This window comes from Capricornis sumatraensis, chromosome 8, assembly GCF_032405125.1.
Source record: "Capricornis sumatraensis isolate serow.1 chromosome 8, serow.2, whole genome shotgun sequence".
Lineage (NCBI taxonomy): Eukaryota > Metazoa > Chordata > Mammalia > Artiodactyla > Bovidae > Capricornis > Capricornis sumatraensis.
In genome coordinates, this window is record NC_091076.1 from 79,815,909 (window position 1) to 79,882,549 (window position 66,641).

Below are 66,641 nucleotides of genomic sequence, written 5' to 3' on the forward strand. Positions count from 1 at the left end.
GTAGAGTGTTGCCCTTGGGCGGCTCATGATCAACTCGATGAAACTCGACGACTTGTGTTGAAAGACACGCCACCTTCATCTGGAACTCGTAAATTTGAGCTGGGGACACATTTGTCACATAGCGACCTTGAAATAAACAGGGTGGCTGCTCACCCAGAAAAAAGTTTTCATATGCTGAGGGGCTGGATTAGACGATCTTTCTGGTCTTGATACAGTTCTAGTCCTCTGTAGCCCATTCTTCTGCCTTTTAAATATGCCTATGGTGCGGGGTCCTCAACTTGTGTTGCTGGTGGTATACACTGAGGCAGTGTCTCTAAGAGGGCAACTTGGGAGTATCTACCAACACTTGAAATGCACAAATCCTTTGGCCAAGCAGTTCTGCTTCTAGAAATTCAAATTTTACCGTTAGTCATACTGGTGCATCAGTATATACGCTGAAGACTCGTGGCAGCAGTGTTTGTAACAGGAAAGAAAAAAACAAGACGGAAAAGGCCTGTATACCCATCACTGGGAGACTGAATGACCATGTCATGAATATGCATTCAGTGAAATACTACTAATCCATCTAATCAGTATTAGAAAAAGTATGAGATAAATTTACATGTGTTCTTACCTCTGTTAAGGTGTATATTTTTGTCTTTTCCCTTCCCAACACTTACAACAGTACCCAGAACATAAATAGGTACTTGTAATTATTTTAAGTGACCAAAAGAATGATGAATGGGTTTTTAAAATGAGTTTATTTAGTTACTTTTCTTTTTTTTTAAATATAGTCTTTTTTTTTTTAATTTTAAAATCTTTAATTCTTACATGTGTTCCCAAACATGAACCCCCCTCCCACCTCCCTTCCCATAACATCTCTGTGGGTCATCCCCATGCACCAGCCCCAAGCATGCTGTATCCTGCGTCAGACATAGACTGGCGATTCAATTCTTACATGATAGTATACATGATAGAATGCCATTCTCCAAAATCATTTTAAATGAGTTTAAAAATACCCATTATAAATGCCCAAAGAGCACTCTGTAGTTCCCAGGGCATTTCATAATTGGATCCTTGGTCTTTTCCAGTAGTAACTGTAGGAGGTATAAATATTTTACACTACTCTGTCCTTGAAGAGTAGTTTGTTTTGTTTAGTAGTGATTAGGCTTCATCCCAAATTCCAGCGACATCCCCTGGTGCTGTAGACTGTGAAGGAACCGCTGAAGAGCCACACAAACACTGTTCACCATTCAGAGCACTCCACAGACAAGATGCTGATGGCCACCGGTGGCTTTAACTATGCTTGAAAACTGAATAGAAAAGAGATTGCCAGCTGTTTCATTTAAAAACATTTTCCTTGATTCCATGTTAGTTTTAACACAAACTCAGCAAAGTTCACTCCTTAAATGAGACAAAATATTTCAAAAGAATGTGTGTTTGCAATGAGCATGATGAAGTTTCCTGTCAAAGAGCTTTAAGTGTTAAAAAGAACCATCAGGCCCCAACTGGAGTCACTCAAGCAAAGTCCCACCAAGACTGAATACCTAACCTCACTGCAGTTTCAGCCAGGAGTAGAATTTTAAGCCAGGCAGACCGGAATTTCCTAGTCAACACTAGTGAGCTAGTCTGCTGGAGAAGACCCCCTGCCCTCCCCTAAGGGCACATGGCCTTGCCTGAGATAATCCACTCCTTTAATCTCTCTGTCTGTCCTTCCTTCTGCCTATAAAAGCTTTCCATTTTGTACAACCCCTAGAGCACTTTTCTCTTTGTTAGGCAGGATGCTTCCTTATCAGGACTCTTGAATAAAGCCAATGGGATCTTTAAATTTACTTGGTCGAATTTTGTTTTTTACTAAAGATACATACTTAGTGAAAAGAAAATAAAAATTGTTCTTTTCCTGAATAATGATGTAAGAAACTTTTAAGTCCTACCATGAACCTATTTGTTACTGTACTTTGAAAGGTTGGAAAGCATGATTTCCTTCCTTTTTGCTAGTTCATTTCTTTACCTCATGTTTATTTTTATTTTTCCACGCTGTGCATTTCAACAAAACACCTGGGGATATACTCTCACAGGAATTTGAAATGTATAGGGCCACACTCCCAAGTCCTTTGTAGAAGAAACCATAAAGCCAAATAAATATAGCCACACCTGTTGGTTAAAGATACATGTTATAGGAAATGGAGCTGCGACTCATTTTCCTTTGCGTGTTTGTGAGAATATTTCAGGACTTGTTTCAAAAGAACTGCTGAAAATGTAGAAACCTAGCATCATCATAAAACTTGCTGAGATGGTGGGTGCTGGATTTACAAATACACTCCCTCAGTACCCTCGTTGCACTGGATAAGCCAAGTCTTGGCAGCCTGTCATGGCCACTGAAGTTGGTATGACGCTTGTATAGTCTGACTTAGAAACTTCGAAGAGTATAGCTTTGGATTGGCAGCTCTAGGACCTCAAGGACCATGATATTGCCCTCCACACCTTCTTATTCAGGGAGACAGAATTGAAGGAGATGAACGATGTCACTGCTTACCGTGAGCTAGATCCGGCTTGCATCTCTACCCCTTTCTAATGGATTAACTGAGGAATGTGAAGAAATGTGTTGGAAATTTGGACTCCTCCTATAAGTGGAGCCTAAGGCTCCTTTGTCAGTTTATTCTATGGCAGCAGTTCTCCCCACTTCCCCACCCCCACTTTTTAATGCCTTTGCAATATCCAACAGATTTTAGCTTTTCCCCTCATATTCCTTTCCTGCCCCAGGATCCTGTGCAGCACGCCGCATTTCATTGAGTTCTTCATGACCCTTTAGGCTCTTCTTGGCTGTGACAGTTTCTCAGACGCCTCTTGCTTTTGATGACCTTAACAATTTTGAGGAGCACTGCTCTGGTGTTTTATAGGATGGTCCTCTAGGGTCTGATGTTTTCTCATGATCAGGTGGGTTTGGGGTTGGGGATTAATAGGTAGAATGCCATTTTCTGATAACACTGACTTTGACTACATATTGGTGGTATTGGCCAGGTTCTCTGCTCTGAACTCTTCTTTCCCTTGCCTGTACTGTGTTCTTTGAAAGGAAGTCACTGCGAGCAGCCCAAACCCAAGGAATGGGGACTTATGTTCCTCCTTGTTGAGGGCGGAGTATCTACATAAATTACTCGGAATTTTTCTGCTTGGGAAATTTGCCTCTTCTCCCTCTTTATTAATTTGATCAATCATTTGCTTATATCAGTATAGATTCATAGATATTTTATACTTTGAGTTATAATCCAATTCTTTTTTCTTTTTTTTTTTTTTGCTCACATTATTCCATTTAGCCATTGGGAGCTCTTTTGGTTGGCTCTGGTGTCCCTTTGACATAATTCCCATTATTGTGTGTTGAAGGGGACGGAGGGGGGTATTGGTTTTATCACTTCCTTACTTTCTAGCACCACGGGATGCTCCAGGCTCATTCTATATTTCCCTCCCAATTCTTCATTAAGCTATTTCTCCAATAAATCCTCTTTCCTTTTATTGGAGAATGCTATTGGAAACAAGTATCTAGGTTTAAGGTGTGTTTGTTGCTCCTGGGGTCTTTTAGGCCTTAACAGCTGACAGCAAAGAAATACATGTGTCTCTACTAATCTGTGTACATACACATTTCTGTATGTAACTATCTATTAAGCTAAACATGAGTTCATCCTGATGGGCTTTAATCTATTACCACAGGGTTCATTCCAGCCTCCTTCCTTTGCTTATATGAAAACTCTCAGTCCAACAGGAGACGCTTGGCTCCCAATATTGGCCATTTACTTCATTGTTCAGCTTCTGTATACATGTATAGAAGCATCGGAATTATCACCCTGTACCCCCATGAAACAATTGTATCAACTAGAGCACCACGCTCATGCTGAGTTCCTTTTGCTTTTGGTCTTGTAGACTCTATTTCCAAATTACTTAGGTCAGCACTTTTAAGCCTGACTCCCTTCAGTGAAGTGGTTTCATGCATTTGTAATATAGTTACAGTCTCTTAGAGTCTGCCTTCCTTACTGGGATCCCCTGACTGCCTAATTCACCCCCCCCCCCCGCCCCCGCAAATTGCTTACATCAAAGCTCACTCTTCATGCTATGAATTCTATGGGTTCTGACAAATGCGTAGTGTCCAACAAGTAGAGTATCATGAGGAATAGTTTCAGTGCATGTCGGACAGAGAAGGAAAATACTGCATGATATCACCTATATGTGGAATCTAAAAACCACAGCAAACTAGTGAATATGAGAAAAGAGAAGCAGACTCGTGGATATGGAGAACAAACTAGTGGTTACCAGTGAGGAGGCAGCCTGGCACAGGGTGGCAGAGTGGGGGGCACAAACTGTTGGGTATAAAACAGGCTTCTAAGGATGTATTATGAGGCACAGGAAATGGAGCCAATGTTTTGTAGTAACCGTAAATAAAAACAGAAACTTTCGAAGTAAAACCTTAAAAGTATATAACAGACACTGTAAAATGAAACAGTTGTTTCACTGGCCTAAATATCCCCTGTGATTCACCTGTTCGTGACACTCCCTTTCCCTGAGCTCCTTGCAGCTGCTGATCTTTTTACTGTTTCTACAGTTTTGCCTTTGATAGAATTCCATATACGTAATTGGAATCACACAGGGTGTATAGTCTTTTTAAAGTTTTGGGGTTTTTTTTCGCCCACATATTCATATGCATAAAAGTTTCCTTCATGTCTTTGTGGTTTGGTAGCTCTTTTTGTTTTTATCATTCAGTATTCACACCGCACAGTTTGTTGAAAGACAATTTGACTGCTTCCAGTTTTTGACAATTTCATACCATTGTTAATACACATTTACATGTAGGCTTTTGTGTGGAGATAAGTTTTCACATCAATTAGGTAAATCAATTTCATTTTGACATGAAACTCACAGAGAAATGTGAATGATTTTAATTTAACAATGATAGGAAAAGAGAAGCCACTTTCCAATGGTTTATGACTCTTTTTCTTTCTAAGTTCTTAAAATGGCCATGTGATCAACATTTATCCTGTTCTTCTAACCACCATCACCTTGAGTTTTAACTAAACACAGTTGTACTAAGACATTCCACAAGTGGTTAAGACTGAGTAGTTTTGATAGTATCTATTTCAGTATGAGTACCTCAGTTATAATTGATGTAATGATGGACAAATTTAGTTCTTTCCTAGCTACCCCACCCCCTAAGCAAAATCTGCCTGATGCAAGAAGCCTCAAATGAGAAAATTCTCCAATGGAAATGCAATAACCTATTCTGGGTTCCAGTTAAAGGGGTGAGAGGGTCTGAGTTCTGCCGATATTTCAAGCTCAACTTTGTCCGTGTTCCCTTTCCCTGTAGTTGCCTGGGTAGTGTTTTCATCATACTAACTCCCAGGGTTTTCTCTCATAATAGGCTCCCTGTTGTGACTGAGGAGAGAGGGTTACAGTTCTTAAACCCTCACTGAACTGTGATGTTTGCTTGATGCTGCATTCTGGAGAGGTGAGACCTCTCCATGCTCAAAGCCAGGAGCCATGGGCAACAGGATGCCAAGAGTTCAAGAAGAGAGTCATCATAAGGGAACCCAAAGATGAGTACTTCCAAACTGGGGATGAGGGGCCACATCGTTATCTTCTGGGACTCCTGCTCACTGTTACAGCTGGTGGTCCACTGTGGTAATGGGAGAAGCTGTTGTGGAGAGTGGCCTTTGCAGTGGTGAGCTGGGTTGTAGCCTATATACGCCTCCTCCTTCAGTGTGCTTGAGACATCCCTCGCCTGTTCTCAGGATAGTCAGGTGTCATGTTGCAAGAAAAGTTTCCCAAAATTCTGGGTGTCAGACTGATGTATATACTACCTTGGGACCCTACAGAGGTGTAAGGAAAAGCTGGAGTTTCTTTCAGTTCTACTATGAAATCTCTCATTCCATATCTCTATCAGTTTATGATTTGTATTCCACATTTATAAGCACACAGTTTGCTAAATTGCCTTCTTTTTAATATATACTGGTGTTTCAAAGCCTCTTTAGCAATTCATTTCATGCACATATCTGGCAACGTCAACATCCTTGTTCTGTAAGAAATTGTGGCTGGTCCTATCTACAGATTAAATAAAATATTGTTTAAATATCTAAAAACAAAAGATCAACTTCTAACTTACCAACAGTGACACCACTGAAATCTTCAAATAATTGTTAGTAATATGAAGCATATCATACATATAAAGGCATGTACAAAACTTAAAAATAAGTTTTCTTCACTTTGAAGTTGTGGCCTTTCATGATATAGAAAGACCCCATGCATGTCACCTTGGGGTCTGCAGAGGTTTTCTGACTTCCAGCAGCCGGATTGGAACCTGGTTCTACTGATTCTTGATCCAGTGGGCTTTCACTGTTCAGCTATACAATGCTATTATATTCTCTTTTTCTCTTTCAGTTTTACTGAGATAGAGTTGACATGCACAGCAGAGTGAATTGACTTACATAGGCCCTGAAATGGTTACCACAGTAAGTTTAGTGAACGTCCATCATCTCATATAGATACAAAAAAAAGAAAGAGAACAAACTTTTTCTTTGTGATGAGAACTCTTACATTTACTCTGCTGACAACTGTCATATATAACACACTGCAGGGTTGATCATTTTTATCACATTGGGTATCTCATCCCTCCTACTTACCCATTTTATAACTGCAACGTATGTCTTTTGACCGCCTTCATCCAACTCCTTCTCCCCCTGCCTCGGTAACCACAAGACTGATCTCTTTTTCTATGGATAGTCTGTCTTAAAAAGCATATATCTTACATTAATTCTGAACAAGAACCATCTTTCACGTCAAAGTAGGTACCTAATGATTATTATCTACAACCATTCTCTATTACTTTTCACTTGATATAAAAGTTCACTTGTTCTAGACTCTCAGAGGAGCAAAGACCCCAAAATTTTGATCTTTGCATAATGAAGGAAGTGAGTGAATAGAAATAGTTTCTAAATTCTAGAAATGATGACCACATGGCAGATAGTGACAGATTCTAACAAAGTGCTACTTAGAATCCTCTGTACTCTGGTGCTACTCAAAAGTGGTCCACAAACCAGTAGCATCCACATCACCTGGAAGCTTGTTGGACATGCTGTGGCCCTGCTGAATCAGAACCTGCATTTAGCATGACCCCCAGGTGATCCTCATGTACCATAAAACATGCTTCCTAGTCCAGTGTCCAGGATGCATAGTCAGACATTCACCTAATTCACATTTAGGGCACAGAAGATGATTCCCCAAATTCTAGAGTCTCATGAGGAAGTAAGAATGGGGTTTTTTAAGAATGACTTTATCTCCTAACATGTTGTTTCTTATATATACACATTAATGTACACCTTAGAGTGAGTAGTCAGTCTCTATGTCTTTGTCACCCTTCTACTTGGCCACCTGAAGCCATCCTGAGATACATACCTAGGAGTAGGAGCCAGTCTTGTCTCTGCAGGGCTCAGGACTAGAGAGAAAGCCTATGAAATTGCAGCTTACATCAAATAAGCTGGAGTCAGCTTCATTCAGTGTCATTGTTAAGTGACAGTTTTGAGGATGTGGAGATAAAATGAGGAAATCTGTTGAGTCAGCAGGGCAAGTCTCAAAAATGAAATGCTCTACAGTGTGACTGAGAGTATGCATCTCTAAAATTAATTCTCATGTCTGAATTTCTGGTTGTCACTCATACATCAAACTCTGAGCTGTACGTCATGAGTTTCATGGGTTGTTAGCAGATTGACTTGAAGTAACACTTGAAATACATTTCAACATCTTAAACTTTGATCTCCCTATTCCAGGGTTTCTCAAGCTCTGCCCTGTTGATGTGTTCATTCTTTTCTGTGGGGGCAGACCTGTCTGTGCATAGTATGGCTAGTAGCATCTCTGGCCTTTCTTCTATGAGACACCAATAGCATCTCCCCTCCTGAGATGTGGCACAACCCAAAATGTCCCCAAGGGGGAGCAAAATTGCCCCCAGCTGAGAACCACCATCATGCGAGAAAGTGAATATTCACGAGAAAGGTAATGTCTGCTCCTTGGGAATTCTGCCGAGGTCCTGACCACAATATATACCAGTGAAGCTTCTGCCTGGTGCCTCTGCAGCCATTAGAACCTGGAGATCCTGGGAGACAGCTGTAAACCAGGTAGGGCACTGTTTGGATAAGCACAACCGTCAATTCTCAAGAGCAGAATGGTGACTCTTTCAGAAAGAGCTTCACAGCCGTGGTGACCCTCGGTCTTGGCTTCCTTGACCATAACCCTGGACTCCTGGTGACCCTATAGTTTCTTAGTGCAGGCTGCTCTAGCAAAATAACAAGTGTTGCATTAGAATTGAATCCAATCATTATTCTAAAATTGTCCCCAATTCATAGATTCTACATCCAGTGCAAATATCCTCTTTGAAAAACCTTTTGGGATGGCTGGTAATCGCAACAGCCCCTAAATGACCTCTGAGACTTTGCTCTTCTTAAGACAGATCTGCCTTGGTCACTGCGATTCACATAAGTGCTGACTCAGGGGGAGTTTCTTCTCTTGTCTTCTCCCCAGCCCTGACTGTCTTCTTAGATGTTAGCTGGGTTGCAAAGGTCACCCCTCTAAGTCCTTTTGCTCCTCTTGAGACCCCTCCGGTTCTTCCACATCCAGAGTTACTCCCTACTTCATTTACCTGCCTGCTGCTTTTGCTCCCTGCCTGCTATTTGCCCAAGACTCATCTCGGTTTTCATTTGTCCAACTTCTCTCCTTTGAGATCCCACTCCCACCCCTTCCCGAGATGCTTGTGTGAAAGGACACTCTGAGACCATCACTGACCTGTCCTCCCATCATGGGGAGAGCCTTCTGTGCCCCCGCTGTGAATATTAACGTTGTCGTCCTCTTTCCAGAGCTCTGTGCCTCGAAGGTGGGGACCGCTCCCGACTGCGTCTTTTCAGCCTCACCGCTCTTATCCATCTGACTCAGTTGTGGCTTTTATCATTTGTGTGAAAGTAGGGGGAAATTATATCACTCTAATGGATAGTTTGTACAATTGACTCTCAATTTTTGATGATTCTACATTTGCTAGTTTGCCTGGTTGCTAAAATTAATTGGTACCCCAATCCCAAAATAAGTACTCAGGAACTTTTGTGGTCATTTGTGGATAATGCTTAGGGGTGGTGAAAACTTTAAGTCACCAAACTTGGACATTCTCAGCTGAGGAAGAGCAGGGTGACACTCTGCCTTCTCACGAAAGTATCTTCTCAGGGTCTATTTGGTGTCACCTTTTTTCGGTAACTTTTTTTTTTTTTTTTGCATTTTTATGACTGTGTTGGTGATCTTGCTGTTTAAAATGGCCCCCAAGCATAAGGATAGCATCCTGTTTCATGTTCCAAAGCACAAAAATGCTATGATGTGCCTTATGGAGAAAATAATGTGTTAGATAAGCTTCTTTCAGTCATCAGTGATAGTGTTATTAACTGTGGTTTCAAGGTTAATGGATCAACAATATGTATTAGACAAGGTGTCTTTAAGCAGAAACACAAAAAATGTTACTTATTGATTGATTGATGAAAATATGGTGACCAAAAGTTAGCAGGAACAGAACCTTGTATTCCCCCTGGGAGAAATCAGTTAGTATTCACTAATTTAGTGTTCACAGCAGCAGTTTCGTAGCACATGACGACCATGCATAGCAAGACTCACGTGTATATCGGTGTGTGTACGTGTGTGTGAGTGCTCACTTGAAGGATATGCAGACACTAGTAGCGCTGATTGCTTCAGGGACAAAACCAGGCAGCTGGAGAACAGCAGGGAGGAGACTTTTTACTATGATACCTTTGTGTTTTGTGCCATATGATTAATACCCATCAACAAACTAAATTAAAACAGTTTAAAAGCAAATAACAAAATGAAGACAATACAGTTTAATCATTTTCTCTTCTGTTTTAGGGAAGCAAAGCAGCTCCCACCAAAACTCCAGTCACTCAGACTCCCTTCCTGGTCTTCTAGGCCCTGCAGAAGCCACCCCCATGCCTGCCTCCCCAGCTGTGCTTCTCACCACCCCCTCCATGAGCATCTCAGGCCATCCACCTGGTCTGCTCATTGCTCAGTACTTTGGCGACTTTGCCATCGCTCACTCCATACTTGCCATCAGAAACACTTTTGCCCTCTCTCACTAGCAACACCTTGCTTTTCCTTCAAAGCCTATGGCAATTTTCCTGATCATCCAACCCAAGGAAGTCTTTCTCTTTTCCTTGTTGGAACCCCTTAGAGAAGTCCATGGCCCAGGAGTTTTCCCTAGTTTGGTGATTTTAAAGTCTGGTCCCCAGACCAGCAGCATTAGCATCACCTGGAACATCTTAGACTTGCAACTTCTAGGGCCCCACCCCAGACTCACTGAGGCAGAAACTCTGGGGTGGGGCTCAGCAATCGTGTTTTAAACCCTCCAAATGATTCTGATGTATATAGTAAGGTGTGAGAACCACTATTCTTGAAAATTCACAGAAAAGAAACACAAATAAACAAAGGAAAGTCAGTAAACAAATGAAAAAGCATTCAACCTCACAATTAGGGAAGTAGAAATGAAAACAACAAGGAGATATACTTTTTATCTTTCAGATTAATAAAAATTTTAAAGATTGATTAAAATCTCATGTAGCAGTAGGAGCCAGGAAACAGATACTTGCATATCCCACTAGAAGCATAAACCAATATAGCATATTTGGGAGAGGGGGTTGGTAGTTGAATTTAAAATTTAAATATACACATCTCATGACCAAGCAATCCCTCTTCTCAGCCTCTCTGCTAGAGAAACACTTGAATCAGTGCATAGATAGACACACAAAGACATTCATAGTATTGCTGTTGGCAGTGGGAGGAAGCTGGAAAAAGCCTAAACGTTTCCGTAGAGAAGTGCCTAAGCACCCCAGCACAAATGCTGAGAAGTATTATGCAGCGGATGAAAAGGATGGGGTAGCTGTATATGTACACGTGTGGGACTTACCCTAAGACATTGCAGAATGCAAAAGCAAGTTGCAGAAATATATGTCAAATATGGCACCATTCAAGTTAGAAAAGACATACCCAAATGCTCTAAATTTTCTCTGAGTGTGTAATTACGAAAGTGCACAGAAAAGTAGAACAATTATTACCTCTGTAGGGGGCAAAAGTAAGGAGGACAGATCTGGAACGGAATTTTAAAAATACTTCCAATTTAGCTATTATTTTAAAATGTCTTAGAAGATTTGTGTATGCAAGTATTTCTTGACCAATAAACAATTTTCAATAGCAAAAAAATACCTTTGGAAATAATATACTAATTGGATTGTTCCTAATCATTTTTTGGTCATGACTTCTGAGATTTTAATGAAGATTTTCCCCCTACATTCCACAAAGTTATAGAAGTTTTAGTTTCATTTCAGGGAATTTCTAGATACCCCAAAGCTCACCCCTAGAGCTCTCAGGCTTTCTGGACCCTGGGCTGCGAGTTTCTGGCATGCGTGAGGATCCTTCTTTGCTTCTTGCTCTGGGCTCCATGACCCTCTTTGGCATCCGTGTCCCAGAGGAGTCATAACGTCTGACAGCTATTTTTATGAGTGTCAGCAACTCTTCTTCGACAGATTAAATTTCCCCAGAAGGTAGATTTTCGCTGACATCTTAATACTTGGAAAGGAGCGGGTGATCCTTGAGGAGTGAGTGGATATAGCATATGGGCTGCCGAGCCGCAAACAGAAGCTGATCTGTGTCAGGGAAGCTTCAAGCACCCTGCATTTGATCTTGGAATTCATCGGGTTCTTTTTTTAAGTCCTGCCGCGTCATTCTCCCATCACATGCACACAGACCCTTTTACAGTGTTTTCCACTCGGCTGTAAAAATAGATTTTTGTTTTTGCTTTTATGTTTTTAAAGAAGAAAAGGTGAAGAAAAGGGCTGACCGTTAGCCCTTTGGCTGACCACCATTTTCAGCCCTAAAATTTTAATCAATTTTCTCTCCACTGTTTCAAAATGGTTGCCAAAGGAAGGCTTTTATTTGCCCCTTTTTAGTGTCCTTTAAACTGTGTTAAGTGACGGAGTCAGTTCTCAGAAAAATAAGCTCCCTGGTAACCTACTTCTTGTTCTGTCCAACAGTTGCCAGTAAATTTCTGGTCCTTATGTGCTGAGTCTGATCCTAAATGTGCTATGCATACCTTTGCCATGCATGCCTTGCACACAGGCTCCCTGGGGAAGCACTTGGAACCTTCTCTCTGTGCCCTGCCCCAGGCCCCACACCGTGACAGGTTTAGGGGAGCCCTGGAGAAGCTGGCTGTGGCTGGCTTTATTCACCCTTTCCCTAGCTTCTTTTTGATTTACTTGTATCCTGAGTAGGAAACGAGAGGTCTACACACTGTATAGTATTTTCCAGGAAATGTGGATGGGCATTCCTTTAAAACAATAGCAACAACTGTGCACTCTGTTCATTAGGAATGCAGCTGAATATCCTCGAGTGCTTTTTCCTCTTGGGGAATATTTTCTGCAGGTGGTATGGAAGCCTCTCCATGGGCTGTGCTGACCTATCTTCTCTCAGGCTGACTGCTTGCTTCCATGAACTCTTGGGTCCACCCACACTTTATAAACCCCTTCCTGCTTCTGAGTTTCTGCTTGTGCCCTTCTGACCCTCCCTCATATGGCCTCTGAAACGGTTTTATTCATCATGACTCAGATTCCCATCTGAGTTTTTCAGAGAGTATTTGCAGATGAACCCAGATGACCATCCTCATTCTCCCATGAGTGTTTACAGAACTTCCGTCTTCCACTCACAGAGGACTTCTCTGTGGAACATTTGTTGTAGCTGCTACTCAACAAATGTGCATTGTTTGGTAAGATGCTCAGGAGGGTTTCCGTGAGGAAAAAGCATTTGAGTTGAAATCTGTGTCATCAAAGGTACCAGCCATGCAAGAATCAGAGAAAGAGCGTTAAGTCCAAGAACAGTAGGTGCAGAGGCCTTGAGGCAAGAAGGAGCTTAGTATGTGGGTGATCGAAGGTTTCCTTTTTAAAAAGACTTTTTATACAAGGACTGTATCCCCTTACAGCCTCTAGCATGTAGTAAGGCTGCTAGACTGTCATCTCCATGAGGGTAGATTCCATCTCTGTCTCACTTTTCAGACCAGGACAGCGATTGGTTCATACCAGACACTCTGATGGAGGGATGGATAGCTGCTCATTGAGTAACTGAATGACTTCTCTCTGGCCTGATGACAGTTTTGCATCAAAGCCAGAATGGACCAAAGGACTCCTTCCCTTCCTAAATGTGGGTCCGTGCTGAGCCAGCCCCTTTAGCTCTCTGTCTAAGTGGTTCAGCTCACCATGCATTCAGTAAATAAGAGCAGGGCACTTACTTCCTTTTTGGAGGGACATTGTCCACATGAGTGAGATCTCGTCTACCAAATGTTTGGGACTTTTGGAAGCTGCTCAATAAATTCAGACAATTCCTACAGCATGGCTCAGCCAGCAGGCAGCCAGAAGTCGTCATATGTGAGGTTTCACCCCAACAGTGTGGGAATCCACTGTGACAGTCCCTGCACTCACCGCTGTAGGCTTCCAAAGCCTGGCACCTCTTTTAAGCTTTTGGAATGTGGACAAAGCATTCCATCATGTTAGTGGGGCACACTCTTCCCTGCTGCTCGGCTTATTGTTGTGGTCATTCCAGGGCTTCTGTCTGGCCTTTGTCTTGCATTCTCTCATGGAGAAGCCTCTGCTACAATCACTCAGAGTAATCCCTAGTGGAGTGGTGCTTTTAGTGAATTGAGGAGGCCATCCATTCACAGAAGCAGCTCTGTAGTAAAGTCAGTTTTCAGGAGCATCAGGTCTAATAAAGAATTATAATCAAGAGCTTTGTTAAAGAATGAGCCTCCCTACTAATACCTTCCCTCTCAGACAACAGTAACAAGCACAACAGTTAAAACTCCCAGCCTGCGTCAGCATTTGGGATAAGCATCAGGCATATAAACTACTCTAGGCATCTTTGAAATGGCTAAGTGCAATCCATCCTTTCGGTGCTCTACTTTTCAGTATTGTTTCAGGGTTATAAAATAGTAGAAGTAGTGGAAGTAGTGGTCACTTGTTCAGAGAGGGGAGTGGGTGAAGCACTTAGATGCACTTTCTCCAGTGATATCAAGACATGCCAGCTCACCCCACCAAGGGGTCAAATGTTCTCTAAGCAGCAAAAGGAAGTGCTGGTGGAGTGATAGTTTTTAGAAAGAATTCTCAGCCCATTCCTATTTGCAAACCCGTCCTGTTGCTACTACCACCTCCAGTGGCAGTCCAGACTTGAGTGCAAGTGCAGAGACCATACAGGCACCTAGCCTGTCCTGTGGTTCACGAGCCAAGCTAAGCTCGTGGCTCAGCTTTGTTTTTGCGCAGCAACAAATGACCTGGGCTGTTTTTCAGCACTCAGCCTCGTTGTTTTCACTATTCAGCTTGAAATGTCAGGTCCAGCACTGACCTGGTGCAGTGGAGTCACACACTGCATGTGTGCTGCTGGTGTGGTTTATTCACTAAGTCATGTCCAACCCTGGCAACCCTGTGGATTGCAGCCTGCCAGGCTCCTCTGTCCGTGGGATTTCCTGTACTAATGTATAACTGGTAAGGGTGGGAAGAAGAGACAGGATGCAACGGCAGGGTCCACGCCTCCTGGCTTAGCCTGTTTTACCATCTCCCGATTACTGTCTCAGAGGGCATTGCCTGAGATGCAGTTTGGGCTTAGACACATGGTAACACTGGATCTAATCATATGACCCTTTTTGCAAATTGAATTGGGCGGTCAGTTTGGCAGCTGAATTCCCCCCTGTGTTCCCTGGTGCACAAGTCACAGCTCCAAAGCATTGTCCAACCTCTAACATTAGAGGCCTCTACCTCCCAGGACTCACAGTCCAGATGCTGCAAGGCGAGACCACCAGTGTGCCCAGGGTAACCATGCTCTGGGGTCTCTCTAAGTAGAGCCCAGTTTGGAATGAACTGGAAAGACCCTCTTAACAGCAGCAGGGCACATCATGAGAGACTATTATTTGTCCCATAGTTATAAGAAAACTTGTTTCTAGCTGGTTTCTATTTATTTCCAGAAGAAGCAATTTTCCTTCTTTCTCAAGAGGTCTCAGGAAGGAATGTTTGACTCTTAATAGTTGAGATAAGGAAAGTCTCCTTGAATCCTTCTGGATGAAAATATTCCTATTAGACCCTTATGCGTCATCAAACAAACTCAGTTTTAAGGACATACCTTCCACCTGTTGGGACTAGTTTTCATAAAAATAAAATTCATGACTAGGAGACTGAGGGTTTACTCAATGAACTATTTTAGCTTTTGCCTTTAGTTCTTTTGGGATTTGCATCATGTTAATATGACTCTAAACCAAAAACTGTGAGCCTTAGAGCCTGCAACTGCAAACCAAACCCTAGGCTAACAATTCTCTCCAAAGTCCTAATTATATTTCCAATTAAATCCACTTTACGCCTTCACTCATACAAAGTACTCTGAGCATCCAATGTAATTAGGTACTGTAATACTCGTATTTATTCACCAAAAAGATGAGTAAGATAAAGCAAGAGAGGACAACCATCGCCTGTGCTGCGTCTGATGGGAAAGACAGACATGAACACAAATGATAAAGAGCAATATGCCAGGGGCTGGATTTATGGGTCTGACGCAGTGTGGTAGGGAGAGGAAGAGTCATTCTTGCAGGACTAGGGGAGGTTTTGCTGAGACAAGGACAGAATTGGAATTTGTTCTTGGCCGGGGGCTTTGCCAGACAGAGACTAGAGAAAGCGCATTCCCAGTGGGGAAACCACATGGGTGGGATCTGCAGTGTTGGAGCTTCAGGAGACCTTGATGTATCTGTGCGGCAGGAAGAAAACGCAGAAGTATCTGGAGACATATTAGAGACAAGAGACAAAGGGCCTTCACTTAGAACAGTTCTGGACACTGACACATAAGCAACTGAAGTCCAAAGGGCTCTACCGTGCAGTCTTTTATTATTGTTATTTATTTACTTTTTTGCTGCGCTGGGTCTTCATTGCTTCACGTGGGCGTTCTCTAGTCGCGATAAGCGGGGGCTACTCTCTAGGTGTGGCACATGGGCCTCCCATTGCAGTGACGTCTCTTGTTGCAGAGCATGGGCTGTAGAACGTGGGGTCAGTAGTTTCAGCACATGGGCTTAGTTGCCCCACAGCATGTGGAATCATCCTGGACCAGGGACCGGACCCATGTCCCCCTGCATTGGCAAGCAGATTCTCAACCTCTGGACCACTAGGGAAGTCCCTCCCACACAGTCTTACCCATAATATTATTACATATCTGTAAAACAGGGGTAAGAGTAGCACCTTCTTAACTGGAAACATAAGGAACAAGTAAGAGAATATGTGTGATGTGGTCAGTCAATGCTGACTGCTAACTATTCACAAATGTTGAATTCGTGTTAAACCAAGACTAACGCTAACATTTTGTGGGAAACCTATGATTGATGATATAGGCCAGGTATCCTTGATCAGAAATCCGGGGTTGGGTAGATCAGTTGAGGTCAGGTAACCCCACCACTTGATTTCTGAGAACAGCCCCGATGGGATTTACAGCTTCAGCCCCATCTCTTGGCCAAGTTTGCAGTGTGGGTAGGACACTGAGCAGCTCATTCTGTCCTCAGATTTCTTTCCATGTGGGGATCAAGGAGGGGAGACCAAGCCTTAGATCATGAAGATGTCCTTGCCTCTCCTCGTGTAAGATGATAATGTCAAGGGTGCCTGGCACCAGCAAGGGAACGTTTCCTCCCTCCAAGGCTCCTCATCCCCACACGATGACTAGGTGCCTGCTGATATTAGACCTTGCGGACTGCCTTGAAAGCCCTTGTTTCTGTTCCCTTTTTTCTTTGTTTAATAGCTGTATTGTAGAGTGGGTTGTGTTTATGCCTCCTGGCAGTGATTATTACCTTAAGCAAATTTTTAGTAGACTTTTTTTTTTCTTTTGATCTATCTTATGTTCACAGCAAATTGGGCAGAAAGCACAGAGAACGCCCATTTACTTCTTCTCCACTGAAACACACAAGAGCCCTCCCCCACTATCAACATCCCCCACTGGAAGGTACAGTTGTGACTGTCAGTGGACCAACAATGACAAGTCATTATCATCCAGATTCCATAGTTTAATTTAGTCTTCACTCTTGGCGTTATACCTTCTGTAGGAATTGCTGACTTTGCACGAGAAATTGTCCCCAGGAAAGCCTGTTCAGATAATTTAGTGTGAGGCTTGTGATGCAAACTTATTTTCAAATAACCTGATTTGGAGGAAAGCATTGAAGGTGGAGTAGAAGGAGAGAAGAGAGAAAGATAGACATGATGGAAGGAAGGAAAGAAAGAAGAGCAAGGACCATCCACTCACCCAGGCAGGTCCCACCCCCAATCTCGGAAGCTCAGCACCAACAGGTTAATGATTGCTCTTGCCTAAAATCCCCATATTTTTCTCCTGTTTACTAAGTCTCTTTCTGCCATCTCACAGTGTCTCTGGGCCTTCCTCTTCCTAGAGGGAGAGTTCTGCCTTTGAATCTTTCCTTGAAGCTTTTCACACACATCCTCCAGGCCTCGGTGATGAGGCCCCCAAAATGTGAAAGAGGAAAGTTTTATTTTGAAATGGAAGGCTCAGAAACAGATTGAGACAGTTCTGGAGAGATTTTTTTCAGCACCTAAGATAGCTTATTTTAATTGCTCTTGTAAAGTTCTTGTGAGGAAAGCTAAGTCAGCCTCCTGGGCTGACAGATGAAACCTTCTGAGAAGTTGGCTGCCCCCAGAACCCGGGGCAGTGCTGAGACGTCCTTCCAAACAGGGGCCCAAACAGCTGAAGGGCTCCAGTTACCCAAGACGTGAGTGACATGGACACTTGGGCAGCTGGAGAAAAGGAAAGAGTGGGCAAGGGAGCTGCAGGAGGAAAGGTCAGAGGAGAAAGAAGGGCAGTGACAACAGGGAGGGGGCAGTGAGGAGCAGGAAGGCAGGGCTGGCTGAGCCATGGCCATCCATCAGTCTGGGGAGATCAAACTGCCCCTGACCACACCCCCGCTGGACTCTGGGGACAGGGTGGTGCCCTGCTTTGAGCCTCAGAATGTGATTGGTTATTTACCAACCCTGCTCACGCCAGAAGGAGAAACCCCTCTGGCCTTCATCATTAAAGTCCCCTCATGGCAAACAACCACTGTAAACAAAGCTGGCCATCCTGGAGCCATCAAGCAGAGTTTGTGCTGAACCTTTGATTCAGGATTTAAAGATGTTATTAAGTTTTTTCCAAACAGTGCATTAAAGTGCACACCCATTTAAATGTGTTTATTTTACCCCATTTCTGCTCTTTTGCACTTTCTGTATTTTTCTACAATGATTGTGGATGGCACTGACAGTGATAAAGATAAATGATTGCCATTATAAACATTGAATTGGCTTGAAAAAATTCACAAAATAATTTGTAAAATTTTCCAGAGAGATCAAAATTTAACCTTGGTTGATGTGTGAGATGGAATTGAAACAAGGGCTGGGAGTTGCCAACTTTTTAAACTGTGTCTATATTGTTTGACCTGTTAAAACCAATGTGTATTAGTTTTATCATTTATTTTAAGGTAAACTCAAACATTTTTTTATTTTTGTCATTTGAAAAAAAAATTTGTTGAATGATATTTTCTTGGCTCTTTAGCAAATCCTTTCTGCCAATTTTGCATGTGTTGGACCACCTGACAAAAATTGAATTTGGCGTTTGTCCCCTATATGAGTCATAGAGGCCTTTCTGACAAGCAGATGTTCACTGTATGAATTCATATGTGTACATTAATTCAGAGCCTCAATAGTTTCAATAACTTCATTTCAACTATGAAGTTTCAAGCTGACAGAATAGTCTGGAAAATAACAAATATTCCTCACCCACCATTTAGATTAACAAATGTTATTTTTCCATACTTGCTTCACATCCTTAAAAAATAATGATGAAATACTACAGTTATTTATCCTCTGCTTTCATCTCAGCAGCATCTGCTTCCCTGAAGTTGGTGTGTGTCTTCCTCTCCAGTGTTTCACACTTCTATGCTATGTGTGTATCCTCAAACAATATGCACTATTATTTCATATTTTAAAAGCGAAAGTTGCTCAGTCATGTTTGACTCTTTGTGACCCCATGGACTGTAAGTGCATAGAATTCTCCAGGCCAGAATAATGGAGTGGGTAGCCGTTCCCTTCTCCAAGGGATTTTCCCAACCCAGGGATCAAACCCAAGTCTCTTCTCCAGGGGATCTTCTCAACCCAGGAATCGAACCCAGGTCTCCCATATTGCAGGCAGATTCTTTATCAGCTGAGCCACCAGGGAAGCCCAGGAATACTGGAGTGGGTAACCTATCCCTTCTCCAGCGGATCTTCCCAACCCAGGAATCTAACTGGGGTCTCCTGCATTGCAGGCAGATTCTTTACCAGCTGAACTACCAGGGAAACCCTATTTTAAAACTAAACTCAAATATTTTGGTGAAAGTGAAAGTGAAGTCACTCAGTCTTGTCCAGCTCTTCGCGACCCCATGGACTGTAGCCTACCAGGCTCCTCCATCCATGGAATTTTCCAGGCAAGAATACTGGAGTGGGCTGCCATTTCCTTCTCCAGAGCATCTTCCCAACCCAGGAGCTGAACCCAGGTCTCCTGCATTGCAGGCAGACACTCTGCCATCTGAGCCACCAGGGCAGCCCTAATATTTTGGTGCTGCATACATAATTACTTTTTGCTGTTTTTCATCAACCTTTTTTTTTTTTGAGATTTGTCCAAGTATATATATGTGTGTGTGTATATATATATATATGTGTGTATATATATATATATATATGTGTATATATATATATATGTGTGTATATATATATATATATATATATATATATATGTAGCTCTGGTTCATTCATTTTCATTGCTGAATAGCTATTCTATTGTATGACTCTATTGTAACTTATTTATCCATTCCCTTATTGGTTCAAGACATCTCTGATTTTTTCCCATTGTAAAAAATGCTGCACTGGACATCTTGTCTGTGTCTTCTTGTACACTTGAGTCAGAGTACCTTCCTGGGTTGTCCGAGCAGTGGAACTGATAGGTCACTGAAACACCTTTCAAAATTTAAGAGGAAGAGAGTAATGTGCATGGTCTTAGGTTTTCTTCTGGAAGGTTGGTTTTAATAATAATTCTGGGTCATTTCATTTCATTTAAGGATAAATTCTTCACTTCCATTCTCTACTTCTGTTCCAAAGTTGAAAACTGAGAAACCTCTTAATCATAATTGAAACCTCATAATTGATAGATTATGAACAATCTATCAACCAGAACTCAAAGAACTGGAAGTTCCCTGGTGGTCCAGTGGCTTTAGGACTCTGTGTTTTCACTGCCTAGGGCCCAGGTACAATCCCTGGTCAGGGAACTAAGATCCCACAAAGCCACATGGTCAAAAAAAAAGGACTAACTCACCCTGAAGCTGAAGTGGAGACTGGCCAATAAGTTACTTTTTCTTTTTTTTCTTTCCAAATATTGCACAGCAATTTGAATCATTAAGACACCAAGATCAATGAGCTTATTCAAAGAGGAAAATAGGTTTTGGTAACTAGGATGATGGATTTAGAATCCCAAATGGTTCTGAACCAGGCTGAAGGACAGCCCTGTGCTGTTCCCTGATGGAGGTCCCATAATGGTATTTTCCCCTCCTTCTAGATCAATTTCAGCATGTTGGCATCAGCAGATTCTGGGTGATGGATAGGCAGCTTCATTTTAATAGCCTGTTGGTTCCAAGTGACCTATGGCCTTTTCAGAGGAGGGAAGATAAACCCTGCTGTCGCTGCCCTGTTCCTGCCTCACGCCAACCCTGGGATCCATCACGCCTCTCAGTCTGAGTGCCCCCAAAGCTGATAGGCCTCTGACAGACCAGCAGCTGCTTGGTACCTGCGCTCACCTGAGCTTTCCGCCCCTCCCCGTGGAAGCAGCAGCCCTGAAGGTGTGCAGCACCTGTTCCCAACCTTCCCAAGATTTCTCAGTGCTGCAGGCACCTCAGCCCAGGCGTCCCAAAGAGTGCTCCAGGCACTAGCTGTGACACAGCGTGGCCTCTGGTGGCCTAGGGCTAAATCTGTTGCATTTTAGTAGTTACTAATTTCCAGGCATACTTCACAAATTTTATTGCTGAGGACAAGGCTAAAAGGCTAAAAGAAGCATTTAAGTTAAAAAAAAAAAAAACACAACAGTTTTAAAGAAAAATATTAAGTACATAAAAGTGTGTGTGTCTGTGACAAACGCTTTGAAGAGCACGTGCAGGTAACTAGATTTAGGAAACATTGCCTGAGCCAAAGCAGTCTGGGGTAGGGACTCCAAGTCGCTGGATTTCCGTGCACATCACCCTCATGTGTGGGTTGGTTTGGGCCCGTCACTTTGATTCTCTGTTTGCTGCTGCTGCTGCTAAGTCGCTTCAGTCGTGTCCGACTCTGTGTGACCCCTTAGACGGCAGCCCACCAGACTCCCCCGTCCCTGGGATTCTCCAGGCAAGAACACTGGAGTGGGTTGCCATTTCCTTCTCCAATGCATGAAAGTGAAAAGTGAAAGTGACTCAGTCATGAGTCGTTCAGTCATCCCCAACTCTTAGCGACCCCATGGACTGCAGCCATTTTCCGGGCAAGAGTACTGGAAGGGGGGTTGCCATTACCTTCTCCAGATTCTCTGTTTACCAGTGTGGAGAATATGGTGGTTGGACTAATCAGTGATTCTTAGCCCCATCTTTACTTTTGAATCTCCTGGGCAGTGTTTGAGTACTGATCTGCCCATCTTCTCCAGACCCATTCAGTTAACATCTCTAGCTCAGTGTTGTTTAGAAGCTTCTCGAGGTAGTTATAGGCAGGCGAGGTTGAGACTCACTAGACACAACGTCTGAGGTTCCTCCCAGGTCTAAGGTTAATTGATTTTCTGATCCCACCGTCAGAAAATGAATGCGAAGTAAGTGCCAATGCAGCGACAGCAGAGGCGGCTCATTGTCCCCTCGGGCTCAGCGTCCCCTCGGGCTCAGCCGCTCAGGTGTAATCTTTAGCCGCTGCCCAGGCCTGGGGCGACACTGAAGGCAGGGACCATGTCCTTTCTCTTGGTTTCACCAGTTCCTGTGACAGCAGTTGATGTGGAGTGGTTAATAGATATTGGATGAAAGAATGATAAATTGAAGTTCAAGAACGTGAGTTTATCGGGGCATCTAGGATTAATGATGTGATCAGAGACGAGTGGACAAAGACACAGGAGAGGGTCTTTTGTGCCATGATTCCAGTTTATCAGTTTTTCAAGGGATCTCTCCTGGGTCCAAGAAGTGGAGCCAGTCTTTGTCCCCGTGTGGTCTCTTCCTGGTGAGTGGGATCAGGATGCTTGGTGACCACACAGCAAAGGCAGACCTTCTGTATGTGCCGTACGGTTCTGGTGACCCCATAACCTGGCTTCCATTTCTTTAAGGCTGTTTTTACGTAAAGGGTCAAAAATCGACCATCCAGAATCAGAGTGCCCGTTGGACTTCCTGGTGACACGATGATAGATTTTCCTCCTCCAGTTTCCCCTTGTGAATATTCACACAGACCCTCACCCCGCCATTTACACTTGCTACCACACCGCCTCCTGAGTGTCAGGTTGTCTTGGGTTGAGTTGGGCTGCTTGCTCACGGCATACTTGTGACAGGCGCTTTAATCTCTGCAGTAAGTCACTCAGATCACCCTGCAAGACGGGTTACTTCTGGAAAGCCATCCTGGAGACAGCTAATCCTGTCCTTCTTGCAGGCTTGACTTATGGGGATGGCATCTGCTGATCTCGCTTTCTGAGAGCAGTCTTATTTTGAGTGCTGCAGTGCTTCGTCCACCTTCTACAATTACTGCGACTAAAAATACTTCAGAGGGTGAAGAATCTTCAAGGGGACTTTGCAAGCTGGCCTGTCCTCCTTGTATCTTGATGCCATATTTCAAGGCAGTATCCTTGTTGCTGTGCTAAGCTGCATATTACCTGCTAGACCAATATTTCAGGTGATGGTTGATTGTAGGCCAGCCTTTATGCTGACCTTTCTGATCTTTTTGCCTTTTTCCTACAAATGTACCCAAGACTCATGTTGCTGTTATTCTCCTGAACGCAGTACAGCTACCGTTTTGACTCAATGTGCAGAATTAGCCACCTTCCCTGTGCCTCATGCCAAGGCTTCATTTTCTCACATAGACGTGAGCATCCATCCATGTGTGTCAGCCATGATAACCCTTCAGGCCCCCTCCCTCTCCCACCACCAAGAGTATAATTTGGAAGATTCCAGAGAAACCTAAGACCAGAAGAACAGAGATGTATTTGTGTTGCGCAAGTGCTATTATTTTCTAGGGAAAATTATGAAACATGCTGATACAAGTCCAAAATGAACTCTGGGTGCTCCACATCCCTGTTTGACATTGATTCTGTTACTGAATGGAACTTGAATCTGCTCTCCCGATGTGTAGCAAAGCCAATCCACTGATACCAGTTTGTGCTGAAGAAAAGTACAGGGAGCCAAGCAAGGAGAATGGGCAGCTCATGCTCAAGAGATCTGAACTCCCTGATGGCTTTCAGGGGAGAGTTTTTAAAGACAGGGTGAGGGAGAGTGTCGTGGGTGTGTGCTCAGCTTCTCCATAATTCCCTGATTGGTTGATGATGAGGTAACAGAAAGGTGATTTGGGAATCTCAGTGTTCTGGTTCCAGCTGGTCTGGGGTCTGTATGCTGGTGGTCAGCATACAGCTAACTTCTACCTGGTGGGGTTTTAGTATCTGCAGAACAACTCAAGGATATGGCTCAAGGTATTATCTACAGCTCTTGAGGAGCAACTGAAGGTCCTTGCCTTTGTTTAATGACTGAACTAGTATTAATTTTGTCCTGTTTGACTGCTCTCCTTTGTTTCTGCATTTTCTCACTTCTCTGATTAAATTTCTTGTTTGGAACTTGGAGATGGTCTGGGAGGCTAAAGCTTTTCTATAGCCAAGAGGTAGAGGACACAGAGGAGTCTCTCCTGGGGAAGGCGTTACAGGTCTTGCTTGGTTTCAATTTGATGAGCTTTGTGAGTGTCACTCAGAGCCCCTCACATGCCAGTCAGTTGCCAGTCCTGGATTTCAGGTGTATATTTGTCAGACTCCACCACCTGCTGCCCCTGATTTTCAGCGTGATAAATAAAAGCAAGTGCTTCCACCATATAAAAATGGAGGAGTGACTTTGAGGACTTGCTCTTGTGTTAAGGAAATTCTTTCTTAAACTTAATTTCTGTGTTTCTTCCTGTACTTGTGGTCTAATTGCACCATAGGGAGTGGGTGTGTCTGTAGGTCCTTGCATGTGATTAAAACATTTAAAGGACATACAAAAAAGTGGAGACAGTGATTACTATAGGGAAGAGTACTGATGAACTGAGTAGGGTGGGACGAGACATATTTTTTACTTTACTTTTAACTTTTGGTACTGCTTTAGACTTCTTCATTCATTAAATAAGACATTATATCTGAGATTATATGATCTTCCGAGTCCCTTCTCTACACGTGCGCTCAGTCGCATCCAACTCTTTGCAACCCCTTAGGCTGTAGCCCACCAGGCTTCTCTGTCCATGGGATTTCCCAGGCAAGCATACTGGAGTGGGTTGCTATTTCCTACTCCAAGGAATTTTCCTAACCCAGAGGTTGAGTTCGTGTCTCCTACATTAGCAGGTGGCTTCTTTACCACTGAGCCGCCTGAGGAGCAGTCCCTTCTCGAAGAGTTTGTAATTCTCTGGCATGAGGGTTTATTTTGTACTTTCTTTCTACAGTCTCTTTACTGAATTCAGTTAGGTTGGTTATATAGAAACACCTCGCTTTTCCAGCATTACCTGAAAATGAAATTTTCCAGGCTGTGAATTCTCCAGGTTAAGGATTCTAATTCCTTTATATTGTTGAAGTTTGGAGTAATTACTAATGGAATACTTATAAGTTGTGTTACATACCTTCCTACCCTCTTTTTATACAGCTTTATTGAGAAACAGTTCACCTACCATAACATTCGCCTATTGAAATTTGAGTGGTATTCAGCATATTCACAAAGATGGGCAACCATCACCACAGTCTAATGTTAGGGCATTTCAACACCCTGCAAAGAAACTCCATACCCAGTAAGCTGTCAGCCCTGCTAATTGTAGTTCTGTCGCTATGGACTGGTCTATTCTAGACATTTCACATAATGGAATCATATAATATGTGGTCCTTTGTTTCTATCCTCTTAAACAGATCAGAGTGAACAGTGTTTTACCTTTTTCTGATAAATTTGGCTTGCTGTTGTTGTCAGTATGCTTATGATGACTTCAAGAAATACCAAGGCAGCGAGGCCGTTTGCCTTTACATTCCCTGGTCCATTAAGATGTACATAACCCTCTCTGTTGCCCAAGTCATCAAATGACTTCAGTGCCTTGTCCCATGACTTTTAACTCTTGTTTTAACCATCATTTCTTTTCTGGCTCCCCCAGTTTTGCAAATTTGAACCAATAGTACCTAAATTAGATCAGACCCAAAGTCTCATGCTGTCTCTTGACCCAGGCTCATAGTATAACTCAAATGTAAACCTCTTTGGTATCTCTCCTTCTCCTGGAGTGATTAAATGAGCCGACATCTTCTTCCTTTTATTGCTATCTTGAGCATCCTGTATCATCCTGCCAGCTAAATTCCACTTTAGCAATAAATCCCCCACAAGTATTTTATGATCTCTCTGGTTTAAGTGGTGTTAAACCCTTTGATTCCTTGTATCCTTCCTCTCCCCTTTCTTAAAATAGTCTGTAGCCCTATGTCGAGGACTTTCTCCACTTGCCTTTCTTTCAGTTCAGTTCAGTCGCTTAGTCGTGTCTGACTCTTTGTGACCCCATGAATCGCAGCACGCCAAAATTGCCTAATTGTAAAGGAACAGTTTCTCTTAAGACCATGCATGAGCGTAACATTCCTGAATGCAAACCTCCAGGCAGGGTGGGGGAGGGCAACCCCTAAGTCAGTGTGGCACACGTCTGCCAAGTCCAAGGGCATCTGAGTGTTTACAGGGAGAGAGGATAATTGACTGTCCTGGGCAGTAGCATCTCTGTAAGTATCTTCTTTATCTTTTGGTGCACATGGCGTGAAGAGGGTGAGTTTACTCTGGGGCACTGTTTCCAGTTTGGGTCAGACTCTTCCAGGGTTGCTGAAGGTCTGAGTCAGAATGGCAGGGAGGGAGTTGTCACCATTCTGAATTTGGTCAGAGGAGCGTGAGAGGGTCAGACCAGGAGTATGTCACAGGAGTTTGGAGTTTCGTGGCTTCATACGCTCGTTGTCAGGATAAGCCCAGAAGTTTGAAAGGGCAGCCTTGCTGGGAACAGTTCTAAGACATGGTGAATCTGGAGACCCAAGAAAATTGAGTCTGTGTCAGGGAAACCAAGCCTTCATTGGGCCTGATGTGGGCAGGGAAAGGAAGACAAGAGAGCCTGGCATAGAGCAGACCCAGGAAGTACCTGCCCAGTGACTGACCCACAGGTGCTGAGTCTGGGCAGCTGGTGGCAACTTTCTGACGTGAGATGCTGAGGAAAATTTTCAGGCTTGGCTCTGTGGGAAAAGCTGTAATTCGGACTGACCTGCAAGGGTGCAGATGAGCAAATAGAAGCAAAGGTGCGTGTGGGAGTCCTGCTGTGGGAAGTGAGGAAAGAAGCTGGACTTGAAATCACTTAAGTGGCCCTGAATTGCAGGTGGGCACCAGAGAACAGTCTGGGTGCATCCAGCTCTGGACAATCTGATAGCAGGGGAGCCTGCTGACCTCAGGCCTGGGGAAGGGACACCCTGGCTCAACCTGAGATTAGCAGAATCCAGGCAGCCCCACAGCACCGTGCTCAGTGGGTTCACATTTGGTGGACCAGGAAGCAGTCCTCCATAAGTGGCCCAGCACTGCGCCCTGGTGGTACACCCCATCAAATGCACACTGACTTAAAAGGATCCCTTCAGGAGCCTCCTTTATTTACAATTTAGTGGATGCTCTCAGCATTTGAGCTTTGAGACTAATTATGCTAACCTACATGGGCCCAATCCTGCTGTGATGTGAGAAGCATAATCAGGAAAAACAATGTACTTCGTGCCTCTGTTTCCACCAGCTGGCTAATCCAATTAGCCCTAAGAAATTCCCACTTAGTAGACGTTTGAGCGTGCATGCTATCGTATCCAACTCTTTGCGACCCCATGGAGTGGCCCACCAGGCTCCTCTGTCCATGGGATGCCATCCGCTTCTCCGGGGGATCTTCCCGATCCAGGGACTGAACTCGTGTCTCCTGCATCTCCTGCACGGGTAGGCAGTTCTTTACCACTGAGCCACCTGGAAGAGTAAATGTTTAATATGTGTTCACAGGCATTGTGCTAGATCCTTTACAGGCATCAAACTAACGTGTAATTGCTAGGAGAGGTGCTCTAGTTATTCACATGTGACAGATGCTGGTACTAAGAGAGAGGTCTCATTCTTGCTGCAAAGGGGTGACCTTCAGTTCTGAGTGCCACCAACCTGTTAGCAACAGAACCCCCCTGCCCCACCCTTAACAGTGGGAGAGTGGAGAATGGAATGGGTGAGGGCACTTCTGTTTTATGTTTGATCAACATATTTTTATGATGAATATGTGTTATTTTTCTATATATTTTAAAATTAGGCTAAATTCTGGGTGTCACATGATGAAGGGATGTGGCCGGTCTAGCATATCCAGATGAGGACAGCCAGGAAGGAGGGGGAGGAAAAGGAACCACGCTCTTTCACCCTGAGAGGCAGGGATCCAGACGAGTTCGGTAGCTGAAGAGTTGGGTGGGGGTAGTTTATTCTGTGTCAATCTCCGGAGTGCAGACCCGGGGCCAGGGGAGCAAGGCATTCTCAAGGCAGGGTCCAGCCGCATGTCAAAGCATGTTGCTAGCCAGAAAGCACTGCCGCATGGGTGAAAATGGTGGCTTGTGGAGATGAGACATCTCTGGAAGATGTTGACTGGAGGCCACTGGGGAGTTTATACAGGAGACCTGTTGGGTGGGGAGGGGGAGACTCATTAGATGGTGGGCCCTCAGTTCCAAAGCCTCTGCTGTCTGTCTGTCCCCTCCACCTGCCCTCTCCCCACTGGGCAGGAGTGTGCGTTCTCACCTGTAGATGGCAGCCTTGGCTCAGTAGGGGCCCAGCCTGCTCCATGCAGGGGTTCTTACCTTTGGCCCTGTATCTTCTCAAGGAGAAGGGGACGACAGAGGATGAGATGGCTGGATGGCGTCACTGACTCGATGGACATGACTTTGAGTAAGCCCCGGGAGTTGGTGATGGGCAGGGAAGCCTGGCATGCTGCAGTCCATGGGATTGCAAAGCGTCGGACACCACTGAGCAACTGAACTGAACTGAACTCACCTGAGAGGGTTTATGAACTCCTGACGCCTGGACAGTGAGAGGTGGGAGGCAGGGAGGACCGCACCCCAGAGTGTGATGAGGCTGGTCTCGGGTGAGGCCTGGGCAGTCGTAGAGCTCCCTGGTGGTTCTAGGGGGAGTGACTGCACTGTGACCCTGCCAGAGGAAACTGGGAGCATCAGGAGAGGAGTCGCAAAAAGCTGGAAAGAATGCAAGCTCGTTAGAAGAGAGAGAAGACTCCCCTGAAACAGGTGGAGAGGAGACAGGAGCCCACAGGGCGCCCAGGAGGGAGCAGCAGGCATTGCATTCCCTCGGGAAGTGAGTCCGGTCAGGCCGCGCAGGGGACAGGGAAGCCTCTCGAAGCCTCCGGGGGACAGGACCGGGGAGGTTAGCCTGGCCTTCTGTAGCAGGGGCTTTGGCTTCTGGCCAAGTGGCGGCATTGCTGGGACTCAGGCCTCTTTGGGGGCCTGGCAGAAGTGGATCCGCAGGGAGGTTGAGGGTTTCCTGAGACGGAGATTAACCTGAGGGGAATTGGGCTCCTGCTGTGACGGTGAACCACCCCAAGCGCCTGCCCTCAGCTCTGCTCCAGCCCAGCGCTGGCATCCACAGAGAAGGGGCCCTCCATCCATCACAGCACACACAATTCTTTCTATAGCGCCCGGGACACTGGGGAAAACCACGCTGCTCTGGCCAGGGTGGGGCGAGGGTGAGGCAAGTCCATGTCAAACTTCAGGAGGCAACAAAACACTCAGTCGTTAGTAAGACTGGTGAGATTTGACCAATATTTTCAGAATCAGAGTTGATGCAAAAGAATGCGTGGTGGACAAAATATCAAGACTTTGAATTAAGATGGGGTGGGATTAGTGGGTTTTCCTTTTGCCCTAATTCCAGTGTGGCACGACTCTGCTCTGGACTCCCCATCAAAGCGCAGGCAAAGGGCAGAGGGGTATCTTCTCCCACTTTCCACCTGCACTTTGCCTGAGTCACCCATCAGCTCTGGCACCTAGAGAAACTTCGGGTCTTTGGTCCTGCTGGGGACTGTGGCGGCGGGCAGAGCAGTGGGGCCACCTAGCGGGAGCCTCAGGCAGAGCACCAGAGGGCTTGTTACGCTTGTGGAAGACGTGGCTTGTGGACTTGTGGCAGTGGAACGGGGGCAGCCAGGGGCTTGGGAACAGATGGACTAGGGGGTGTTGAGCAGTGTTGCTGAGATGCTGTTAGTTCTTAGGGTATGCTTCCCTGGTGGCTCAGCTGGTAAAGAATCCACCTGCAATGCAGGAGACCTGGGTTTGATCCCTGGGTTGGGAAGATCCTCTGGAGAAGGGAAAAGATACCCACTCCAGTATTCAGGCCTGGAGAATTCCATGGACTGTATAGTCCACGGGGTCACGAAGAGTCAGACACTACTGAGCGACTTTCACTTCACTTGGCCTCTAGGGCAGTGTGCTCCCATCACACAGTACCAGGAATCTGGATCATTAGAATCAGCAGGGGAGGCTTAGATGTAGCTCCCCGAGCCCCAGCTCGGTTAGGAAGCTTGTGATTGCTCCAATGCCTCGTTTTCCAGGTGAGGACTCAAAACCTCGAGCGTGAGCAGCCCATGATGGGGAAAGAAACTGGAAGCCACCTTAAGACTGGAATTTGAATTTTCTTACTCCTGGTTCTCATCCTAGTTCTTCTAGTGGCTAAACTCTCTGTGTTTGAAATGAAAAGATACTGAGGCAGGAACTTTGATTCAAAGTTAAGGAAGACAGTAAGTCCCAGCTCCTTAGGGAGAGTAGAAGAAATAAAAACGTGTCCCTGGAAATGTGCGGTAAGTCTTAGGTTGTGACTGCTGGTGGGTGCAGAGGACCAGGGGGCCTGAGATATGTTCGGATTTCAACGCTTGGAGGTGGCCTTGCGGGAGGTGGCCAGGCAGGAGGAGCATGTCTGTGGGCATTTGGGGCACAGAGCTGTTGTGGCAGGGGTATGTGCTCAGCTGGAGGCAGAGGGGACTGTTGATGGCGTCTGAGTAGGGCAGTGACAGATCAGAGTCGTGTTTCAAATAAGGTGACTCGGGAGGATGAAGCCGTCTCGGGTAATTTGCGTGGACTTGGCTGTGATTTTGGTTGCCTTGAACCCAATCCTCTTTTGGCCAGATAGCCTGAGTGGACTTCAGAGCCCACATCCTCACATTACCAGCCTTCAGAGCCCAGGAGGGGTTTCTGTACAACCATGAAAGGCAGGAGGAAACCTGTCAAAATTGCCTCATCCTTTCACTGTGATGATTAATATTCAAACTGTCTGTTTATCTCCGGAGCCCAGGGTGATTTAAAACATGGAACTGCTGTTAATATTTCCTTATGGAGATGGCTCGAGCCGCAGAAAAAAAAAGCCTGTGTTCATTGTCAAGCCCATATTTCAGACAGTGAAACAAAGGCAGTAGCAGACCACTCAGGATTACAAGGCAGAACAGGTTGAGCAGGTGTGAGCCGAGCGTCAGCTCCCAGCCACTCAGGCAGGGGCGACAGTCCTGGGATCAGAGTTGGGAATTGAAATCCTTGCCTGTGGAGCTGTCTGGGGCTCCTCGTGGCTGACAGGACTGATTCTAGGCTTGGGCGCAACCCATTGGTGCTGCCGCTCTGACCCTCCCCAGGAGGAAGGGGGAGAAGTGGCTGGAGACGCTATTTACGGCTCCCTGCGATTGTATCAGGACCAGCTGACCCTCCGGGGGGCCTGGCCCCTGTCCGTCTGGGTCCCCAGGACCATGGGCTGCTCGCTCTTGGCCGTGGGAGGTTGATTCTGGCCACATCACACTCAGTGTGTGTCTATGGGCCACTCATGACGCTACACCCAGGACCTTCTGTGGTCTGGATTCGCTGTGGGACTGAAGGCAGTCCCTGAAACTGAGAAAACTCATGTCCTTCAGTCTACTTCCAAAAGGGCCCATCGCACCTCTGCTGGCTCGTGGGCTGGTGTAGCAATGACCTGCGAGTGCCCTTGAGAAAGAGCCACCGCAGGCATGCTCCCCTCATCACCATGCTGGGCTCCCCAGTGTGAGCAGCGGGGTGGGTGGTGGGAAGGGGCCAACTTGTCTCTGCCTCGCGGACTTTACTCAGTGGGCATCTCAAGCAAGCCCTGGGAGTGGAAGGGAGACAGGCCTGTAGGCCCCTCGGGAGACAGAAGGAAGAGAAGTTAGGTTTCTGGCCTAGGACCCTTATGCGAAAGCCTGACTCCGGTCCCTGGGCCTGAGGCCAGAAAGCCCCCAAAATAAATGCCCCTATAAATGCCTTGCTCCCAGTCTCTACACCTGTTGCCAAGGGGACAGAGACCCCAGGCCCAAAATAGGCACAGCTGCCGTGGCTGCTAATCCTGCCCCGAGCTGAGGCTGCGCCATATTTGGGAATGTTTGTTCCTCCACCGGCCGGCCCTCCCCACTCGGCCCCGGGAGCTCAGAGCAAGGGGTCTCTCTACGTGGTCCTGATCTGGCTTTCTTGGAGACTTCTGTCTGCCCGTTTCCTGTTCCTGGGAATGGAGTAGGCAGAGGGTAAACACAGGTGGATGAGTCGGTGTGAGACTGCAGACCTGAGATGGCAGCAGCGTTGGAACCTGGGGAGGTGCTGCCTCTGCCCTGGACGGTCTTCACACCTCACTCCCCACCCCACCCCCCGCCGCACCCCCTCCCAGGGCCTCCTCGCTGATGCTTGACTCTCTGCCCAGGCTTCTGAGCCAGTGTGACCTGCAAACAGCCGTGCCCACACCCGCTGTTTTGGGAAGCCAAGAAATTCATTTGCATGGTTAGGATTGTTGACAGATTTGTAAATAACATCTTCTGGGTTATTATTATGTCTTTACTAGTGATAGGAGAGGCAGAAAGTCAGAAGAACCAGTCCTCCCCAGGGGTACACTGAGTCCCCCGTCTCCCCCTCTTACCAGGAGTTGAGTTCAGCCCGCACGTGGAGCGCCTGCTGTGTGCAGAGCACTGTGCTTGCCGCTAAAGGGACGGCCTCTCTTTTGGTTTCCGACTATGGAACATGTCACCCTGTCACCTTCCTCGGTTCCCTGTAGCCTCTGTGGTTTGCTTTGTTTCCATCATCTTTGAGTACTCCTATTTCCTTGACTGTTCTTGAGGCTCCGACTCATTTCCTCTGTGTCTCTGGGTAACCCTCTGCTGGTGACAATGGTCCATTTCCTTTACCTGAGCTGCCCCTTCTCCCTGCAGGCTGGCGTCAGGGGTCTTGATGAAGGCAGCCTGAGGGCGTCTAGCACCCACTCCCCTGCTCCTCCTTGGGGCTCTGAGGATCACCTCTTATTTGATAAAACATGGAGGAGGCCCCCAGATGCCCAGGCTTCTTGCTCCTCACTGCCGTGGAAAGCATGACACATCTTAGCTAAAAATAATCGGTACCATCCTGGGTCCCGGCTGCTGCCACCGTGGGCTTGAGGGCCTCCGGAACGTCTAGGCCTTGCTCAGGGTAACCGGACCGTGGCTGGACCCCAGCAAGCAGCCTCGGGACAGCTCAGCCTCAGCTGTTTTTAGCAGTGGGATTATTGGGAGGGGTAGAAATAGACCTCCACCTTCTGGGAGGCTTCCTCTGCCCACATTCCCAGGCACACTTTGCTTTATTAAAGCTCTCAGCTGTCGCGGGGACCAGGCGTGGGGGAGGCGGGGGGAGGCGGCCTTCTCCAGCAGGAGGAGAAGGAGGCTGCAGAGTGCAGCCAATTGTCCCCCTTCCCCTCCCACCCCCGCCACGAGGACATGTGGCTCTTATTAGAAGCCGAGTCCCTTACACGTTGTGAGGAAGGGGGCCCCCTGACCATCATAAATCAGGATCTCCTCACTTCCAAATAAACCAGTCTGCCATCCTAGCCCACAGTCCCTTTAGAGTTGACAGATGTATTTTTTAAATCCTGTGTTGATCATGTATTTCTTGTGTAATTAAAAAATTATAAAAGGTAATAAAAAATAGAAATCTACTGCCAAGAGATTTGGCTCAGTAAAGACTTCAGAACGTTTTCTGGATAGTGTAAGAATTACAGGGGGAGAATTAATAAATTCTATGTTCAAGTACCAGGAAAAAAAATAATAAAAGGTGAGACTATCTATACAAAGGAACAGTAACTTGAAATGGCTCTGAATCTGAAGGTGGTGGGATTCCACCCAGAGAACTAAGGGTGAGGGTCCCCCCTTCAGGCTATTTTGCCACTCTGCTTTGGAGCTCACATGCAAAAGGACCGGGCGATACTGCAGATAAGCTAAAGGTCACCAAGCTCCTAGTGACCTGGCCTGTCTGAGGGGAGACTCTCTTAAGACAGAGTGGGCCGGGCTGATGGGACAAGAAGGGTCAGAGTGGAGGCCTGGAGGAACTTAACAGAAATGGTAACAGTCAAAAGGAAAAAATGTGTGCGCCGTGGGTTTATCTGTCCAATTCTGACGGACTCTCATCAACAGAAAATGAACGTTACCATTTCGTTGTTGTTCGTTGCTCAGTCGTGTCCAGCTCTTTGTGACCCCATGGACTGCAGCACACCAGGCTTCCCTGTCCTTCATCATCTCCCGGAGTTTGCTCAAACCCAAGCCCACCTCCTCAAGGTCCTTGTCGCGTCTGTTTCCCAGCTGCTCAGGGAGGCAGTGTTTTGTAGTGCAGAGAGTTTGGGTGCTAGGGAGAATCCCAGTTCTAGAGGCCAGTGTGACCTTGAGCTCATTACTCTGTGGTTCCGTTTCTTCCTCTGTGAAGCAGGGGCAACAGCTCCGATTTGTCATCACTGGGTAAACAGTGCTGAAAGCCGGGGACAGAGTTCAGGGGACAGGTTCGAGTCCCCCCTCCCCTTCTCTGCTCCCAGACTCGACTCCCCCTGCTCCCATGTGGGGCACGGCTGGGGCTTATTTGGAATGAGGTTCTTGCTTTCCTTTCTCTCTGCAGTAATAGGGCTTATATTTTCTATAGTCATGGGCATCCTTTGCTTCATGGAATAAACGAACACTGGCACAGTTGTTCACAATATTAACAGAAAATGAATGTTACCACTTTGTTGTTGTTCGTTGCTCAGTCGTGTCCGACTCTTTGTGACCCCATGGACTGCTGCCCACCAGGCTTCCCCGTCCTTCATCATCTCCGGGAGTTTGCTCAGACTCATGTCCATTGAGTCAGTGATGCCATCCAACCATCTCATCCTCTGTCATCCCCTTCTCCTCCTGCCTTCAATCTTTACCAACATCAGGGTCTTTTCTAATGAGTCGGCTCTTTGCATCAAGTGGCCAGTGTATTGGAGCTTCAGCTTCAGCATCAGTCCTTCCAATGAATATTCAGGACTGATTTCCTTTAGGATTGATTGGTTGTATCTCCTTGCAGTCCAAGGGACTCTGAAGAGTCTTCTCCAATACCATGGTTAAAAAGCATCAGTTCTTCGGTGCTCAGCTTTCTTTATGGTCCAACTCTCACATCCATACATGACTACTGGAAAAACCACAGCTTTGACTATATGGGCCTTTGTTGGCAAAGTAAAGTCCCTCACCAAATCAGAGCCTAATTGGAAAGTTATGGATTGCTTCCACAACCCACCTGCTCACCTTCTTCAAGTGAAATGTTGTGCTTTGTCAGTGTGTGGGTGTGGCAGGTCCTACAGCCTCAGGGGTTTTCAGCTTTATGGCCCCGGGCTACATAAAATGCATCAGGTATCTCATCAATTCTTTGCTTAAAATTCTATAAAGTGAGTTCACTTCAAAGGTGGTCTTGCTTGCTTTTCTTTCTTCCTTTTTTATTTGTATTTTATTATGTATTTTTAAAAGATAAGGACTATTTTAGAAAACATTATCATAGTATCACCTTGAAAATGAACAATAATCCCATATCATCATCAAATATCTAGTCATTATTCACATTTTACCTGATGGGATATACATGCGTGTCCTAACAAGGTCCAAGCTGAGCAGTTGGTGGATAGGGCTGAGTCTCGTTTAATCTAGAATTCCTCCTTCCATTTCTTTCATGGATTTTTTTCCCCTTGTGATTCATTTATTGAAAAAACTAGATGTTGTGTTCAGTTGCGTTCCCCATGTCCTGGAGTTTATTGGTTCTATCTTGGGTCTGTTTCTGCTTTCCTGTAAGTCGGTGGATATAATTAGGGTCTGGATCAGACCCCAGTGTGGTTGCTGGATGGGGATTTTTCCTGGGCAGTGATGTATATACTTCTTTCTGCAGGCATGTCATGTCTTGTTGTCTTATTTTTGTAATACTAGTAGCCATAATTCATCAGGGGTTCATAATTTGTATAAAAATGGTGACGTGCCAGACCTTTCATTCCTTCTTCATCTACCAGTTTGAACACCTCTGTAGCAAGCTTTGTCTGCTTCTTCCATCCCCCACTTTCCCCGGAAGGTGGCCTATAGCCATCAGTGTGCAGCAGAGAGGCTCTGGGCAAACGCAACCCTTGGCCCAGCCTCAGGCCAGGCCTGGCCCAGCCTTGGTCTCACTGCTGGGATTCCTTTCATCAGTAGACCCCCCAGGAGGACACAGCACGTTCTAGTCACAGCGTTGCCAGAAAGGGGGAAAGCACGACAGAGAGATGTGGTCTTTAAGGTAAAATGATCTGAAATCACTTACAGGCCACAGTGGCCGTCTTTCTGTGGATGACAAATCCCAGAAGGCGCTGAGCTCTCCTGATGCTTTAACTCCTCCTGAGTAAGTCTGGGTCATCTAATCCCCCAGAATCAGATAAAGGAGGGCACTTGACAATATTTTTGATAATGACGAACAAATAATTCCAAGTTTGACGATTCTGTTTCTGTAGCAGGGCGCCCAGGTAGTATTCTGACTTCCTACTGTATTTTCTCATAAAGACAGGCTTACCCTGGGTAGGGCTGGGATTTTTCTGCTGTGCGGCTTTGAAATCATGTAGACTGAGCCGAGAACTCAGTGGCAGATGTCGCCCGAGCTCTGGGGGGACTGGCGCTATTTCACTCAGTTATGTATTCCCAGTAGTTAGTGCAGCGCTCACGTGGAGTGCTGCCTAAGAAACTTTTCCTGTACTCCAGGGCAGTTCCCTGAGAGGGTGTAGGGGGACTCTAGCCCCTGCCTTATAACCCAGTTCAGTTTGAGGCAGGGCTTTCCTGAACCAAGCCTTCATGCGTCCCTCACGTTGTACTGGGGGATGACTCTTTGGACAAACTCCCCCATCTCCTGCCAGAGCAGTGGTTCACCTAATCTCAAATGTAAACCAAAAGCAATCTCTCCCTGTCCCCACATACACACCCCAGAAAATATGCAGAATAGCTTTATCAAGCCATCTGCGGAGATTTCCACATTGGGCATAAATATCACCAGTGAACCATTTCCACACTGGGAAGAGAAAACAAATACAACGAAACAGCCCCGAACTGAAAACAAAGTTTATTGCATGTGAAAAGCAGTCACATGAAGAGTAGCAGAATCAGGAACCATGAAAATACACATTTTGCATATTTTCTGTCCTGTTGCAGAGGAGGGGGCTCACTCTTCACTCTCGTGGACCACCATCTGGGGAGAAAATGGACATTTCTAGTTATGTAAGCAGAGCCTCTCTTCCGGCTGCTTCCCCTCCCCGCAAGCATGCGGTTGCTTGCTTGTCTGTCTCAGAGGACACGGGGTACTCCTTGGATCGCAGGCAAATGGATACACGACTGTCTAGGTGGTGGCCGTCACCCCAGGCCTGAGAGCCTGGTCCTCAGAACAGCCCAGGGGTGGTCTTCCCTAGTGTCTCAGACGGTAAAGAATCCACCTGCAATGCAGGAGACCTGGGTTCGATCCCTGAGTTGAGAAGAGCCCCTGGAGAAGAGAATGGCTACCCACTCCAGTGTTCTTGCCTGGAGAATCCCGTGGACAGAGGAACCTTGTGGGCTACAGTCCATGGGGTCACCAACAGTCAGACACAACTGAGCGACCTTCACTTAGGGACTTACACGCGGTGAGTGCGGTGACGGAGGCCGGCAGCAGAGGGCGCCCGAGAGCTCCGTTCCCACGGAGGGACCACTCCCTGCTCTTCAGGACAGTGTTTTACTGGGACTCACAGACCTGGGTTTAGCCGGGCTCTTCTCAGCTGTGTGGCTCTAAGCAAATCCCAGACGGACCAGTTCTAAAGTCGATGGTGCTCCAGGGTCCCGTCCATCTCAAAAATGTCTCCATCTCGGGGGGCTTCCTCCCCGGGAGCCACACCTCCCCTCCTCGTCCTCCCCACCCAGAGCCTCAGGATCACCTACCCGGCTGGAGGTGAAGTCTCGGGTCTTCGCTCGCAGCTTATTGACTTGAGATTCAGCAATATCGGCCCGTTCTTCAGCCTCCTCCAGCTCATGCTGAGCTTTTCGGAACTTGGTGAGATGAGCGTTGGCTTGTTCATCCTAAAAGAGAGTCAAGTGGGTATGAGCAGTGAGCTCCTCTCTGGAGCTCCCGGGCATAAGCAGGGCGGGTTGTCGCCCTGGGGTCGTGCTGACTTACAGCCTCCTCCGCCTGCCTCTTGTAGGACTTGACCTTCACTTGAAGTTTGTCCACCAGATCCTGTAATCTCAGCACATTCTTCCTGTCCTCTTCACTCTTCAAGAGAGAACATGGGATGGCAGGTCACCAGGAGGGGACAGGGACGCAAAAGGTCCCAGTGCCTGGGCTAAAGAGTTTCTCCCTGTTTTCAGAGAGGACCCAGGGTGAGGTTCCGCATTACAGAGGAAATGCCCCTGGGGTTTCCTTCCACTTGCCTGGTAAGTTAACTCCTTGACCCGCCGCTCATACTTCCTCAGGCCCTTGACAGACTCAGTGTTCTTCTTCTGCTCCCCCTCAAGCTCAGACTCCAGCTCTCGGATCTGGGGGAGCACTTGGGAAATTAGTCTGGGGCTAGATGGAGCATGACCAGGGCAGGCTGGAAAGCTCCACTTATTATGCTGGGGTCCCTCCCCCAAGTACCCGCGTCTCCAGCTTCTGGATCTGCTTCTTCCCGCCCTTCAGGGCCAGCTGCTCAGCCTCGTCCAGGCGGTGCTGCAGGTCCTTCACCGTCTGCTCCAGGTTCTTCTTCATCCGCTCCAGGTGGGCGCTGGTGTCCTGCTCCTTCTTCAGTTCCTCGGCCATCATGGCCGCCTGAAAAGCACATCCCACTGAGATGTAAACAAAGGTCAGGTGCTTGGAACTGTCAAAATCTGGGGACCCGGAGGACTAGAGCCATGCTGCTGACAAAGGGCACAGGTGACATGATGCCTGAGCCCACCACACCACCATGGACTCTGGGAAGAACTGTACCAGGTATGTAAGCCGGACAGTGAGACCTCCAAGGGCTGCATGGGAAATGGTTTCTTCCCTTTCTTTAACTGGCCCCTTCGGGACCTCCCCACCCCAAGGAAATCCCTTCTTTCATTACCAACCCGTGAGTTATAGAACTCTGAGTCTATAACCCAGCGTCACAGGTGTGGAGTCGGGAGGCTGAGGGAACTGGAGGTGCGGACGGTGCAGGGCGCGAATAATCGCGGGGTAGTGCTCCCCACCAGCAGCAGGTGGCGCTGTGGGAACCGCGCGTCCAGGGACAGGCCTCTGGAGCAGGAAGGTGGGTGCTGGGGCGGGAAGCGGGCTTTCTCTGAGGTGACCTGACTGTTAGGTATGGTCCAAACAAGGCGGGGGGGGGGGGGTGTTTCGTTTTCATATTTGGAATCAGCCATGAATAGAAGGGAAGAAGAGCATACCTCTCCCAGGGCACAAGACATGAACAGAATTCCTTCCGGTCTTTCTCATCCACACTCCTCTTATTTTTCATTGCCCCCCTTATTAACGTGTGGGAGGGCACACGCTGAGTTCTGGGGGTCGGGGGAGTGCTTCTAGAGCAGAGTTCACCCAACATGTGCCCTGGGGAGGCCCCACCCCGTCTGATGGGAACCAGCTCAGGGCTGGAGAGAGAGGGCCTGGATGAAGTGCAGGGCAGGGAGGGGCCTCACGTCGGTGATGGCCTTCTTCGCTTTCTCTTCAGCGTTCCTCGCATCCCTGCTGGCATCCTCGACCTCACTCTGGAGCTGCGTGAGGTCCGTCTCCAGCTTCTTCTTGGTGTGGATGAGGCTGGTGTTCTGCGGCGGGAGGAGCAGGGTTACCACCTGGCACGTCCAAGGCCAGGACCCGGCCCGCCTCCCCTCCGCTCACCTGGGTGTGCAGGAGCTGGACGCGCTCACTGGCATCCAGGAGCTCCTGCTCTGCGATCTTCCTGCTCCTCTCCGTCTGCTCCAGGGTGGCCCGCAGCTCCTCCACCTCGGCCTGCAGCAGGTTGGCTCTGCGCTCCACGATCGCCAGCTGCTCCTTCAGGTCCTCTTGGCCGCGGAGAGCATCATCCAGGTGGAGCTGGGTATCCTGGCCAGACAGTAATGGAAGCGTCTGCATGAAGTTGAGGCCAGAGGACCCTGAGGCCACCCCATTGATGTGCGTGTCTGAGGATGGAGAGGTTCCCCACCAGGGAGCCCACACACCTTCAGCTGCCCCTGGACACTCCGGAGGTGTCTGACGGTCTCCGCGGCCTGGCGGTTGGCATGGCTCAGCTGGATCTCGATTTCGTTCAGGTCCCCCTCCATCTTCTTCTTGACCCTGATGGCCTCGTTCCGGCTCCGCACCTCGGCGTCCAGGGCACTCTGCATCGTCTCTGCTGTTCTCTGGTAGTTCCTTTTCAGCTGTTCGATCTCTTCATCTTTTTCGGCCATCTTTCTATCGATTTCTGATTTCACTTGTGTCAGTTCCAGCTGGATTCGGAGGATCTTGGCCTCTTCATGTTCAAGGGTGGCCTTTGAAGAACAAAAACAAAACAGAAATGATACCAGTGATGGGACAGAGCCTGCTACATTCCTTTTTTTTTGTTTTTTTGAATTTCAGCTTTCTTTTCTTTTTTTTTTTTTTAAATTTTAAAATCTTTAATTCTTACATGTGTTCCCAAACATGAACCCCCCTCCCACCTCCCTCCCCATAACATCTCTGTGGGTCATCCCCATGTACCAGCCCCAAGCATGCTGACGACATAGACTGGCGATTCAATTCTTACATAATAGTATACATGATAGAATGCCATTCTCTGCTACATTCCTCTCTGGGGTAAGAAAACTCCAATGGAATATTTGTAACTAACTCAATAATATTCAAAACTCTTTTTTTAAAAATCCCTAACTTACCTTCAGTGCAGGAATAAAATATTTCATTGCAGTTTGTTTTTATTATACTATGAAACAACAGTAACATTTAGATCATATTTCTTAGGCACTTAAGAGACTATAGATATTTTAAATTCATCTCAGCCTTTTGTAAAATCTCATTTTTAGACCTATTTTAACATAGTGATTTTCTCCAGTAATTTCAAGATTATTCGCAGGTATTCACAGGTATTCGTCCACGTAGTTTGCTAGGAAAAGAACCAACATGAGGACTGTCACTCTGCAGACCTTGAGTGGGGCCAGGCTGGAGCCCCACCGTCACAGCAGCTGCTGCCTTACTGCCTCCCGGGCGTTGTGCTCACCTCTGCTTCCTCCAGAGCCAGCTGAATATCAGCCTTTTCCAGCTCGATCTGTTTCCTTGATTTTTCCAGTTCATGGATGGTTTTACCACTTTCAGCGATTTGCTCCGTGAGATCTGCTATCTCCTCTGTAAAGAGAGAAGTTTGATTGCTCTTGAACTTCCGCACAGGTTTCCACACAGAGGAAGCACTAGCCGGATGCTCTTAACTAGTTTGTCAAGCTCTAAGGATGCTGCTTGCTGGAGATAAGATACTGGACATAGAGAGGCTCGGAAACAAGCCCTTGGGTGTGGAATGCTTCCTGTGCCTGCGCTAACAGACACGCAGATGAGGTTGGGTCCTGAAGTCACACTCCTACAGCCTAACACTCTGGCGATAGCATGAAGGGGGATTTCACACAAACTGCTTACGCTCCAAATTCTTATTTTCTCGTTTCACAGTTTCAAGTTGATCTAAGGCTTCTTCGTAGGCATTTTTCAGTTTGAAGAGCTCGGTGCTCAAGGAGCGGGACTCCTTCAGAGATGCCTCCAGCTCCGCCTGGCTCTCCTCACACTTGGTTTTCCACTCGGCAAGCACCTGCAATGCCGGGGAGAAAGGCACCTCTGTTCATGACCCTTCACCTCCAGCTTCTATCTCAGGACCCCCATGAGTGTAAACACTCTGAGAATCGGGGTCCCCTTGGCTGTGTCGCTTGTTCCTGACTGTTGACTAACCAAGATTTCATTCCATAAATCAATTCAAGATCAGTCACTGGTCAACAGTAACTGCCATCTCCAAAAAGCAAGTGGACCCTTTGGGAAGGAATTAGCTGGGCCTACTTTCCCTACTACGAAAATGGCCCTGCACTTCTAAATATTTCATTAAAACCTCTGTTCAGATCAACCTTACTTGTCATACTGAAGGGGAGGCTGCCAGAAACCCTCCTTGTAGGACCCGAATTAGATTTCCACATCAGCCACCCAGACAGACCAGCCATGTTGGGGACCAAGAATGCTTGGGGCTGGACGACACTGGAGGAGGTGGCTTGTCTCCACTGAAGTGTTTAAAGGGGACCCCCACCTGCATCCCACTCCCTTTTGGTTTTAGGGGCTCGCCCCAGGTCTCACTGCTTCTGAGGCAGTCAAGACTGGGGCCCCACCTCCTGCGCCCACCCCGCACCTTGTCAAAATTCCTCTGCTTCTTGTCCAGGGCGGCGGCCAGGGAGTTGGCTCTGTCCACGTCGACCATCAGGTCCTCCACCTCTGCTTGCAGCCTCTGCTTGGTCTTCTCCAGGGACGCACACTTCGCATTCACTGCCTCCACCTGCTCCTCGGAATCCTGGAGGCGCTGAGCCAGCTTTTTCCTTAAAACAAATGAGAAGCAGATGCTGTTTAAGCTTCAGTCCTTCTTGAACATCACTATTCATCTAGCTGGAATCACTAACCTATGTGATTCAAACAGCTTTCCTTTCATAAGCCCAGGAGAACCTCCTGTCTGCTAAAAATCAGTGATTAGTAGCCTGCCTGCCTGTAACCAAGATCACAGTCGTTTGTCTCAATGAAATGTGCTCACACAAGTCCTCTGCTGGCACAGAACTGCCTTAAAAGATGGTAACATTCACTCTCGAGCAGTGCTAATGTCAGTGCTCTCTGTCATTTGGTCATTTAGAAGTGCTGGTTCTTCTGAAGACAGAGTTACATACTTGGCCTCCTCCAGCTCCTCCGTGCGCTGGATGGCGTCCGTCTCGTACTTGGTCCTCCACTGGGCCACCTCGCTGTTGGCCTTGGACAGTGCCCTCTGCAGCTCAGCCTTGGCTTCCTGCTCCTCCTCGTACTGTTCCCGCAGCAGGTCACAGTCGTGGCGGGCTGCCTGCAGGGCATGGGCCAGCGCGCTCTTGGCCTGCGGAAGTCAGGAGAGAGGAGAGGCCCAGTGCGTGAATGTTTCAGGTTGTGTGCGTGATGCAGTCCAGATGTGTTCCCGCTGTCATCACCTATGAATAAAGTTGTCTTTTGTTTCTGTAGGTGGTGCGTAGAAGTTAGATCGGGGAGCATTCCCTCAGCTATGTACCTTGCTCTCTTCCTCTAACTGCCTCTTGAGCTCTTCTATTTGCTGGGTAAATGCTTGCTTGCTCCTGGAAAGCTGCGATACTGTGCTCTCCTTTTCCTCCAACTGACGACTCAGCTCACCTGTGTCCAGAAGGGAAACATTTTTATTTCGTCTGTCTGTTCATTCACTCACACATTCCTACTGTGTGTAAGGCACTGTGCTGAGATCTGGGGGTGAAGGCACGTGTCCATGACAAGGAAGCTGAGTGCACACCCTGGTGAGACGCTGTACACCCTGGTGGCAAACGTCTCGAGGGTGCTCGGGGAGCAGGGGGTGTTCCGGGCCCCTCCTCACTCCTCTCTCCTTACTGGACTCTCAGTGCTCACCTCCTCCAGGGCACTCTGAATGGCCTTTCCTAGGTTATTCTGATTGCCTCTCTCCCAAAAATCTGCTTCCCTAGAAGTCCTCCCCAAACAAATCCTGCCTTTGGTTTTGACCTGCTGTCCCAGGTGGGTGTCCGGAAGGCGCCGCCCCTCCCGTTCCCCAGCGCTCACCAGCCTCTGTCTGCAGCCGGGACTTCTGGGTGCTCAGCTCACTCAGGCTCCTCTGAATCTCCTCGTTCTTGCCCCGGGCCTCGCTTAACTGGTCCTCCAGGGTGCGGCAAATCTTCTCCAGATTTGCCTGCAGGGTACGGAAGGGGAGAGAGCTGAGGCAGTGCTCAGGTGTGGAGGGGCAATGGTGGGAGCCCCCTGCCTCCCACCCCCGAACCTTAGACTTGGACACGCTCTCCACGTTGCTGCCCAGGTCATCGAGCTCCAGCTTGAACTCGCTCTTCTCCTTCTCCAGCTTCTGCTTGACCCTCTGCAGGTTGTCGATCTGCTCCCCCAGCTCGGCCACGCTGTCCGCGTGCTTCTTGCGAAGAGCAGCCACCATGGCCTCGTGCTGCAGGGTGGCCTCCTCCAGGTCCCGGCGCAGCTTCAGGAACTCGGCCTCCCGCTTCTTGTTCAGCTCTATCTGGGTGGACGTGACGCCCCCCGCCTCCTCCAGTCGCTCGCTCAGCTCCTCCAGCTCCCGGGCGTAGTCGCTGCGCTGCTTCTCCGTCTTGGCGCGGGTCGCCCTCTCGGCCTCGATCTCTTCTTCCAGCTCCTCGATCCGGGCCTGTGCGGGCAGGCCATCTGACTCCCAGTGTCAAGAACAGGCTAGTTTCCCCTCCCATTAGACCAGCCAAGTCTTGGGCTGCTCCCAAGACTGAGTTTCCCCTGACATGAGCCTTTCCTGCAGCGACTGATAATGAGTATCCTCCACTCTGACTATGGGTTGATGTGAAATACTTCAATTACGTGTTTTGTTTAAATTGTGGGAAAACTGTTCATTGCTACTGTCAGCCTGGACAGACGAGGCCCACGGTCCTGCCCCTTGCTCTGACAGTGCACAGCAGACACGCCAGCTCACCATGTGTGACCGAGCGTGAAAGCAGAGTCCCAAGCGCCCCCTACCTGTAGCTCTTTGATTTTCTTCTGAAACTGCAGGCCCAGAGTCTGCTCATCTTCCACTTTGCTTTGCAGTTGACAGTACTCACAATCTTTCCTGTGAAGGGAAATGCAGGGCATGTGAGGACCAGACACCCGGGCACGGGGAACCTGAGCACAGCGGTGTCAGGGCGCACTTCCTGAGCCGCTCATCCAGCTGCTGCTTGTCGTTCTCCAGATCCAGGATGGACTCCTGGGCGAGCTTCAGGTCTCCCTCCAGCTTCCTTTTGTTCCTTTCCAGGTCTACACGGAGCTTCTTTTCTTGTTCCAGGGAGCTTTCCAGCTGCAAAAGGCACCATCTCCTTTTAAGAACAAATGCTTTGCACCATGGGTGCCCCGGGGGCTCTTCCTGCCCCAACCCAGGCCTCCCAGTTGGCATCCTTCACTCACATCATCCACCTGCTGTTCCAGTTTGCTCTTGATTTTGCTCAGAGAACTGACTTTGTCCTCTTCTGCCTGCAGGTCATCCAGGGTCTGCTGATGGGCCTCCTGGAGGGCCTTCTTCTCTCTGGTTAACTTTGCAATGGTTTCATCCAACCCGGCAAGTTCTTCAGTGAGGTTTTTAACCTAGGAAGATGCCACAAGCAATTCTAAGAAAATATCAAGTTGGGTTTGTACTGACCATAGCAGTGGAAAGACCCACAAGGGTGTACCTTATTCTCTGTGGCGTGTTTCTCCTTCTCAACCTTGGCCAGGGTCAGCTCAAGGTCGTCTATGTCTTTCTTCAGTTCCGAACATTCATCCTCCAGTTTCCTCTTCTTGGCCGTCAGCTCAGCATTCATCTCTTCCTCATCCTCAGCTCTCTCTGTCACTTCCTTGATCTTAGCCTCCAGCTGGAACTTGGCTTTAATCAGCTGATCACATCTTTCCTCTGCGTCCAACAGGTTTTCACTTTCCTTTAAAAAAAAAAAATGAGAATCATGATTTCCTTTAATGGTTTAAAGGTAAAGTTTGTGACATTCCAGTATTTTGTTGAATGAGTGAATTTGAACAAACTCCAGGAGATAGTAAAGGACAGAGGAGCCTGGCATGTTGCAATCCATGGAGTCCCAGAGAGCTGGCCACAGCTCAGCAAGGGAACAATAACAAAGTATTTTGTTATAAATGGAATCCTTTATGAAACATACCCAGTGACAAGCAAAAATCCCACCCCAAGTCCAGTTTTCTCAGATAATCAAATCTAGGAGAAAAAAATCTAAATTCCTAGGCACATACAGCTTGCACTTGCAGCTGCAAGTCATTCTTCTCTTGCACTAGAGTCACCAGCTTTTCTTCCAGTTCCTTCCTTTTGGCCTCTGACTTGGCCAGTTCATCCTTGGTTTTCTGGAACTCTTCCTTCATGGTGGCCATCTCCTTCTCCGTCTCTGCACTCTTGAGAAGGGGCTTGATTTTGAAAAAGAGTTTCATCCAGGGCCAGTGCTTGACGTTCATGAAGGCTCGAATGTTGTATTGGATGCAGAAGATGGACTCCCTGAAAACAAAACATCAGCTGTTTCTAAGAGAGACTCCCCACTTCTCCCAAAGAGCTCAGATCTGAGCAGAGACCCCACTCGACCTTCTCTGCACCATCTTCTGGAATTCCACACGCATGAGGAACCCTCTGCACACGGCCTGCGTCCGGGTGATCAGCTTGGCCAGGCGGTCATCCCTCATTTCCTCCAGGGTTCCCAGCAAGCCAGCCTTGAAGAACACCTTGAGGGGAGACAGATGCCCTGGGTCAGTTTTCTGGAAGAGTCTGTCAGGGACCACAGGCCTGCGTCTGTGGAACTGACACAGTACCTTGGTATGTCCAAACTTGTACTGAGTGTGGTCGATATCAATGGATGCCAGCAGCTTTTCACACGCCTTCTTACTGTCGATGAACTGCCCCTCGGGGATGGCACTGGCATTAAGCACTCGGTATCTGCCATGTGGACACAGAAACATCATAGGCTATTAGCAAAGATGTGAACTTTGGAAACCAGTTCAGGCCTCTCTTCCAAGAGGCAAGAAGGCCAAGGTCCTGAGAGGGAAGGAAACTCGCCCTTGGTCACAGGGCAAACAGTGGCCTGAAATCTAGGCCTCCTAACTCTTCTTTGCCACGTCCTTTTCTGCCACGTGGTGTATCAGAAAAGGCCCTAAGAAAGTGTGGGAGAAAGAAGCATGTATACCTTGACCAGGTGGTGGTTAAATCATTTTACATGGAGTCCACAGCTGTTCAGTGTTTTTCCCTCTCAAATTCTAGCATTTACACACCTCCTCAAGAAACAAATGGAACATTTCTATTACATATGCATGTTCAGTAGCTAAGTCATGTCTAACTCTTTGTAACACCACAGATTGCAGCCTGCCAGGCTCCTCTGTGCATGGAATTCTCCAGGCAAGAATACTGGAGTGGGTTGCCATGCCCTTCTCCAGGGGATCTTCCTGACCCAGGGATGAAACCCGGGTCTCCAGCATGGGCAGGCAGGTTCTTGACCGCTGATCTGCTGGGGAAGCCCTCTTACTACGCACCTCTGTTTGAAGTCCCCGTAGAGGATCCTGTTGGGGAAGCCCTTTCTGCAGATGCGGATGCCCTCCAGCACCCCATTACAGCGCAGCTGGTGCAGGACCAGGCTGTGCTCCATGGCACCTGAGGAGAGAAGCAGTGCCAGCTTCGCACAGACTCTCCTGAAACCTGACCTCACTGCCTCCAGAGCCGGCGGGCGTCTTACCTGGGGTTTTGGTCTCATTGGGAATTATACAGCGCACAAAGTGAGGGTGTGTTGTTCTTAAATTTGACATCAACTTGTTCAGGTTTTCCTAAAAGACAGATTCAATTTGACAGTGAGCAGACTGTAGGCTTTTACAGACACAGAGATACAGTGTAACAAAAAAAGGTATTTTAAACTTCTTGTGAATTCTAATAAAGGTCTTATTTAACTCTTTTCAAAAGGCCTTTCAATAGTCCATTTGGCAAGAAGTGTAGGCAAGTCACTGATATGACAGTCTTTTGCTTCACAGTGAGCCAGAGACCAGCCAAGTACAGGACGCCTGCTGAGTTAACTCGGGGGCGCTATCTGGCTCCACTGGGTGCATGAGACGCTACTGCCTTGTGTCCTTCAGGCAAGTCAGAAAGTTCATGCTGAGGACTCGCCTCCCAGGCAACCCGGCCAGTTGCGTGTAAGGTGGGGGTTAAATTCTGGTCCTGCAATTGTTAGCACTCATCTACGTATACTACCACTCTCCTAAGTGACAGTAAGCAGATTAAGACCACATCACTATTCTTGAATAAACCAAGTTCAGCATCTCTACGTTGCTCATTTTGAGATGACTTAAGCCCATTACAAGCAAATAAACTTCTATCTTTCTTACCCTGAAAAGGGCAGAGACGGTTTGGAAGGAAGAACCTTTTTTCTTGGCAACTTTCTTCTTTCCGCTGTCAGCTGAAAGAAAAGATGGTGTGTGGTGTTAGCAGGCCTCCAGAGCTGTTTCCTTTGTGGGTTGAGCTGGGGGAGAAGGGTGGATTCGAGGCAGCCTGGGAGTCTGTTACCATCCGCGGTGGTGAAGGTGGCGTAGAGGTGTGCCAGGAGCCTGTTGGAGGACTTCTGGTACAGCCCGACCACCGTCTCGTTCAGGGGGTCCTTGTTCTTCTCCAGCCAGCCCGAGACACTGTAGTCCACGGTGCCTGCGTAGTGGATCAGGGAGAAGTGGGCCTCGGCTCTGCCCTTGACCACCTTGGGCTTCTGGAAGTTGGCAGACTTGCCCAGGTGCTGGTCATACAGCTTGTTCTTGAAGGAGGTGTCCGTGGCCTTGGGGAACATGCACTCCTCTTCCAGGATGGAGAAGATGCCCATAGGCTGGACCAAGGCAGAGCGCACACGGGGTGAGTGGGTGTGAGCTGCAATGACAAGCGTCAGGCCTGTGAGGGGCGGTTACCAAGCACACATGGCAGGTACCTTCTCGATGAGCTCGATGCAGGCGGCCAGGTCCATCCCGAAGTCGATGAACGTCCACTCGATGCCTTCCTTCTTGTACTCCTCCTGCTCCAGCACGAACATGTGGTGGTTGAAAAACTGTTGCAGCTTCTCGTTGGTGAAGTTGATGCATAGCTGCTCCAGGCTGTTGAACTGACATCGAAAACATAATGTCCACACGGAAGGTTAGACTGCTTTCGAAGTTAAAAGACCCACCAACCTCCTTCTTTCTCCTTGTCTCGGCCTCCCAGCAGCTCAGCTATGCTTGCAGGTGTGGTCACATTCTTGGGCTCAGCTCACATCACATCTTAGAGTTTTCTCCAGAACTCAAGCTAGAAGACCCCTCTCCGTCTCCTAAGTCCACGGCCTGGGCCTCTCCTGGACCCTGGCCACAGTTTGTTTTATCTATAGTTGGTCTTCTGCGTACTTACATACTTCTCGTCATCATCTACAAACTACAAGCTCATCTTCTATTCACCTGCAAGTCTTATACCTGGTAGACACTGACAACATGCTCTAATGGGTGTACACACTTGTACCTGACCCACGCTCCGTCTAGTGCCAGATGTGATATGGGGTGACAAGTGGCTGCCTGGACATCTTGCCTGTGATCCTGAGAACCAGCCCCCAGATGAAGCCACCTGAATATCAGGAATGCAAACCTCGAAGATCTCAAAGCCTGCGATGTCCAGGACGCCAATGAAGTGCTGTCTCGGCAGCTTGGTGTCCAGCTGCTGGTTGATGCGAGTGACCATCCACAGGAACAACTTCTCGTAGACGGATTTGGAGAGGGCGTTCACGGCGTGGTGCACCTGTGTGTGGGGGTCAGCACCTGTGTTGCGTCTGTGGGCAGGAGGCATCGGGTGCCTGCATCCCTTCCCAGCCTCCTGGCAGTCACTTACCTGATCCACGGTCTGGCCCTTGGTAACATACTCATTCCCAACTTTCACTCTGGGGAAGCATAAAGCTTTCAGGAGGTCCGAAGAATTCAGGCCCATCAGATAGGCTGTCTTGTCAGCCACTGGCAGGAAAGAAGGCCAGTTACAAGGGAAACCCCAGGTAACTGGCAAAGCCAAAGAACCCCTCTGAAAATCCTCCAGATGTTTCAAGGCTCAGCTCAGCTCATCTCCGTGTGTTTACATTATGTGTCTCTAAACTGTTCACCTGTGGGCACTAAGTCACTCAGAGAATATAATGGGCTTTGTGAAAAGGCAGCGCTGGGTTCCACAAAACCCTGGTCACTCCTCACCACGTCTGAAGCAGGACCACTCGAGGGACTCAGCAGACAGGGCAGTAACCTGTCGGCATCTGAGCCCCGCAGAGGTTCATCTCTCCAGGGGGAGGAGGATTGATCACTTTCAAGGGAGGCCCCGGCTCTAGCGCACGCCCCAGCGGGTGATGGGGTACCTTCTGTGCCGTCCGGCTCTGCCTGCTCCTCCCGCTGCTTCTGCTTGAACTTCATGTTCCCGTAGTGCATCACGGCGCCTGTCAGCTTGTAGAGCCCAGACTTCTCCTCGGGGGTGAAGCCCAGGATGTCAATGGCGCTCTGGCATTGCAGGAGAGCGTGTCAGCTGGCTGACGTCAGGGATGGAGCAGGAGCCCCCCGCCACACACACTTCCTTCTCCCTGATCTACTTACATCCGTGGCCAGCAGCTCCTCAGCGTCGTCAATGCTGGCCACCAGGATCTCGCCCTGGCTGATGAAGGGGTAGTCATAAGGGTTGGTTGTGATGAGCAGCAGCTCTGCAATGATGACCAGTTAGAGGGGGTCACATGGATGCAAAGGAAATACCCCCGCCTGGGGCTAAACAGCCTCTCATACTCACACTGTAGCTGAATATAAAGTCCGGGGAAGACTCTGCACCCATCCCGGCCACACAGGGTACAAACCCCAGAGAGAACACTTAAACCCTTTTGCTTTGTGTGCAGACAGCACAGATCCATGTCGGTTGGGAAAGATTAATCAGGAAAACGGGCTGAGCGTGGGCCAAGACACAGAGAGCCATTGGAGGGAAGCCCAGATGGTTTGGTATAATCGTCGTCTTTTCCAAAACCTGTTGAAAGCTGCAGCCTGTTTCCAGGATTGGGCCCAGAATGCAGAGCAGACATAGCCAGAGAGCAGAGAAGGGCACGGAGCCCCTGTTAGGTGCCAAATGAAAAGCGGGGTGGACATCCACCAGCTGGCAGTTCCTCTGACTTGACGCGGGCCTCCCAGCATTTGGTGGAAGATTGGCTTTGTGGCTGACCACAAGGGGGCATCAGAGGACCAGTAAACGCTAAGTCATTCAGCCAGTTTCCCTGAACCAAAGCCGAAGGCAATCGTGCCTCATTCTTTTTCTGTCCATTGGATTGCATTTCTCAGATTGGCACATCACTGTCAAAACAGCCACACCCCATTTCTAAAACAAATTTCCTCTGCGAGTAGGCACAACTCTCTTCAGTCCACTCACCCAAGAGCTGACAGGCCCCAGACCAGCCCCTCTGGGGGCATCCTCACCTATGAGCTCGGGCTTCTTATTGGAAAGAATCTGGTAGAAGATGTGGTAGCTTCTCTCAGCCTTCAGCTGGAAGGTCACCCTTGACTTTTCCAGCAGATCTAAGAACGCAAACACAGGAGTGTCTTCCAAACTGTTGCCCCGATGTCCCAAAACATCTGATCCTAGGAATCTACTTACACGTTTCAATATCTGCAGAGGCCAGCTTCCCTGTGGTACCAAAATGGATGCGGATGAACTTGCCCTGTCGGGGAAGGAAGACCAGGTAACCTGACTCCAGGTGTTCCTGCCCACCTGGGGAGTGGAACAGAGCCTTTTCCCCAGGAACTTGCAGTTAAGCGTCCTTGTCACCTCTCTCCCTGCTTTGCTGTGCCTTCCCCCACTCCCTTGTTCCACACTGCTTCCACATGCCACCCCAGTCAGCAGAGTCATGTTCTGTTCAAGACGCAAATCAAACCATATCACTTCCCTCTAACAGGATCCTGACTTCTGGAATGAAACCAGACCCTTCTCCTGGCCTGCATGCTCCCAGGCTCCAGGTCCCTTCCCACTGCCCCTCCTCACTTCCCCACCTCATCTCGCAGAGCCTGCCTCACTCCAGCCACTCAGACCCCCTGGAGATCCCTTGGCTCCACCAGCCCCTCCCTGCCTCTGCGACTGTGTCCGGCCTCACCCTGTGGATCTCAGGTTCACAGGCCAGCGCCCCCCAGGAGGGCCCTGTCTAAAGGAGACCCGGCCCCCTCTACCGCCCCATCTGCTAGGGAACTGTCAGAGTGTCTTGTGGACTTGTTTCCTCCTCCTTTCATTATCCACCCCAGGACTGCAGGTTCCTGGAAGCAGGGATCGTGCCTCCTCGCTGGCCTTGGCGGACACCCCATCTCGACCCAGCACAGACTCACGAAGCGGGACGAGTTGTCGTTCCTCACGGTCTTGGCGTTCCCGAAGGCCTCCAGCAGTGGGTTGGCACTGATGATCTGGTCTTCCAGTGTCCCCTGGAGCAGGGAGTCAGGGCAGGGAGAGCCGCGTGTGAGGGTGAGCTCCGATGCCCCTCCTCCCCAGCTGGTTCCTCCCCTGCCCCCTGCTTTCCAACCGAGGGCCCAACCACGTCATCAGCACCTCACTCAGCCCTGTCGCCATGTCGTGTTTGGCTCTGGTTGGGTATCTTGACATGAACCTCATTTAACCCTTCAGTGCCTCCATTCTCCAGGTGGTGAGGTCACCTGTGTTCACACCATACTGCTGGGATATATTCGTTTTGAAAGGCAAATGGACGCTACAGTTCTCCCCGGGTGGTGTGTGTGACTCTGGTGTATGTCAGACTGACTTTTCTCAGCGGAGCCTTAGAGCTTGTCTTCTTGGCAGTCACAGAATCTGGTCCTGTGAGATCACCGATGCGCTGGATCGTCTAGGAGAGCCGGCTGTCCCGTGTGATTTTCAACCCTGCCAGCACTCCTTCCCTGAGGAGACGGGCACCTCCCACCCCACACATACCCTCTGCCTCCTCACTCTGAAGTTAAGACAAGGGTTGGCAGCAGAAGCAGAGCCAGCCTGCCTCCTCTCCTTACCCTCATCTTGGAGTCCTTCTTCTTGGCGAGGTCTCCAGTCGCTGCAATTGTTGCAAAGTACTGGATGACCCTTTTGGTGTTCACAGTCTTTCCTGCCCCGGATTCTCCACTATTTGGAGCGATCGAAAGAGAGAGAAGGAGAAAAAGAGTCCTGTGAGTGTGAACAGCCTCCTGAGCCACAACAGATGTGAGACTCCCCACAAAGAGGAGACCATTCGGAGAGACAAGGGCCCTGGGAGAACGGCACCACTGAACACCCTGGACAGGGAACTCCGGCTTCCTGAGGCCTCACACGCCTTCTGGCCTGTCCCCCCTCCATCTCTGCTTCACAGACATTGTTCTCTGTACTTTCTCACTAACAGAACAAAGCAAGTGGCATCTTCCCCTTCTGCACTGGGGACAAAGAGCCACAGCTGTGAAAACGCTCTACACCTTGGATACTTACGTAATCAGAATAGACTGGTTTTCACGATCTGCCAAAGGGAAAAATAAAATAGGGTTGATGGTATTATAAAAGGAACTTTCTCAGCCTAAATGTCCATCTACAGAGGAGTGGATTAAGAAGATGGGGTATATACACACAGTGGAATATTACTCGGCCATAAAAAGGAGTGACGTAATGCCATTTGCAGCAACATAAATGAACCTAAAAAGTACCAACTAACTGAAGTCAGAAAGACAAATACCATACGTCACTCACGCGTGGCTATATGATACAACTGAACTTAGTTGGAAACTAGAAACAGACTCACATAGGAAACAAACCTATGGTCACCGAAGGGGAAAGAGGGGTGGCCGAGGAATAAATTAGGATTTGGGGATTACCAGATACAAACTTGGAGAAGGAAATGGCAACCCACTCCAGTACTCTTGCCTGGGGAATACCATGGGCAGAGGAGCCTGGTAGGCTACAGTCCACGGGGTCGCAAAGAGTCGGACTGGATACAGACGACTATATATAAAATAAATAAGGTCCTACTGTGTAACACAGGGAACTGTATTCAATATCCTATCATAAACCATAATGGAAAAAAATCTGAATATATATATATATCTGAATCACTCTGCTGTAAACAACACAACATTGTAAATCAATTATATTTTGATCAAAAGTTTTTAATAAAAATAAAAAGAGCTTCCCAGTTCTCCACGTCTCCAGCAGTCAGAGTTCACTGTACAATGACTCTGTTTTGTCCTACATGGGAGCTCAAAGAGACTGCTCCTTGAGAATACAGATCAAAGAGGTTAAGCCCCTGCTTACAGCCAGCCACTGGCTGCCCATCATATTAGGTTGAACCATATGAAACTATCAGCCTTTGTTTTGGGCCCACAGAAATGCCAGTTTCGCATGAAGTAACCCATGCTTGCCTTAAATCCAAGCTTCTCACCCAGGCCTGCAAGGCCCTAAAATTTCTGGCCTCTTTTTTTTCTTAAGCACCTCCCAGTTGTGTGGAGGCTGCACACTAGAGGGGCGGCTGATTCCAGACCTGCAGCCTCCCTGAGCCCTGCCCGCCTCTCCAGGCTTCCTCCTTGGAGACCTACCTGTGAGCATGAACTGATAGGCGTTGTCAGAGATGGAGAAGATGTGGGGCGGGGCCTCCTGGCGCTTCTTGCCGCGGTAGCCCTCCACCACCTCGGGGTTGTACACTGGCAGCCACTTGTAGGGGTTGACGGTGACGCAGAAGAGGCCCGAGTAGGTCTGTGGGGGCATAAAATGTGCACACTTATGTACACATGGGTGTGTGCCTATGGAACCCTCCCCCTTTGCTGTTTCACTTTTCTTTATGAGAAGCTTGTAAAGGGGGCAAGATACGATTTCTCTCTATGGATGAGGCAGCTGAGACCCGAGGGGTGCAGTGACCATCCACGGCTGCTGAGTGACAGCACCAGGACCCGGCCTCAGCCCCACCCCTCCTCTGGTCCCCTCCTGGGCCCACTCATCTCTCACTTTCTCATCCTCCATCACTCTCGTCCCCCTTTTGTTCAATGGCCTCAGTTCAGTTCAGTCACTCGGTCGTGTCCGACTCTTTGCGACCCCATGGACTGTAGCATGCCAGGCCTCCCTGTCCATCACCAACTCCCAGAGTCTACTCAAACTCATGCCCATTGAGTCAGTGATGCCATCCAACAGCCTTCTAAAGCCCATCTCCCCATGAGCATCTCCACCCCACCCCCACCCCCGCCCAGGTCCCGGGAGCCCGCAGACGTGGGCACTGACGTAGATCATCCAGGACGTGTAGCGGTCCTTGAGGTTGTACAGCACGGCCGGCTCGTTCAGGTGCGTCAGCATGGCCATGTCCTCGATCCGGTCGAACTTGGGGGGGTTCATCGCGTACACGTCCTCTGGCTTCACCACCAGCGTCTGCAAGGGAGGGGGGGGGGGGTATGGTGCACACCTGGGCTTCTCTGTGCACAGGTGTGTCTCCCATGCCCAGATCAGAAGGAGGGGGTGCTGGAGGAAAGGCCTGTCTGACAGGGAGGGAGTTGGGGCTGGGGTGGCTCATGGTGGAGGAGATGGAATGGGGTTCGGTTCTGATACTCAGGCTTTTGTTTTTTCCGTCTCCAGTGGTCTGAAGTGAGGGAAGGATGACAGAAAGGAGAGGAGGGTCTCGAGGGGATTCAGGGAGGAGGAGGCAGGCCCAGGAGCCAGCGGGAACTCCTCAGCTGGGTCACGCTGGCTGGGCCAAAATCCGGTTCCAGCGGCTCATGGGTGTTGGCATCTACTTAGAGGGCAACAGGCAGGTGGATGGCATCCCCGAGGCAGGGACAGAGAGGAGGCGGCCGGTGGTATGGACCTCCAGGCCGGCAGCCCGAGTCATCCTGAGCTCCCTGAAAGCAGCTCCCAGCCCCCACCCAGCATCTCGCCCATTCACCCCCACCTGCCTGCGCTGTGAAAGGGAACCCCCTCCCCACTCCCTTTCTGGGGCCAGAGAACTACAGGGCGGAAGGCGCCACCGGGCAGAGCGGTGGTGACAGGCATCCTCATGCTCCCCTTGAGAGGAGCAGACCCGTCGTGGCGTGGAGCCCGCCTTCCGCTCTCCTACCCTCCGCTCACCCCCTTCCTGTCTGAGACCTCCCTTGCAGATGGTGGTTTTCCCGGCCCCGCGTCTGGGCCAGGTGGTAGGAAACCTGCCTTCAAGCAGGGGTTCACTAAAACCATCCAGGCCTCAGCCCGCCAGTGAGGTGAGGGTCTGGACCTCTCGGACTGTCCTCCACCGGGTCTAGCTTCTGTGCTCCCTGCAGCTTCGGAAGCCATTCCCCACTCCGTCATCCGAAACGTACTGAGAGCTGCCCTCGAGCTTCAGGGCTTGGAAGATGGTTTCAATGGGTGGTTTCCACGCTGTTTTCTTTCACCTCCAACCCAGTGATACCATTTCCTTCACTCCTCTCATTTGGATCCCCACCCCCATTTTATCCGAACCTTTCTTAGAACATTTCTGGATTCTTCTGGTCTAAATTCCAGACAGTTGGGATGTCCAGAATTCCTCCCAGCACCCCCATGCTAGCCTGGCAGAAAGGAAAGGGCTACACTACTCATTGCCTTCGTGATATGGGGACGCTGCTACTTCAGTCAAGCTTGTGGTCCACTAGGGTCTCTGACCTGCTTTCCTTACTTCCTTACATACTATCGCCAGAAGAGTCAGGAGGAAACCTAGGCTCCCAAAGGAGAGTGCTCTGAAGGAGGTCGTCCGCTTGTTGGACTCCCAACTCCACACCCTTGGGACACACAGGGCTGGTTCCCGCTGACCTAGAGTGACTTGAACATCGACAAACGTGCTGGAACGTGACTTGCTTCGGCCAGCCGCAGGCAGGCGGTTCTCCCACCGTGCAACCTGAGGCCAGGGTTCACGCTGCTTTCTTTGAGGGTACCTGGGAGGTATTCACATGTGGAGAGGGCCAGGTGTGGGGCAGACGCACCGACCGGGCAGCCAGGGCAGCAGACAGAGGGCCAGTGGCTTGCAGAGGGAGCGGTGGGGCTTACCCTGTTGTCTTCGGTTTCCACCGTGACCTTCCCGTCCTGGGTGCTCTTAATTCTCCCCTTGGCATACTCTTCCTTAGAGTCAACCACGAAGCAGTAGGTTTTGGCATCAAAGGGCTGGTTCTGGGCCTCGATCCTCTCCTTTTCCGACTTCCGGAGGAAGGGAGCGGCGATGCCGAACACTTCCATTTCGGTGTCGCTACTCATGGTGTTGGCTGGAGGATGAACCCACCAGGTCAGCCCCCTACCCCCGACTCCAGCCCTGCCCCCGTGGGAGCCCACCAAGGTGGGCCAGGAGCATCTGATTTTTCCCATCCACCCCCGTGGAAAAATCAAATTCACACGTATTGTGCTGACTCTATGCAAAGGGCACGGAGTGGATGCCACCCAAGCTCCCCAGTCCGGGTGAAGGAACCCGAAGGAGGGGGCAGCTCTTGGGACTCAGTTTCCTTTTCTGAAAAGCCCAGGTGTTGCCAAGGGGAAATTTAAAAATAAACACCATCAGAAGTTAACACCATTCTTCAAAGAGAGTGTGCTAAATGGCAAACAGCTAAGGAATTTGGCGACTGCTTCAATTCAAGGTGGCCACCTCTTCACACGAGGAAACCGGCTTTTGCTTCCTTCAGCTCTGTTCTGAGAACAGAGGTGGCATCTGACTTGAGCATCTGCCGAGACCCTCTCCCCAGCCTGCCCTGTCCCGGCCCAAGGTCCTCTCCAATCCACCCTGTCCTGGTCTAAGCTCCACAGGCTCCTGCCCCCCAGGCCCCTGGAAGTGGGAGGAACTGTACCCTGGAGACTTCTGAGCTAAGGGACCCAATCTGCGTCCTCACCTGAGAGTCACACCCACAGGACGACAGTGGACAGCAGCAGCCGTGGAAATCAGACCTGCGGTAAATATGCAAAAAGAAAGCTCAGGGCACCTGATAGTGTAGTTCAGTTCTGAATCGGGTCTTGAATTAACCAAATAAGGGGAAAGGACTGATAACTTAAAAAGAGTCTTACCCCGGAGACAGGCTGGAAGAGCAGATGGGATGTGACCTACAAGTGATTCATAAAGGTAGTCAAAGCCCCCAGGCGCCCCCAGACCTGGCTCGCACCAGCCCACTAACGCAGCCCCTCAGTCTGCACGCAGCGCCTCTCTTTCAGAACGAGGCAGGAAGGACAGCGTCTCTGTCGAAAAGGCCTGTGGTTCCAGGCTAGGACCAGGCCCCCTCCGACTTCGGTGAACAGGGAGAAGTCTCATATTGGCAAACTGACACAAGCCTTTGGGGCCTTGAGGTCATGGACACCTGCTCGCCAGGCACACAGTGCAGGCGGGGAAGGTGAGGGTAGGGGCGGGGGCCGGTGACCCCACAGCCTCTGCACAGATCAGAGAGGAAGAGGGGGCTCGTCAGGCCACACTGACGGGCCAAGGTCCGTGGAGCATCCAGAGGGATCCTGCCCGAGGGGGGCCTTGAAGACAAGGTCAAGGGGACCTCAGGGAGGAGGAAGTGGGTGCAGGAGGTGGAGACCCAGCTCCACCTCTAACTAACCTCGCCACAGCCAGCTGTGATCCTCCGAGCCACACACGGGAGAGAGCTGTGCGGGGCGCCCAGACTCCTCCGCCCGCAGCAGCGCCAGGGGCTGCCGCTGCGGCTTTTATAGCCTGTCCCCCCACCACTCATTCCTGCTCTATATTTGGAAAGGGAGTGACCGATGCCACGAGCTGAGGGCCAGCTCCCTTCCTCACGTTTTTTTTGCCGTTGCCAAGGGCGAGGTATATATAGAAATGAGCAGGATCCATAACCATTCTCCAGCTGGAGAAAGCTGGAAGTTTGAGATGCCTTTCTCTGAACCTGGGGCCGCGGTGCCTTCACTCAGCGTGAGGGGTGGCCTCGTGGGGGTCCTGCCTAAACTCCATCCTGCAGGCGCCACGTGCTTGAAAATCAAGGTGCATTCTGGGGACAGAAATTGCGTTCTGTGGGGAAAAGGAGTGTAACTTGAGGACAGAAAGATGAAAATCCTCTTGGCACTTTGGGCAAGACTTTTGTTACAACGCAGGGTTGTAACAGAATTGTGTGAATGTAAAACTTGTGCCAGGAATGACAACAATTATAATCCTCCTCCTTTCTCTGTGTAACTTTCTGTCTCATTAGTGTCATTGTTAATTTAATCCTTTCTTAAGCGCCAGTAGGACCAACAAGTAAATTAATGACAGGGAGCCACCCCGCCAGACAGTATCCACAGCAACAGCTGCTTGAGGACCTGTTGTTATTAAGATACATGACCAATTAGGAAAGACAGCTGCTGGGCAGGGTAGGGGTTAGGGGGTGGCGTGCCTGCAGAGAAACGCGGGGATGGGAGGAGAGGGTCCAGCAAGCGTGGCTCTTTCTAAATCAGGGTTGAAGGAACAAAGCCGGGAGACCAGAGGTACGGCTGAAGCTCGGCCCACTCCTGTCCGGCTTTATGTCGGCTTCTTTTCTCCCTACCTTTCCTGACAAGCCTTTGGGAGGGTGGCTGGTGGGCACCCCGTGGTCATTAACTGTCACCAGTTCCCCCTTGAGAGGAAGAGCAGCCCCCTCCCAACACACAGCACTCGTGGAAGTAGAAGAGGTGCGGGCGGGGATGGGGCAGCAGGGCTGTGGACCCCAAGACACAGAGACATACGTTAATCGCCCACTGTCTGCTGGCCCCAGTGCAGAGCACCTCAAGAGGGCACAAGAGGAAGGGAGACGCAGCCTTTACCCTTAGCGGTTCCCAGGCTAATGGTGAGTCGACCGTTTTTGAGATTCAGGTGATTTTAGGTCAAAGCACACTTGGTGAACCGCCTGCTCTGTGAGGGCCAGGCAGGCGCGGCTGAAGGGAAAAAATACAGGAAGCCTGCACCCCTCAGCCTGCCATGGGCTTGCAGCATGTACACTCCTACCTCCCTGCTCCAGCTGGGTGGAGACCCCCATGCCTAGAGACCCTCCTCACCCAAGAAGACAGCCCAGTGCTCCTAAAGGGTCGGTCTGTGTCTGAAAGGGGGTGGTCTCCTTGAGGTCCCGTCCTGCCTGCCCGGTGACACGTCAGAGTCCACATCTTTGTCCACTGGCTGGCCCTCTCCTTGGGAGGCCTGGTCAGGACAGGTACAGGTCAGCTGCGGAGCAGAGGCGTGAGGCAGCCCTGTGGGCTGGGGGACAGTGCGAGGGGCCCTGGCCACACCTCAGGCATTGGCGCAGCAGGGTGGCCTCGGGCAGGGGTGGTGCTGGGGGTCCCTCCCTGCCACCTGAGCAGAATCAGGCTCAGTTTGCTCTTACAGCTTCTTGTCACCAGTTTACCTGTCTCTCTGTATAACCACTTCCACACCCAGCTCCGGGAAACTGCAAGGATGTTTTCCGTACAGAGTTTGAGTTCCTTGTAGAATAGTCCCAGGTCACATTAACTGAACCCAGCTCTAGCTCTGAGATGCTCCTGGCCTCCTCCAGATTCTGCAGGTCACGTGGCCTGTCTTCCTCTGCATCACGCTCCTTCCTCATGCAGGCAGAGAGTGTTCAGCTTGGAGGTCTCACAGGTGGCTGGCTGGTCAAGCTGCTTTGGCTCAGGAGGAGCTGGGAGGCAGGTGGGGCAGAAGGACCGCCTGAGGGCACAGGAGGACCGCCTGAGGGCACAGGAGGAGGCTCAGAGTCAGGCAGAGAGCCCTGCTCTCTGGAAACCCCAAGGATGGAAATGGCAACAAAACCGCCGCAGAGGGCACAGTTCTAAACCCAGGCGTCAGGGATCAGAAGGTATGGCCGTCTGGGGACTTGCCTGGCGGTCCATGGGTTGGGACTTTGTGCTTTCACTGCTGAGGGTGCAGGTACAATCCCTGGTCAGGGAACTAAGACCCTGCAAGCTGCACAGTGTGACCAAAAAAAAAAAAAAAAAAAGCACAGCCATTTGGAAACTTACCTGTTGGAGGAAAGAGCTGCACAGGTAGCAGCAGCTGCAGGCTGTGGAATTTTGGAGTCAGATGGGCCAGGGTGTGAACCCCACAGCTCACCCTCTGGTTCACTGTGTGATGGCGGGAATTGTGCCTAACTTCTCTGAACCTCTGTTTTCTCATCTGTGATATGGGGGTGAGGGCTTCTCAGAGGGCTCAAGGTAAAGAATCTGCCTGCTGATGCAGGAGCCACTGGTTTGATCCCTGGGCTGGGAAGATCCCCTGGAGGAGGAAGGGCAACCCACTCTAATAGTCTTGCCTGGAAAATTCCATGGACAGAGGAGCCTGACGTCCAGGGGGTCATAAAGAGTCGGACACGACTGAGCACAAAGATGGGGACGATGTGGCTGCCTTGCAGACTGGTTATGTGCATTCAACAGGATAATAAAATGTCAGCACACCCGGTGCTATGTTTTGCACATTCTAGATTTTACTTTTTTTTTTCTATCTGAAGGTTTCCATGTGTTACACACGGTACTGCTGGTTATCTTGGTGTTGTTGAGTAGATCACGTTAGATATGCTTTACTGAGGTGAGCAGGGAGAAGGGACACACATGTGTGTGTGTTTTAAAAGATTTCCATCCAAAGAGAGATACATCTTAGAGAAGGAGCCTCGGGATGCTGTAACAGGCCGCTTTCAGGGCTAACTGGCCCTGCGGCTGGTGTGAAACCCTTCTCTGATCAGTGGGGGACGGATGGTATAGCAGTGTATTATTAGCCAACTTTATGGGAACAGGAGGAAGCCTTGTTCCTCCGGCCATCACACAGCGAGAACCAACCTGCACAGCCTGGACGGAGCACTGCGTCTACTCCTGGGTGCGCTGGAAGAGCGTGCTGTGTGTCTCCAGAACGCAGGCAGCTCAAGAGGCGCTACCTGGAGAGCGAGCCGCTGAGTCCCCTCCCCAGATGCTGGCTTCCTCCTGAGCGGCTTTCCTCCACTCCTGTGTGACGTCTGCTCCACATGTGGACACAGGGCTCCTCAGGGTGGCGCCTGTTCAGACTAGGAAGTCAGCCTCAGGAGCAGATGCCTCTGGAGTCAAGTGCCTTCTCCACATCCCACTTGAGGTGGGTCAGGTGTCACTGGAAGCAGTGAAGTCCGTTATTCTGAGCTAAGACCCTTCCCCACCCCTGAGGTGAAGGGCAGGGATCTTGAACTGTTGTCCAGAATCCCAGGTGGAAATTAAAGCTGAGAGGGCCCATAATACTCCTTTAATTCAATTCAACAAACACCCACTTTCCCCACCTTTATACGGAGAAAATGAAGCACGGTATTGAACATCCAGGGTAACACTGCAGCTGGATTGGCTATCAAAGCCGTGCTACAAATCACCTCACTAACTACACGAGAGGAGTTCGGGGAATGGATGGTTCTAGAATTATGACATGAGCCAGAAGTTTGTGAAGTCCATCAGAGCAAACTTCTTGAAAATGTCAAACCTCAATCTGTAGGTGAAAGGATGTGCACGCGTGCTCCGACTCTTTGAGACCCCATGGACTGGAGCCTGTCCAGCTCCTCTGTGCGTGGGATTCTCCAGGCAAGAACGCTGGAGTGGGGTGCCACTTCCTCCTCCAGGGGGTCTTCCTGACTCAGGGGTCAAACCTGCGTCTCTTGCATTGGCAGATTCTTTACCACTTAGCCACCAACAGCTGCTGCTAAAAGAGGACGAGGTAAAGAGAAGATTCCGTACATGCTGAAAGCCAGAGGAGAAGACTAAAGATGAGAGTGAGAGAAGGTTTGAGAGACAGTCCCTGGCAAGGAAGAGATGAGCCCCGTACCTGAGGCGGGGCAGCTGCAGCCGCTGTCAAGAGTCTGCGTGTGATTCAGAAGACTGATGGGCCCTTGTGGTTGGCAGACTGGAGCAACATGATGGAAGCAGGGAAGAATGCTTTGAGAGAGACAGGAGAAGACAGGCATTCCAAGGGAAAGGGGGTTATAAAGAGAAAGCGTGACCCAGGGCTTTGCCAGGGGATTTGGGGACAGAAACGAAGAGTAGCACGTGTGGTCTGAACGACACTATAAAGGAGGCATGAAAACTAGTCCACCTGGTGCACAGGAGTGTGGACGGTAAAGGTCAAAGGTCACTCGGGCTATAGAGAAGGAGGCATGAAAACTAGTCCACCTGGCACACAGGAGTGTGGACGGTAAAGATCAAAGGTCACCCGGAGGTCACCTCTGGAAGGAAATGGAGAACAAACAGCTCCAGATAATAGAGAACTTGGAAGAAAGGTGGTCAATCTGAGGCATGTTAGTTGATTAATTGAAGCCATAACCCTTAAATTGAAGGATAACACTGACTTTTCATTTAAAGTTGTGTTGTGTTTTTCAAGAGAAAGGACCCAAATAAACAAAGTAAGAAATGAAAGAGGAGAAATACAATCCTGCAATTCTGCAATCCTGCAGAAATACAAAGATGCCATAAGAGAATACAATGAGTGAAGATATCCCCACAAACTTGACAACCTAGAAATGGATACAGTTCTAGAAATGTATAGCCTGCAAAGCTGAATTAAGAAGAAATTGAACAGACCCATCACTGGAGGGGAAATAGGACCTGTGATTTTAAAAACTCCCTGTGAAAACAACACAACTCACTGCAAACAAAAGTCTAGGGCTGGGCAGCTCCACTGGGGAATTCCACCAAACATACAAAGAAGAACGTATGTCCATCCTTCTCAAACTCTTCCAGAAGACTGAAGAGGAGGGAACATTCCCAAAGACTCCTATGAAGCTACTGTCTCCCTGATACAAAACCAGACAAAGACACCAGCAGAAAAGAAAATTACAGGCCACTGTTTGAGGAATAGAGATGGAAATAATCCTCAACAAAATACTGACAAACCTAATTCCACAACACATAATAAAAGTGATCATACACCAGGATTATCCTAGGGTCACAAGTACGGTTCAACATACACAAAAAATGTGAACAAAAGAAAAGACAAAACCCACATGATCATCTCAACAGACACAAAAAAAAGCATCTGATGAAAGTCAATGTCCATTCATGATAAAAACCCTCACCAAAGTGGGTATGCTGCTAAGTTGCTTCAGTCATGTCCGACTCTGTGCGACCCCATAGACGGCAGCCCACCAGGCTCCCCCGTCCCTGGGATTCTCCAGGCAAGAACACTGGAGTGGGTTGCCATTTCCTTCTCCAATGCATGAAAGTGAAAAGTGAAAGTGAATTCGCTCAGTTGTATCTGACTCTTAGCGACCCCATGGTCTGCAGCCTATCAGGCTCCTCCATCCATGGGATTTTCCAGGCAAGAGTACTGGAGTGGGGTGCCATTGCCTTAGGGAACATATCTCAATACAATAAAAACTTTTTATGACAAACCCACAGTCAACATAATACTCAATGATGAAAAGCTGGAAGTGTTGCTGCTAAAATCTGGAACAGGACAAGGATTCTGACCACTTCTATTTAATATCATACTCTAAGTCCTAGCTACAGCAATTGGATAGGAAATAAAATGGATCCAAGTTGGAAGAGAAGAGGTATAATACGCATATAATGCATGTCATATGCAGATGACATGATAACTCTATATAGAAAACTCTGAAGATCCCACACAAAACTATTAGAACTGATAAACGAATTCAGCAAGGTAGCAGGATACAAGATTAACAGTCAGAAATCTGCTGCATTTCTTTATACCAGTAATGAAATACCAGAAAGAGAAAATGAGAAGACAATCCCTTTCAAAACCACATAAAAAGACATCCAGGAATAAACCTGACCAAGGAGGTGGAAGACATTCACACTGAGAATAGAACATTGATAAAGGCAACTGAAGATGACTCAAAGAAATGGAAGGATATTTCATGCTCTTGGACTGGAAGAACTAATACTGTTAAAATGGCCACACAACCCAAAGCAATCTATGGATTTAATACCATCCCTATCAAATTACCCATGACATTTTTCACAGAACTAGAACAAATAGTCCTAAAGTTTATACGGAACCACAAGAGACCCAGAATTGCCAAGGCAATCCTGAGAAAAAAATGAAGAAATCAGGAGGCATAGCTCTCCCACACTTCAGACGATACTTCAAAGCTACAGTAATCAACACAGCATGATACTGGCACAAAAACAGACACTTACCTCAATGGAACAGGATAGAGAGCTCCGAAGTTAACCCACACACTTATGGTCAATCTTCAACAAAGGAGGCGAGAATACATAATGGAGAAAAGACAGTTTCTTTAGCAAGTGATGCTGGGAAAGCTGGACAGCCACATATAAATTGATGAAAGTAGAACACTCCCTCACCCCATACACAAAAATAAACTCAAAATGGCTTAAAAACTTAAATATAAGACATGGCACCATAAAACTCCTGGAAGAGAACATAGGCAAAACATTCTGACATGATAGCAGTTTTCTTAGGTCAATTTCCCAAGGCAAAATCAATAAAAGCAAAAATAAACAAATGGGACCTAATCAGATTTATAAGCTTTCGCACAGCAAAGGAAATCATAAACAAAAATACAACCTACAGAATGAGAGAAAACACTCGCAAACAGTACAATTGACAAGAACTTAATTTATAAAATATACAAACAGCTCATATAGCTCAATATCACAAAGTCCCAAATAACCTAATCAAAAAACAGACAGAATACCTAAACAGACATTTCTCCAAAGAAGACACGCAGAGGTCCAACAGGCACATAAAAAGATGTTCAACACCACTAATCACTAAAGAAATGCAAATCAGAACTCCAGGGAGGTGTCACCTCGCCCTGGTCAGAATGGCCATCATCAAAAAGTCTACAAATAACAAACGTTGGAGAGGGCGTGGAGAGAAGAGAGCCCTGCTACACTGTTAGGAGGAAAGTAAACTGGTGCAGCCAATATGGAGGGTCCTCAAAAAACTGAAAACAGAGCTACCATATGATCCACCAACCCGACTCCTAGACATGCACCTGGACAAAACCGGAATTCAGAAACATACATGCACCCCAGTGTCCACAGCAGTGCCATTTACAGTAGCCAAGACATGCAGGCAACCTAAGTGTCCGTTGACAGACAAATGGATAAGGAAGATGCAGCGCCTTATGCACAACGGATTATTAGCCATACAAAAGAACGAAACAGTGCCGCTTGCAGCAAAACGGACGGACCTAGAGATTATCACAGTAAGTGAAGTAAGTTAGACAGAGACAAATATCACATAATATCACTTACACGGGGCATCTAGAAAAAATGATCCCAGCGAACTTATTTACAAAACAGAAAAAGACTCATATACATAGAAAACAAACCTATGGTTGTCAATGGAGAGAGGTGGGAGAGGAATAATTTAGGAGTTTAGGATTAATAGATACACTCCACTCTAAAGAAACAATGAGGACCTACTGTATAGCATGGGGAACAATATTCAGTATCACAATATTCAGTATCTTGTACTAACCTATAATGGAAAAGAATCTGAAAAATATGTGTGTATGTGTATATATATCTGAATCACTTTGCTGTACACCTGAAACTAACAACAGTCTAAATCAACTATACCTCAATAAATAAAAAATAGAGTTGTGCTTCTCAAATTTGGCTGTACCTTAGAATCATACAAGGAAATGTTCAAAAAAAATAAAATTTGCATAACCAATTGGAAGATATGACCTCCTATGGAAGAAAGGACCCCTTTAGCAGCAAATAAGATAAAATACTAAAGAACAAATTTAGCAAGATATGGGCAAAACCTTAAAATAATACAAAAAGACAAATGTGTAGGTTTTCCTTGCTATTGAATAGGATGATTCAACATTGTGACCCCATGGACTGTAGCCTTCCAGGCTCCTCTGTCCATGGGATTTTCCGGGCAATAGTATTGGAGTGGGTTGCCATTTCCTTCTCCAGGAGATCTTCCCAACCCAGGGATTGAACCCGGGTCTCCCTCATTGTAGACAGATGCTTTACCATCTGAGCCACCAGGGAAGTCCCTTCATAAAGATTCCAGTTATACCCAAATTAATATATGAATTTAATGCAATCTCAATAAAAAATACCAACTTTTTTTCTGGAGCTATATAGTTAATTCTAAATTTCATGCATAGAAAGTAAAAACAACGAAAACCCTAAAAACAGAAAACAACATCCTATCAGATATCTGATACCCGATCAGATATTAAAACATACATGATAAAGTCTGCATGATGCAGAAGGTTGTACTGAGGCTTGAAGAGACGGACTGAGCAAAGGAACATACTAGAAAGGCCAGTAAGAGGCCTAAATACATTTGGAAATTTGATTCAGGATGAAGGGGGCATTTCAAGTCATCAGAGCAAAGATAGATTCCTTAATAAGTGGCAGAGTGACAACT

At 48.3% G+C, this 66,641-nt stretch overlaps 1 protein-coding gene across 1 annotated transcript; it reads right to left on the bottom strand.

Annotated features, from left to right (window-relative positions):
- Nucleotides 1-36,837: 36,837 nt before the first annotated feature.
- LOC138084652 (myosin-3) lies at nt 36,838-56,575 on the bottom strand. Its single transcript, XM_068979010.1, has 39 exons — nt 56,372-56,575; nt 54,608-54,751; nt 53,932-54,088; nt 52,835-52,862; nt 52,390-52,498; nt 51,724-51,816; nt 51,005-51,068; nt 50,827-50,925; nt 49,969-50,072; nt 49,737-49,875; nt 49,232-49,350; nt 48,992-49,141; nt 48,312-48,482; nt 47,906-48,212; nt 47,728-47,798; nt 47,088-47,175; nt 46,888-47,005; nt 46,174-46,297; nt 45,950-46,086; nt 45,610-45,865; nt 45,048-45,290; nt 44,785-44,961; nt 44,532-44,677; nt 44,362-44,452; nt 43,634-44,023; nt 43,420-43,546; nt 42,887-43,005; nt 42,522-42,718; nt 41,999-42,182; nt 41,251-41,416; nt 40,844-40,968; nt 39,813-40,121; nt 39,493-39,696; nt 39,294-39,419; nt 38,278-38,448; nt 38,073-38,177; nt 37,819-37,914; nt 37,584-37,721; nt 36,838-36,864 (listed from the first exon to the last, which is right to left on the bottom strand). Exons 1-39 carry the CDS (start codon nt 56,573-56,575, stop codon nt 36,838-36,840), a joined length of 5,823 nt encoding a protein of 1,940 aa, XP_068835111.1.
- Nucleotides 56,576-66,641: the final 10,066 nt, after the last annotated feature.

Excerpts from the sequence above, each read along its gene's own strand:
- LOC138084652 (XM_068979010.1), bottom strand. The coding sequence starts at position 56,575 with ATGAGTAGCGACACCGAAATGGAAGTGTTCGGCATCGCCGCTCCCTTC. Across the intron at positions 47,006-47,087 it reads CAATGAGACCAAAACCCCAG|GTGCCATGGAGCACAGCCTG; the intron begins GTAAGACGCCCG and ends TTCTCTCCTCAG. Across the intron at positions 40,969-41,250 it reads AGAAAATAAGAATTTGGAGC|AGGAGATAGCAGATCTCACG; the intron begins GTAAGCAGTTTG and ends CTCTCTTTACAG.